This window comes from Leptonotus elevatus, chromosome 14 (assembly GCF_054856555.1).
Source record: "Leptonotus elevatus isolate MCC_2025b chromosome 14, RoL_Lele_1.0, whole genome shotgun sequence".
Taxonomy (NCBI): domain Eukaryota; kingdom Metazoa; phylum Chordata; class Actinopteri; order Syngnathiformes; family Syngnathidae; genus Leptonotus; species Leptonotus elevatus.
Window position 1 is genome coordinate 10519745 of NC_141252.1, and position 72089 is coordinate 10591833.

General features: G+C 41.1%; 1 protein-coding gene across 7 annotated transcripts; it reads right to left on the reverse strand.

Moving 5' to 3' along the window:
* Window positions 1-2963: 2963 nt before the first annotated feature.
* On the reverse strand, window positions 2964-52636 carry esrrb (estrogen-related receptor beta). Of its 7 annotated transcripts, XM_086094237.1 has the most exons (9): window positions 52518-52544; window positions 51153-51257; window positions 44423-44491; window positions 35484-35893; window positions 29177-29302; window positions 22737-22847; window positions 22226-22387; window positions 10903-11172; window positions 2964-5474 (listed from the first exon to the last, which is right to left on the reverse strand). In XM_086094237.1, exons 4-9 carry the CDS (start codon window positions 35878-35880, stop codon window positions 5230-5232), a joined length of 1311 nt encoding a protein of 436 aa, XP_085950363.1. In that variant the 5' UTR covers window positions 35881-35893; window positions 44423-44491; window positions 51153-51257; window positions 52518-52544; the 3' UTR covers window positions 2964-5229. The 7 variants fall into 7 exon arrangements, with proteins under 7 accessions (XP_085950363.1, XP_085950364.1, XP_085950365.1 ...); XM_086094238.1 differs by lacking the exon at window positions 51153-51257 and having other exon boundaries at window positions 52518-52536; XM_086094239.1 differs by lacking the exons at window positions 44423-44491; window positions 52518-52544 and adding an exon at window positions 50611-50775 and having other exon boundaries at window positions 51153-51251.
* Between the last annotated feature and the right edge of the window lie 19453 nt (window positions 52637-72089).

The window sequence follows — 72089 nt, forward strand, 5'->3', positions numbered from 1 at the left end:
TCGGATACATATCCGTTGTGTAATATGAGTTAAGCAGCAAAATCGACTAGTTTTTATCCATCTCAAGGGGCGGCCATTTTGCCACTTTTGCCACTGTCGACTGAAAATGACATCACAGCTGTTCATCGCTCATGTAACAACCAATCACGGCTCAGCTTCAGAAAACAGGTGAGTCGTGATTGGTCGTTACCTTAGCCCTGAGCAACTGCGATGTCATTTTCAGTCGACAGCAAGTGGCAAAATGGCCGCCGCCTGAGATTGATAAAAACGGCTGGATTTTGCTGCTCAATTCATATTAATCAGAATGTTGTGTTTTATCTCATTCACTGCCATTGACGGCTATAGACATAAAAAATTCATTTTAACTATTTTTATTAGTTTAACATTTTTTTTCCATTTTTGTTAACAAGAGTAAGAAAACCTAGATTTTTTTGGGTACATTTAGAACAGATATAACATTTGTGACTAGTGAAGTCATGCGATTAAACATTTTAATCACCTGATTTTTTTAATAACCTTTTCTTTAAAAAAAAACATTTTAATAATTTATATTTAATATTATTTTAATTTTTAATGTTTTTTTTAAAGATTATTTTTTTTTAATTAGGGGCGTCGGGCGCTTGCAATTTTTAAACGTAATTAATCGCATGACTTCACTAGTTAAGTCACGATTAATCACACCTTTTATATCTGTTCTAATACAAAAAAAAACTAGGTTTTCATACTTTTGTTAACAAGTGGGAAAAAACATTAAACTAGAAATAGTTCAAATGAATTTTTGACGTCTATAGCCATCAATGGCAGTGAATGAGTTAATGCAGTGAATTACTTTTAATACTGAATCAGAGAATTGTTTTTTAGATTTATTAACGTTATGTGTAACTCAGTACATTATTTGTTTGTAAAAATACCAAGTTAAAATACAACAAATGACAGATTTCAGGGAATATTTAATCCATTGATCCCTTATCTTATTGAAAATCTGAATGGACACAGATAATGGCGATTGAATGACCAGAGATAACAAATGTACACCATTGCAATCATGACACACTGTTCAAAAGAACAAAAGAAACACACGTACCCGCTTAGTAATCATCATGGGTGATGGGGGGCGACTGGGGAGGGGGGGCGGGGCAAGTGTCGGGTCTCACCCGGTGATGACAAAGTGATCAACGTGAAGCATGCGTTACCTTTACAAACAGATCAGTGAGCAGTGAACGGGACGGTCAGTAATTACAGTTCCAAAATACATTTGGCAGGAGCGCTGAGGGAGGGAGGTTCAAAAACATGGACGGCTCAGGTTAGGTCACAGACATGTAAAGATGATCAACGTGTGCTGAATCCGAGAAATATGGACAATATGATAATGAGGTAGTAGTCAGCAGGGCGCTGCATACTTTATTTTCAATGTTACTTCGGCAACCTACTGCACTGAAGGCTGATATATTTACACACTTAGCTTGTACTGTAAGACATTTTGACGTTAAACAGTGCCGCTTTACAAGGTTGACAGAAAAAAAGAAAGAAAATCACTTTTTTTTTTTTTTTTTTGCTGGCTAATCATCATCCACTACAAAAGGATTTCTTGGAAAAAAAAAGATTCCCTGTATAACGCAGTTTCATTTAAACAAGCACAAAAGTTTCTTTCCAGTGGAGCAAAGTAAATATAGTTCTTAGTGTGATATACAGGTTACATGTGATTGATTAGAAGGGATTTGGGATCTTACTCATCAGCGGTAGAAATTCCCCAAAGTAAAAGCATGCTTGGCGCACGGTTTCCAGTCTGAAGTGGTCCCTGTTGTATTGCGCAAGTGGACTCACGGGGCTCTATTTTGGTGACCAGCAAAGAAATTGTGACCCAAAAGTCTTGATCGAATTCATCAAAATCGCATTAGACTACCTTGGCGCCAGTTTTAGATGTGGTCCGAGAAGGCGTAATTTTCGACAGACTTCCTTCCACCAAATTCACATTCCGCTGGGCGTATTTTCAAGGGCATACCCTCTCCGCGCCAAAAAACTACCAGCTTCACACAGACTGGTCCAGGATACGCCGTCTACGAAAATAGAGCCCACAGTGTCACTCCACAATAGAGTTGGGGAGGTTGATAAGCTGGCCATTCCTACTATAGCACTATTTTGACCAAAGTATCCTATTTTTTTGTGGCAGCGCTGCCATTTATCACACCGCATCAAACCGCTCAGTCGTACAAACGCGAGTGGCGCTCGCAGACGGCGTAATGGAGCTAAAAGAGAGCCTTACCATCTTTCTCCCAGCTGGGATCACACCTTGTAGTGACACATAGTTGGCTTGCTGTTACCCTCTGGCTCATGCTGACACTTTTGTTTCTTGCATAGCTTGGCCATCCCGCCCGCCCGCATAAGCAAGCTGCTGGCCGATGGTGTCATTCGGCGCCGGCCGCCGTCGGCCGGTGGTGGCACTCGCAGCCCATTTTCAACAAACGTGGCTTTGTTATTGCATAGTCGCCATATGTGTAACCTTTCGCAGCTTATACATGGGCCAGAAGTTCTGCTTTTGTACATGTGAGGAATTAAAATATGTTCTTTGCTTTCCCTATTATTGTGATTTTTTTCAATGACTTCAATTGAATGAGCCCGCCCATCAATATGGAAAATGGCGTCGGTGACATTTGAGCACACTGATGGGCTGCTAGCTAGCGAATCAGTACGAGACACAAGAAACACGTGACAAAAGCTAGCGAACGGCAACGAAAAAGGCATTATGGAGTAAATCAGTGGTGTCCAAACTACAGCACGGGGGGCCATTTGTGGCCCGCCATCTATTTATCAGCGGCCCGCGAAGCAAAAATGGCTCCTTCCACTTTCTGCTCTTTGTCGACGTCTGATGTCTTACTACAGTTTTTGTTCTGAATGTGATGATTTGGTTGCCGTTTAATGCAGGTGTGGAATTGGTCAAGTGGGATACAGGCTACATCAAAATCTTTTAACTATTTGGCTCATCACCTTTAATAGAAAGCTGTTATGCACTTTTCACAAATAAATACAAAATGTAAAAACATATTGCTTGCTTGATTTCAGTGTGTTTAATAATTTAAGGTAAAAATTTAAAAGCGGCCATTGCATTCTTCCATTTTTCTATTGCAGCTTTTAATAAAGGGGAAGTCAACTAAAAGCATTTCTTGACAATAATACGTTATATGTGACTTCACGAGTCTAACATGACATTCTGATTGATATTACATTTTTGGAATATGAGCTACGAGGCAAAATCCAGCCGTTTTTTTTTTCCCATCTAAGGGGGCGGCCATTTTGCCACTTGCTGTCGACGGCCAATCACAGCTCAGCTTAAAAAAAACTGCTGAGCTGTGTAATGGCTGCCTTCTGATATTGATAAAAACTGCTGGATTTTGCTGCTTAACTCATATTCCACGAACGCAATATTAACCAGAATACCGTATTTAGACTAGTGGGGCTGCATAACACATATTATTGTCTATATTTGTTTTTAGTTATTGGGGGGGGGGGGTGACTTCCCATTTAATTAAATGAAAAAAAGTTTGGACACCCCTGTAGTAAATCAATCTTAACTAAATGTTTCTGCTGCGCTGGGCAAGGTCGACGTGTGTATTTTGTCACAAAAACCCGAAATGTGGACGGTACGATAAACGACGACATCTCGGCCATCTTCGGCTGTGTGGCAAGGTTGACCTAGCAACTTGTGAGTTGCGGAAGGTGCGAGTAGCGTAACATTGTGGTGTGTGTGTGCGCGCGCATGCGCGTATCAACTTACTGCCACCTCTATGCGAGTCACACGGCCTCACCCCAATGAAAAAGTTTCTGGCTCCGCCGCCGGCCACTGTGTCAACATGATGGTCGAAACGCGGCCCACGTGCCCGCCGCCACGCAGGGTTAAATATAAACCCGTTGTGAAGTGCTTCTGCACCTGCCGTTTACCTTGGGCCGGTCCAGGCTCTATAAATGCCGACGCAGCTATTTAAAGCCAGAAGGTGTCTAAGATGGCGAGAGCAGATGCTGGCCACCTTGTTCCCAGTGTGTGGGATGACTCCGCCACAGGCTTAAAGGGTTCCAAAATAGAGCGCTTTGACATATGGGCCTCTTGATTGTTTGAACGTGGAATCTCCTGGACTAGTGCCACTCTGTAGAAAGTCTTTGATACCGATGATCAGCTTTCAACCTATAACCTCCGTTGGCTCGGACCCCACCCATTTCCGCAGGCTTAAAAAGGACGCGTTCGGGGCTCGATGGATGACACGGGCGCAAGGGCGGATGATAAAGTAAAGTTTGTTTGAGGGGGGGAAGGAATGGAAACATTTCCGGAATTAATAAAAGAAGCGAACATTCACCCGAATTAAAACTGGCCTCTGTTTGTTTCATTTCCACTAAATTGGCTTCAAAATATCAAAACGCTTGAATATTGTGTACGTGTGCGACGGAACGAAGCAAGCAAGCAGGCACGGCCTTGTGGCGACAGCAGCATTGAAAGGTGAACGTTGAAGGTTGAGCCTGGCATTCCCACACCGTCATTTATTGCTGAACTACAGAAGAAGACTAGCGACTAGTGTAACAGCCTAATGCTAGTTTGGTTAAACACGCCTTCCACTGCGAGACGGATCAGATCACATGGCTCTGGAGAGGTACTGTACTGCACGTCCCGAGGACGTTTGAGCTGTTAACAGTTCACATTTAAGCAGTTCTTTTTTTCTTTTCTTTTTTCTCTCTTCTTCTCCCCTCCCTGCGTACAGAGGGTGAGAGAAAATGGCCACCAATAATCAACAGACTTTAAACTTTGTACACTCAAGCTCCCGGTAATAAACATCGACATGTCCCGGACGGAAACACGTTGGTGTGAATGTCGTTGTCGTCACGTCTGCTGTCTTCAGAATCAATTCAATGAAAGACTTTTCTTGTTACCGGCATCTACTTATTCTGAAGATGCTGAGGGACGCCTGGGACCACCAACAATAAACAAAAGAAATTATTACTGTACATAGTACTTTGTATATATATTTTACATTAATCTTCATTGTTCTTATATTTATATTAATAACCAAGTTTGTTTCTGTTTTTTTGTTTTTTTTGTTTTTTAAACATGGTGTCCAAGTGTTACAGGAGGAGTGAGGTCAGTCCGTCTGTGGTCTACGCCCCCCCCCCCCCCCCCCCCTCCCTCCTCCAAGCACCCTCAGAATCCCGCTTCCGGAAAGTCTCAGTGTAAAGCAGCTCCGAGAATCAGACCTTGGCCTCCAGCATCTCCAGGAAGAGTTTGTGCATGGGCACCTTGCCCTGCACCTTGATGCTATAAAAGTGCTGCACGGCCTTGGTGGCCGTCTGCCGCAGCAAGGGCAGGGTCATGAGCAGTTTTCCCGCCCGCCGCGGGTCCTCCGGGTGCTGGCTGCTCTCGTAGTCCTGCAGGGCCTCGTGCAGAGCGTCCTGCAGCTTCTGGACCGCCTCCATGTCCTCTATGTGCATGGAGTCTGCCGGGGGTGACAAGATGGAAGAAGAGTAAGAAATACGCTTGAATAAACGGGAGGGGATGTGGATTTTGGAAAATCCAACCTCGTGATTGATATGAAGTGCTATCAGTGCAGTGAGGTGAGGTAGGGAACACGTTATCAGTATATTTCAAGCACAGACAGGACAAAGGATGGATCATAAAAACAACAACAACATATGCTTTGTTTTATTTATTTCCTTCCTAACTCTTTGCAGTGCGGCGCAGCTTATTAAAACGGCCTTTGACCACCCACACTGAAAATCAATGTTATCCCCCCCCCCGGTAACAATGGCATGAATCGTGGGGCTAATAGTACACATTAAAAACCCCGTTTGGGAAAGACAGACAATTATTGGGAGATAAAAATGGGGGCTCCGTTAGAGAATTGGGCGCCATAAGCAAGTCTGTGATGAATGTGACACAATTAATTTTCTTGCCTACTTACTCTTTTTGTTACCAGGGAAAAACTTAGTCCTTCTACATCATTCAAAAATGCTTATTTAAATCACACGACTAGGCTGCGGACCAGAAATGAGACATTGTGATTTTCTAGGAATGTTGTATAAGAAATGGGAACATATCGTGAGATATCATAATCACATATAATAATAGCATATGATTAACTCATTCACTGCCAATGACGGCTCTAAACGTAAAAAATAATTAATTGGAACTATTTCTATTAGTTTAACATTTTTTCCCACTTTTGTTAACAAGAGTATGAAAACCTAGACATTTAAAAAAAATAATATATATATATATATATATTTTTTTAAAGAAAAGACTATTAAAAATCAGGCGAGTCAGGCGATTAAAATGTGTAATTTAATGTAATCGCATGACTTCAATAGTTAACTCACGATTAATCACAAATTTTATATCTGTTCTAAATGTACAATAATTTTCTTCTAGGGTTTCATACTCTTGTTAACAAAAGTGGGAAAAAAAGGTTAAACTAATAGAAATTGTTCAAATGAATTTTTGACGTCTATAGCCGTCAATGGCAGTGAATGAGTTAAATTAATTGGATCAAATTTGTTATTTTAGAAGTGTGTATCAAACTGGTAGCCCTTTGCACTAATCAGTAGCCGAGAAGTCGTTCTCACTCTCAAAAAGGGCTTTCAGGCAAGATTTTTACATCTTCAAAGTAGTGCCAAACTATCCTTAACATGCTGGGCAGTGCCACGTGATTTATTCGTTCATTCATTTGAAGTTTTAACAAGTTTCTAACATCTAAGCTAATTTGCCTTTCTTGGCCGGGTTTGCATTTTGATGTTGAAATAAGTGTAATTCTCTTTTGTTTTATGTCAACTGACAATGACCAATAAACAGCTTGAAGGAAGCACACTTTTTCGACAGTTGTGTGAGTGAGAGAGCGAGTACGGTGCCAAAGAATATTTAAAAAATGTGTTTTAATAAATGTTTAACTCATTCACTCCATTTTCATTGGCATTTTGACTGATTTTGCAAGGCCCACAGAATAGTGTGTTCTATTGTTATTAAAACTCAACAAAAGAAAGATTAGATTCTCTTCTTTCATCAGGAAAAAAAATTAATATTTGTATCTGTTTCCGTTTTGCAACAATTAACATTAGAATATAGCTAAGTTTCATCATTATTCATAAATCTGTTTAAAACAGTGGGGAAAATAGCTTTTTGCAACATGGCCCGGTTTGATCTCTTATACTCTGCTGCCACCTGCTGGCCGAATTATTATTATTTTTTTTTAAATAACTACCATTGCTTCAACTGTTTTTTAATGTAGTCTAGCATAAAAAAAACCATAAAGAACGTATAACTACGTTTTTGGGACACTCGTAATATTTAAAATAGAACGTATTTTTACGTTTTTTGGGAGCAAAAAAATATTTATATATATGAGATGTGCCTATATCACAGATTTTCACCTATTCTGGAACATATCCCCTGCGATAAACAGGGTTTGCTGTACTCACACATACTTGGACTCAATTCTTAATGGACTTAATTCAGGTCAAATCTGAGTGGACCACCTGTGCAGTCTTGCGTTCCAAGTACATGTCTGCAGCATCGTGTTACACGCGCCTCTCTCATTGTCGCCTTTTGCTCTGTTGCTATCAGCCCTCACTCCTCTCTCGGGGAGTCTCGGTCGTGGCGCGTCCCTCACTGGCTAACCGTTGTCTGACACCCCAGTGGCGGCGAGTCATTGGCCGCCCCGCACGTCTCACCTTGGCGCCGCGCGTTTGGCCACGTGGGACGATAAAAGGCAAAACAGATTTCCGGGCGGGCCCCGTATTCATTGACTGGAACGAGCGTATTCCCAAAACCTTGAGACATTTTTCACCCCGACGCCTTTCAAGCCCGCCGTGGTGAAATGAAGTAGGTCGTTTGGAAAAGCACAAAGCAAGGGGAGGGAGAGCGGAGAAGAACATCATTATCTTATGTTGGATTTACACTGAAATTGAAAACAGAAAACGCTAATGAGCATTTTTACTTAGATCCCCCCCACACACACACACATTTTACAGTAAACTAGTCAAACTCATTTCAGTCCTTATTTAACGAGACTTTACGGCAATGTTTGAAGAAATGAGAACAGGAATTTTCCAAACCTGACTGACAGCGTAGAAATTAAGTCGATTCTGTTTAATAGCAAAGCTAATCAGTTTGTTACAAATAGGGCTGGGTTTAAACATGTGAATAATCGATATCCAATCGATTTTCCTTTTCAAGCCTGATATCGATTCATAAAACCATGAATCAATTATTTTAATATCTCTTTTCCTCCCCTTAAATTCCTAAAAAAATAGAATTTTAAAGGCCATTTTTTTTGGTATATTACTATTTTCTTGAAATTGACTGTTCGCATTCATTTAAAAGTATGTTCTTACATTTATGAAACACCTGACACTTATTGCACTTTGAGACAATTCAGAATCTTTTTTAATTTTTAATTGACAATTATTGAATTGGAATTCTGAAAATATTTTCATCTCATCCTTGCCGATGTCAATGTTTGTGTGTTACTTTCATTAATAAACTAAATCGTTTAACCAGTTACTGCCTCTGCAAAATTTAATTTGGAATTATTGTTTGTGGAGTTTTTATCATGTCCTTGATATTTAAGAAGAATTGATGTTCCATAATTGATCAATATTGATTAAAGCAAAGTTAATTGAATCGAATCGGGACAATTGAAATAAACTCTTGTGAATCGAAATCGAATCAATTGAGGAAATTAGAAGCGATGGCCAGCCTTAGTTACAAAAGATAAGGAATTTGGATACACAACAAACAAAATAATAAAATGCAGGTTGCTGCATGAAAAACACGTCTGCAGGTAAACTGCTTGGCACAGATATTAGCAAGCCCAGAAAAAAAGCAAGCAGCGTGTCGCGTTTGGAGGAGGGACGGACTTGAAAAAAAAAAAAACAACTTTGAAGAAACAATTTCCCTGCAATCCATCAGTAAGCCCACATCAACGTGATTGATAAACTGCTAATTACAAAATCAATGGCTATGAATTTTCACAGCTGTCAAACAGGGTGTCTCCCAGGAGAATGATTTCCCAGAGACCTTGTTCTAACGTTGCGGACACCCTCCGCTCTGCTGTCTCAAAGCAAATAGCTTGCATCAGCATTTTCATTTTTCAGCCTGGACAAAACAAGGGGGGGTGGGGGGTGGTGGGGGGCGGCCTGGTGACCCAGCGTGCATTGATCAGAGAGGGGGAGGGGGTGCAGGGGTGAGGGGTGGGCGCGTCCTGCCTCCTCAAAAGGAGCCTGTCAATAACAGCGTGGCGTCTTCGCATTTTAACAAACGAGCTCCATCGCCGCCTGATACTCATTCCATTTGACTTAACACATTTTATTGACAGCCACTGTGCTCCTAATGAAATGCTAAATTTATCTCCAGTGGCTGCTGTGCCCTGCGGCTACTGTTATGGAGATAGCGCAGGAGAAATACCACAAGTCGGAAGGTGTTCAATTAAAAAGCTCCTTGCCTTCCATGCCTCTTTCTCGTGCGCTGCCCTTATCTTCTCCCCATCTGTGCGGCTCACGATCCAAACTAAAGGTTACACGCTAAAACTCCGGCAAAAGTGAGAAATGTCATCTGGGAAACTGTTGGCCAATATCTCAGTTTCATTGTGTGGTCAGCATACTCATTGGCCAAATAGGAAATTTGTCAAATCAACTTAATACTTGCTTGGAAATATATTGAAGCCTAAATTCATTTCTCAATGCATTTGAGAGCTTTTAACGCATTTGTGATATGCGGCATGAAGTTAAATATGGTATGGTGTTCGAAACAAGTAAAATACAAAATTGGTATAATTGCAAACTAATTTAAACCTTTTATTTTTAATTTGGAAACAATTATAGAATGCATCAATACTATTTTTTTTTAAAGCACGTGTGCATGCGCGTGTAAGCAAACGGTGGCATGAAATGTTAAAACAAAAAACGGACAAATAATTTACTATGAAATTCTATCCTTAAAAAAAAAATCTGGCCCAAAGCTATACATATGTAACGTACGCATTAGCCAAAATAACATTGGATAAGATCCGTAAAAAAAAAAAAAAAAAAAGAACACTTAAGTACTAATGTGTGTGTGATAGACCCATATCGGCAGGGCCAATTGAATTGAACTGTAGAAAACAACAGGGAGCTATTTGCTTAAGTTTTCAACTTTTTAAAACAGGCTAACGACGCTGGCAGCTCCCTAATCTCTGTGTTAGAATTTTAAAACAATGATGTCTGACTAAATAAAAGAAAAAAAGATAAGAAAAAGAAAAAAAAACTTGTTCAAGAAATATGTTACAATAAATATATGCATAAAGAAATTGAGGATTGGAGTTTGGAATTTTGATGCCAATATTTTTTAACTCATTCACTCCCAGCCATTTTCACTGACGCAACCCTCTTCCCCGGCTGTTTTACTGGATTTTGACAGATTTTGCAAGGCCCACAGAATATTGTGTTCTATTGCTATAATGAAATCATCGAACCTACCAAAGGAAATATTAAACTCTCTTCTTTCATCAGGAGGAAAACAAATTGTATCTCTTTCAGTTTTGCAGCAATTAGCATTAGAATATAGCTAAGTTACATCATTATTCACAAATCTGTTTAAAACACTGGGGAAAATAGTTTTTTTTTTGCAACATGGCCCTGGTTGATCTCTTATACTCTGCTGCCACCGGCTGGCCGTTTTTGTTATAACTACCATTGCTCTTCAGGTCAGAGGCTGCATCAAAGCCTTCTGTATGCTCAAGCATAAAAAACAACAACATAAAAAACATATAAATACGTTTTTGGGAGCATGGCAAAATGTAAAATAGAATGTTTTTATACGTTTTTGGGAACAAATGAGTTAATGAAGGTGATTATTGACTCCATATCGGTCTATCTGTATTGTTAATGGCCCACCTGAGTTGGCGAGAGCGATGGCCTTGAGGGTGACAAACTCCTCCTTCTCCACTTTGAGCTTCTTGCATTTGCGGACCAGCTGCAGGATGGACACGTAGAGGTCGAGCAGGCCCGTCAGCCGCGAGTGCTCCTCGTCCATGATGTAGTCCTCGGCGTACACCAGCTCGTCCTCGTAGGGCAGCGAGCGGAACACGATGCTCAGGATGAGGATCTCCATCCAGGCGCTCTGCAGCAGACTCATCTGGTCTCCCAGAGACAAGGTGGAAAAGCCTGGAAGGACACAAGGGGAGATTTCAATTCAGAACGCAACCGACACTTGAGTGACACTTTCCAATTGTGATATAAAGCATATTAAAAATTAAAGAACTTGTTGTTCAAAAATCGGCTATGATCACAAGTGCCTAACAGAGGCACTCATCGGAAAGCACTGCTTAAATTTAAATGCGCACAGGAAGGTCCTCTTTGAAGCAGGTGTCAGGGTGCTTGAGTGGGCTTTACTGTGGGCGACGACAGTAAATCGGTGCAAAGGTCTGGGATGCACAAAGCCAGGTGGTTACCCCCCTTGTATCCTGTCATACTTGCGCCGGTGAGCCGGGGATTAGCGCTGGGACGAGTTCTCGTTGCAGAGGTTGAGGACGTGACACACGCGTGCGCGTAGGAGGAAGAAGGTGATGAGGGGGGCACGTACACGCAAAGCTTCACAAAGTTAAACAAACAGATGTCAAGCAGGAAAACAAAAACAGAAGCACGGGAAACACGGGCGCTGCCAAAATGCGTGCATAAAAGCACGAGGAAAGTGCAGCGGGTCACATTGACGTTTACTGGACATCAGGGTTATTATAGTTTGGGAATTTTCATTATAGTTAGTTTTGATTTCACTTTGAGTTAGTTTTAATTAGTATTCAGGGCGGCTCTAATAATTTGAGTTATTTCCAAAACGTTTAGTTTAGTGTAGTTTTAGTATTAGTTTTCAATAATAAAAAAAAAGTATTACTTGTATGCAATATTTTATAAATACCATGGTAAAATGAAAAAAGCAACACACTTCTTATCTCGCATTGCGTTTCGGCTGAATTCAATTAAAAAGCAGGCAAGGCGAGCCATTGGAGCCAAAAGTCAAACACACAAAATTGTTAAGACGTAGCTCTTATTACGTATTATTACTGTTAATATCAAAATAAATTTAGCCTACTTAAATCACATTTAAAATCAACCCGAAGGCTCATGTATTAAATTAATTACCAAAGACGAAAACTAAGAATATTTTCACTATAATTATAGCATTAGTTTTGTAAATGTAAAATGTAGTTTCAGATAGTTTATTTTTTATTTTTTTTAAGTATTTGCGTTTTTTTAATTTCGTTAATGGAAATGCTTTATTAAATTTTTGTTTCAGTTATTTTGTTAGTTTTAGTTAACTAAAATAACCTTGCATGCAGTCAATAACACATTCTGAAAACCCAAATATTGGCTATATTCAGATTTTGAAAGCTAAGCTCATGTAAATGCTAAAAAATCTGAATAGACTTTTATTTGGGTTTTTAAAAACTACGCGTATGCTCGGCAGCCATCTTACGCGGCCACTGGCTAAGCGAGCAAAAAAATGCCACAGTGTGTACATACATCCAACCTTAACCTGAATATCGACTGCACGTAAACGTAGTCACTGTTGAAGCCCAGACTCAAGAGAAATCACAAAGTTCTACTACAGCAGCAGCTGGAAGGGCTCAGACTGAATGAGGTGCCTCAAACCACTCAATCACAACAACAGAACCTAAAGTTGCTCTGTGAGAAATTCAAAAGAATCCAAAAATTGCTCATCTAAAACGAGAAAGATCTTAATGTTTATTTCCCTTGATACTAGGCAGCAATAAACTGACAAGGCGCACCCCCCCCCCCCCCCCCCCCCGCCTCTCATGCCTGCAGGCGGCCCATTCTGACAGCATATTAGGCTCTCCAGCTCCACCCACGATTAACATGATTGCTTTTACAAGTTCGTTGTTGCCATGCCACCTGCCGCTGCGTGATTAAGAGGCGATAGATTACAGTATTGACCCTGCGTTTTTCCTGAAAAAACAAATGATCACATTTGGGGGCCGCCACCAGCCCCTGTGTTTATCTGCTCCTGCCCGGGACGACAATGAACACACACACACACACACACACGGAAATAAAAGCCATGATGGGGAAGCAGCAGAAAAAGAACCAGAACCCGGCAGAGTGGTACCTGTGTTCAATTCCCCTTATCGTGGTGATGACCACTGCAGGGGGAGAGCTGCAGGATACATTAATTAAGAGATTGTGATCAGAATGTGCGGGCCTTCACATTTTGAAGGGGAATCAATAGTCGGCAGAATAGAGTGCTAACAGTCCGGCAGGACTGGTCGCAGGGCTGGAGAATTTTCGACCACACAAACAACTGCGGAGAGCACTTCGAGCACGTCACTATTATCAGTGGAAGCAATAAAGCACCGTTTGTAAAAGCCTTTTCGCCATTAAACGTATTTGGGGTGAACGTTAAAATCGTTTGTTGTGTTATTTCCTTGTCTGCATACGTGTCCATTAAGTTGGACAGAATGCGGACCGGCCGGAGAGAAACTTGTCATCCGAGCACAGGCGCCCTCTTGATTGCTGCGTCAGGTTGGCATCGCAATCACAGGCAAAGCTCCGTGGAGCCTTTTAATGGCAAGGGGGGGCTGAAGCGGAACTAAAGCGGCGCCCCCAATGTGACAGCTCGTGTGAAGGCCTCGTCCGGGTCTTGTTGAGGAGGCTTTCCAGTTGCTCTGATACGGCGCGCAGCCCTCAGCCGCATGCACACGGCCCAGCAGCCTACAATTACCTTTGACGCTAAAAGTCCTTACATTTAATCCGCTGTTGTGAGATGGAGAGGTGGTGTTCTCCCGCCGCTCCATCCGTTCTCTTCAGGGCCTAAATTATCGCTCCAAATGGGATCTCGTGTCGTTGCCTTGCCTTTTTTCCACTCAATTTAATCGAGTAATGAAGTGACTTCCCGACTCCGCAGGTCACAAAGCGCTCCGGCCGCCGCTCTCTGAAGGTGGCCCGGTTAAGTGCCGGCAGAGTGGGTGATTTCCTCTAATGAAATATCAATATTTACATCTTCATTTTCAGCCCGCTGCCGACGGTGGGCTTTGACCAAACATGACACGATATTGACCAAATCAGAGAGGCCTGTCTGCACACTTGAAGGCCTTTTTCCACTTCACTGCTGAGTGCATTTAAATGTCCCGCACAGCCAAAAATAATAATGGTAATAACGAAGCACGGCTTTATCTTGTGCATTTCGCTCTGAAAGGGATTCTCATTTTGACGATTACAGGATGCAAAACATGTTCACGACTGACATATTCACTTCCGTCAAGCTTCAAAAGGATGGCGGAGTTAAACTGCATCTTTGCTCAAAACCATCATCGCTTGCCTTTATCTCGCCAGTGGGCCTCGGCGGGAGGGGGGCGGAGCAAACCCACAGACGGCCATCTCCAACCTCTCAGAGATTAATCAGACGACTGGATGGTCCAAAAATGAAATGCTGGAGATTTCTGTTGAGCTGGAGTTCATATTCTATTAATTTATTATTGTTTCCCTCTCCCCGAGGGCCATTAGCGCGGGCAATAAAAAGAGATGTAATTACGAGGCACGGTGGCCCCCTCCAGCTGCAGCCCCCTCGTAACTCACCCTCAATCAGACAACAGAGTGGAGCAGGCGAGTGAGGGACGCTAACAAAAAATGGCAGCAGAGAAAGGGAGCGAAGTGGAGGATAAAAGAGAGGAGAAGATACAGGGCAGAGAGGAGGCAGATAACGGAGCGAGAGCATAAAGTGAAAGAGGACCAAAGCGCAAGGGGGTGGCGGGGGGGGGGGGGGGGGGGGGGGTTAATGGGAGATAGACCGTCATTTTGGCTGGACGGGAGGGGAGGCTGATCTATCATAGCCAGCTATCAGAAGGACAAGCAGGCCCTGAAGACTTGTGCCCGGCAGCAATCTCACCTCAGCCAAGGCAAGTGCTCTCTGGGCTCCAGTTGGAGTCAAACTGCCTCTAACTGGGCCCCAGAGGTTCTGCGCATCTTTTTTTTTCACCACTATATCCTCAAATCCAGCAGAGGGATCGCTCCGTATATATATCAAAGCTCGCCATTTTTGGATGACGCTTAAAATAAAATACACACAGTTGGGATTTGTAAGGAAGTCTCTGATCTGCCAAACTGCGACGCGAGACGTATAAAAACCAATATTGGTGAACGTATTCTACGGTGCTCCAAAAATGTGGGGCTCGTCCAGGATTTAACCTTTATTAGGTTTGCGAATGACAGCTTAGCTTTTTGTGCTTTCAACTTTAGCACCTGTTTTATTTCTGCCTTCTTTCAACATGATAAGCAACTAACTCTTTGGTATGTATTAGATAAAAGAATGCGTGATTTGACCACTACCCTGCAAACATAACTAGGTTGGAGAATTAATACAGCAATCCCAATGACTTGCTGAGCCCAGCATTGGACATTTTTAGCCCTCCCCCGGGATTCCCCTGTCCAATCCCAACAATTAGATATCACTGTGTGGGGTTCCTGAAAAAAAGAAGAAGCTTTTAATCATAGCCATAATTGCACATAATTTATCTGTGCAGCCATGAAGCGGCACCGCCTAATGAGGGGTGATGCAGTGTTGACGGTCTCTTAAAGGCATACCGCCACCATCACAGGACGTTCTGGCGGTTCGGCTTCAGGCACTTTTCAAGATAGACAGAAAATGGAATTTCACACTTGCAGAGTTAAAATAATTTCATAGTAATTCCTAAATGTAAACATTAGATTCAGGATTATGTAATAGTTGATTAGATTAAGGGATTTCTTCTGGTTGGCGATGGTTTTGATTTTAGTGCAGCGAGTAGCAGTATGCTTGGGAGAAGTGGCTATATTTTTGTAGATGGTAGAATTGACATAATCAGGATTTTTGGTGCCGATCACCAGCGATCGCTGATCTGATCTATTTAAATAACTCTTTTACTTTGAAAATGTGTCCTTTGTATAGAGTATCAACAAAAGTATTCTCAAGCATATTTGCCCGTGTTTGACAATCTGTGCTATGCCATTAAAAACAAAAAAACAAAAAAACGAGTGTGATTTAACTATGAAATGTTTATTCGTTAACACATGAGCAGAACATGCAATACATAAAATTACAACTATTGTAAATACAAAATTTGAAACTATTTCAAAGAAGAATCAAGTACTTTTGCCACACAGGGACAGGTAGCTTTGAATAGTTGTATTTCCTTAATAAATAAAAACACCATTTCAAAAATGCATGTGACTTTTACTTGTGTTTCTTTGTTTAACCGATGTTTACATTTAATTGATGATATTAAACATAAAGTCATTAAGTGGTAAAACTATGTAAAAAAAAAAAAAAGAATTTGAAAAGAGGGCAAATGCTTTTTCTCATCACTGTACTGCATCTGTTCAAGTGGATGATGGAATTGGGTCACGTGTCTATTAGAGCGGAAGACACTATTTGAGGTAATACATTTTGAGTTTCAACTGTGACATTGTATTGATGGACATATAAAAAAAAAGATGCATGTGGCGCGATATTAAGATGAATATTTTCAATACAAATACAACTAAATTGAAAAATCACTCCAGCGCAATTCCTTTTTAGTATTCTAAAGGGCCAAACAAAGACGTTGTATGCATGCAGTTCAAGTGTCATTATGATGGAAGTGTACCTGCTTATGTCTCACAGAAAAGAGCTAAACAAACCCCTCCCCCACCCCACCGGGTGCCGGATCGTCCTGACTGTCTGCCCGTCTCTGATACGCTTGCATCCCATCTCAATCTCCCTGTAGCTTCCCCACCTTGCAGCAGATCTTTTCCTGTTCAGGTCTCAGCATGCACCTGATTGCTCAATCTATCTTCATCTCCTGTGTTGAAGCCTACGTCAGAGGGTAAATTGAATATACTAAGAGCTGTCTGTTGATGTCTATATTTAATAAAGTGCACTGATGAGGTGCTGATTTATTGCTGGCCAGTATTCACACTCTATTACAAGGAGATTACGAAGCTTGAGTGGGATCAGGCTGGCAACTCAGTAAGTAGATTTCACCATTTAATGGCAAAGAGAAAACAAGAGCCTTGTGGGGGAGGAGGGGGGGGGGGTAGGTGGAGGGCTACCATGAGGCTAACACGACAACTTATAGCAGGACGTCTCTTTTAGTCTGCATGTTAACAACGGACATGCTCGACGCCTGTCAGTCAATTGAATAGCTGATGAGCTGACGGGTATTACAGAACAAAGTAAACCAAACTAAATCATTAGAATTATGTTTAATTCTAACACAAACATGCAATTACAAATGAAAAGGAATTTACTTTATTTATTTATTTATTTTTTTATTAAAGGACTGCATCAGCCTGATGGGTCAATATACTGTATATTGTCTGGGTCAGAGCAAAAATACATTTTTATTGTGCAGCGGCTGCAGTAGCGTGTCAATGTTTGTTTGTTTGGCCCTACAGCCTTCCGAGAATTCCCAGCTGAAAACACTCCTGCCACGGACGGCGGGCCGAGAGTCGGCAAACACTAAACAACAGGCCCCTCCTGTATATGTCGCATGCATAGCAGAGCTTTTACATATGAGCACATGACATTCCCAATGCGGGTGGGAAAGAATTCAGGGTGGAACGGCGGGAGGGGGGTCAGGGGTCGCACTCGCCTACCGTCACTCCTGAGGAAGGCAGCAATGTCAAAGTAGTAAACAGATTCTGCTGCATGTAGCTGTCAATATACCAAAGTAGCTACATTAAACCTCTGGGACAAATTGAAATGCAGCTTTATGGGATGAAAATGGACAAGATGGGTGGACGGCGGTCTACTATGTATGTCAAAGGTTGTTAGCACCTATAGGAGCAAGTAGCCATCTGTCAGCACCCCCCCCCCCCCCAAAACACGGCTACTAATGACCCTGTCACCCTTAGGCAACAGCCGTGTTAGACTCTACTGCATGCTGCTATTTGGAGCAGTGACACTAGTGACGAGAATATCCACAGTGATTATTAGTTAAACAAATACACACTGTATGGTGACGCGCTACTTGATCGCATCCTGCTAAAATATTGGGGTCTTTTGTGTTTTGTTGGTTGAAATGAGCCTTCCAAATGCATACTGACGTCAGTATATAAAAAAAATAATCTACAAAAAAAACAAAACAATGCACCAAGTAAAAGGTAATATATAAACTCATGATTAAGTTGATAAACCGTCCGTTCTACTCCTCATTACACATGCTTCATTCAACATAACTAAAAAAAAAAAAAAAAACATAGCGGAAAGTACCAGTTTTCGTGAGTTTTAAATTGTTACATTTGGACTTTAATTATTGGCCTATCTGTCAGTGGTCAAATCAATGTGGTCTAGTTAGTTCATAATGAACTGTTAATCTTTTTAATTCCATTGCCTACGGCCTCAGAAATCTATCAGAATGCAATCACCGACCCCCCCCGATGCCTTTTTTTTTTTTTGGGTCCCGCAGCAGACTGCATCTCCCTGCAAACGCATGGTACGCTACCTCGGGGTTGCTTTGGTGCATGGAGAGTTAGAGACATGGAGTGGCAAAACCACTGAACCGTCTCTGATCAGGTTCAGCCATGTACAACTCAATTATGCTGCTATTTCATGGCCAGAGGACACCCACTGTGCTAATACAGATGCCACACCAATGTGGCAGACAAAGCACTCAGCTACCGGTCGTCTTTATTTTGCCAATTTGTGCGTAAAGAATGATAGATACACTTAGATAATACGTTTAGATAATATAAAAAGAGAAACAAGCAAGTTATTTGAAAAACAGACAAACGTAATCCACTTAAGAGTCTATAATACTGCAGGTACTGCACGTTGTTTAGCAGAAGACACTCTGGCTTACTGCCTTAGGTTTTGGGTTAAATGATCATTACCGCCGCATTTGGAATGACACAAATCCCATTAACATTATGCATCTTTGCAATGTGCACTATATGTGTTGGTATAATCTGATTATCACAACACTCTTTTAACACTGTCACATGAAATCCCAGTTAAAGTATCGATAGCGATATAGTAAAGATGCTTCTCTGGGTGTGAGGGAAAAAAATTGGACAAGGATTTGTTTTCTTTTTACTGAAGTAACAAGACTATACAGTACGGCCTCATCTCAGGAAACCATCTGTATTTTAAACAGAACTGAGTAGGCTGGAGTCCAAATAGATAATGCACCTACACACTCTAGAAACCAGCATATTGTTACCCTCTATAAAATAACGGTCCAAGCTACAGGTGTCAAACCCAAGGCACGAGGGCCAGATCCGGCCCGCTGCATAATTTTATGTGGCCCGCCAAAGCTAATCGTGCGTGTCCATTTCCAATATCGTTGCTAAAATATGTAGCCACATTTTAAATTGTCATCTGTAAAATAAATAAATAACATTGAGATATTGTAAGAATTTTTTGTTACTCCTTTTTGCAGTAACTTGAACAATAATTGAGCAAACTATTATCCTTGACTTCTGATTTTAAAACTAGTAATCTATCAATTTGTTGTGTATATGTAATAACATGTTGAGACAAATTAAAGGTGTAATCCGAATGATTGGTTTTGGCCTGTTCTGGACGGAGCCAAGCCACGGAGGAAAAGCTACTATAAGTGGCAGAAGCAAATTTCGCTGTGCAAACCCAAGCTCCTGATTGGTGGACTGCTTCCACGGACGTGTTAGGAGTTTGATTCCCGTGTCGTTGCTGTTATGTGAAAAACACTTATGTCCAGTTTTTTTCCAATTTTACATTTTTGGGATGTCTGCATTCAGTTTCATCCCAAAAACATAAAAATTAAGAAAAAAAAAAGAAGAAAAAAATGGACGTAAGTGTGTTTCATATAACAGCGACAATATGCAAATTTGGCTGTGCGAATCCCCGCTCCTGATTGGTGGACTGGTTTCACGCTCATTCCTGGTTGGCTGCTGTCCTCTGCTTCCTCCAGCGTCAGTTTTAAATGTTGTATTTACAAACAGTAATGGGAAAACGTCGGATATGCAGCACACCTTTAACATTTTGTTTCACCTTGATAATAACGGCCCTCTGAGGGAAGGTGTAATTACAAAGTGGCTCGCCACTAAAGCTAGTTGACACGCTTGGTCTAACTTTGATTTTGCCCAAAAATATATGTTGGCCACCGCTGCTAAAATCTTCTACATCCTTAGTTAAACAGATCATTAAATTCTACACCTGAAATAAAATAATTAACAAATATATTATGATTGAGTTTTATGAAAATGCAAAAAAAAAGAAAAAGACTTAGGCCATTATTTTAGGAAAGTGTCGATATGATGCAGATTTAAGCATAGCAGCAACTCTTGGAGGAATTTGAGGGATTGGACAGTGAGAGTGTGTGTTACCAGGTCAGCTGAGATGCAGTCCTGAGTAAGCTTCTTGGTTAAACTCTCAGTCTGCTGAGCGTGCACGGTCGCAAGGCGAGTTATCCAAACAGTTTAGATGCATAACGGGCCACGGCTGAGGCCAGGAGCATATCCATCGCTAATCTCCTTACTAGTAGATCTGTACCTGATTAATACCCTACCTTCTGAGAAGTACTCTAAGATATTTTCAGCACAAAATGTGCCTGCCATAGCCGACTTGGCTTTGATGGAAATAAATGCATGAATCACAAATGAAATGGTATTTCTTCACCAGATTTGACATCACAGAACGATTTGTAGGAGAAAAGAGAGACAGTGTACGTGTTAGTGCTATCCTTGTTCAAGCTGTGCTACTAAGAAGAGGTTATGGAAGTGGCAGAGAGGCATACATTCAGTTTTTACCCCCTCTCGAACACTGCTCTGATGTTATAGAGTTATGGGGGTCAAGCTCGAGATCAAGGAGAATCTGCCTCGGTGGCAAAAAAAGAGGGGCTAAACAATGTGTTCTTTGTCAAAATCAGAGCAAAACTCTTGCAGGAAGCAAAATCTCTGCTGACGTGAGGTGCGCCGTGTCCTTAATTCAACAGACTCTTATAACCTAACACCTCGTCTATCAGAATGTCTATGGGCCAAGGAGGAAACACGATTATACCCATCAATAATTCAACGGGCGTGTGTGTGTGTGTGTGCTGGTGCTGAGTGTGCGTTCATGTGTGCATATGTGTGTGTCCGCACGTGATATGATGTGTTGTTTGAGTGGGCAAGACCTCGACTTTACTCTACATCTCCCTTGTGATTACAGCACGCATTGGCAGCAGGTCAGTGTGTTCCCCTCTCCATTCAGTGTCGGGATTTTAGATGCACTCTATTGATTTGTTTCTTGCACAGCTATGTCCATTTCACACACCCTCCGTGCCACACGCCCTGTGGCATTGTCAGCTTCTGTCATTAATTATCTGCACGAGTGTGTGTGCATGTTAAATTCGCGAAGCATAAAACGGGGTGGGGGGAGAAAGGAAAAAGCAAAAATCAGGCATAGTAGTTAAATAGCAGATATTAGGGATGGGCGAGTACCGATACCTGGCCTTAAAGTAGCACTAAGGAACTTTTCAACCTTAATAAAATATTTTCATAACTTTTCTGATGAAACATCGACTTAAAACTAGTTGAATGGTACCTTTGGCATGGCCTGAGGGTGTCTGTGTCATTTTTTACTGGCACTAAGCAACTTTGGTTGTAACACTGCCACACAAAAAAAACTACAAATGTGCTGACTGCTTTATGGCATACGTCACTTCCCCCTTTCCCCATTGGTTACAAAGATTTTGAATGTCGAGGCACAATTTAAAAAAAGAAAAAGGGAAGCTACCCGGATAAAAGGACAGTCAAGGATCAACATTGGCCCGGGTATCATTCGCTGGCGTGAGCTAAAAAACGACACAATGCGTTGAGCTAGTCCTCATGGGAAATGTGGTCTTCCTTCAGGCATAACATTATCGCTTTTGTCCACAATGCGCCGCCATAATCAACGTAAACTGAAAGTTTCTTTGTGTTGATATAACTCAAGGCATTAGTACCAATACCAGTATCGGCCATCCTCTTGTGAACATTTTACAAACAGGCACTAAAAATTTGAAATTAGAACATTAGAAAATTGACATTAATTTCATGCAATTTTAAGGAAAATGCTATGTTGGTATATCAATTATCTGTTATTGTTTTATGGGGGAAATTTTATGTATCACATATACTGATAGTATTGGTACTTGGTATCGGTCATTACTCAAGAATTGAGTACTTGTATTGGTATGGGCCTGAAAAAAAAGTTGCATCGAACATCCCAAGCAGAAACAAAAGATTATACCTGGGATGTGCTTGGCCCAGCCGATGATGACGACCAGCTCACGGTCAGCCAGGTCGCACAGCGTGGTAAGAGCCTTTATGTCGCTCTCCGGCATGGTGGGGTCAGGCATGGCGTAGATCTTCTCTGGCTCTGCCACCAAAAGGTGAGATACGATCTTTGTGACTGAGGGTAGAGGAGAAAAGGAGGGCAGACAAAGCAAAATAGATGTTAAATGTGCTATCAAAAAATCTCCATGAGCTGAAACAAATCCTTGTGATAGATTTTGTATGGAGTCAGTGAAGGTTCTACATTTTATTTTGCAACAAAATAGATGCTTGTGTGCAAATATGGGACACTATTTGCCCTTGAGCCACTTTTCTGACCAATAAACTCAGACTTGGCCAAACATAAGAAAGAGAGTGGTAATGCTATTTAGCCTCAATTCTTTCTTAACCATTACCTGATTGTTTGCCTGGCAGTGGAGGGGCGACGCAGATGGGAGACAATGGGTTAGTGACGGGGCAGTACTCACGAGGCTTTTTGGTAGGTGGGGGGAGCGCCAAACCCAGGTATGGGTTGTTTTCAGTGTCCAACCTCCTCTTGTACTTCTGTCTGCCCCCTCGAACTCGGTCCAGGCGAACCCCTATGGAGGACAAATAGAGAAAACCCACAAAATAGAGCCAATCAGTATCAAGCGCATTTGCGGAAAAGTTTGGCAAAATATAAAAAAAAAATGGTGTATGGTATAGATTGCACTTATTTTAAAGTATGTAAACCAGTACTGTGAGGGAATAATTGGGCTGGGTGCTTCTCAAATAAACATCAAATGACGGCACGGGGCTGTAAAACTGAGCGCGTGTGTAAGCATGCATGTCAGCGTGTGTGTGGATATGTCAGCGGAAAGGCTGTCTTCCCATATGTGGGCCATGCCTGGCTGGTCTACTGTGACACAGCTGAGCCCAGAGCAGGTCTAAACATATGAATATTTAACGCAGGGTCAATGATCTCACAGACTGGTCCTCTAATTATTTAGCTTTTGGGTGAGGCGGACTGCATACTAATTGGCTCTTTACTTGTTTGTGCATGAGTGAGAGCTGTGGTGTGTGTGTGTGTGTGTGTGCGGTCCTCAAGATCCGGTGAAAGAGACGCGACCGGCCACCGAGTAAATACGCTGTCGCCGCCGCACACGGTGAACAAAACATCCGCTGTCATACTCCACATAGATAACTAGGTATTGCTTCCTCATAAAAGACCCTTATTTCACCCCTCTTTCAGAGGAGCAGCAACAGAGCCTTATCACCCCCAACCACACCTAGGGGTCCGGGTTCCGCACTGATACTGTAAATGTCAAGCCGGCCTCATCATAACATAAGTTATTTATTATCTCATTATTTGATAAGGATGTTTCTATTTGGATGTCTTTTCTGTTCTATTCATTTTCTCCATAGTTAAAATACTTAATCTACGCTGTTCTATTTATTTGATATGACCAGGCAGGTATTCACTTATACAATGCAAATGTATGCAAACCTTTATCCCGCATCCCCATATTTGTACCAGCCTGTCACTGCTTCCATCCAGCCTAAACATCCCTGATATCTTAATCCTGTCAAGAGGGAAAATCCCTTCAATTTACCTCGTCTGCATAAAGCAACCTCCACACAAATTTAATACGAAAGGGTGGATGAGAAGAGGCTCAATGAAATGCGTGTGGCGGGCGGGGGTGGGGGGGGAAGAGTTAATTTGTCAGCCTGCGACGTCCTCCGAGCGAACAACACCACGGGCCAGAGCACTTCCTTGATGATTTCATCACTTTATAACAGGGAGGACAGTGTCAAACCTGGGCATTGTGTGGCCACTGCAAATGAGCCTAATACAATTTTGCCCATCAGCAAATGCTCTCGGAGAGGATGAGTTTGGTGGCGTCCCATGCACGGCGATTGGCGGTCACACAGTGTATGCACGAAATGGAACACCAGATGATGTAAAACAGAAGTGCCATTTACCAAAAAGGGATTCGAGGGTGGATTTATGCAAAACGCATTCTTGATTTTCTGCACTTATCTTATATTGCCACGGCCGACAGCTACCCCACCCACGCGGGGTCGTAAAGTGTAATATCATCTAACTGTAAAATAGAGATTTCTTCCACTTATATAAATTATTTGATTCCCTAGAAACACAAATCTGATTAGGATTGTCTTTCAATTTCCTGACACTGACAACCCACTAACCTAATTACCCCCAATTCCCAACAGAGACTCATCCTTCCCAGCAAGACAAACGAAATAATCTGATGGCAAGTATACCTGCACTTTACATGCACACTCACTGACAGCGTTCTTTCAACATCGCTCAAGTCAAGAAACACTGCAGATTTTTTTTGAAGCATTTAATCTCTGACTGTGTCCTTGGAATCATTAAAAAAAAGAAAAAAATCACTCCACTTGCCGCTGTTTATTACAACCAACGCCGCAGCCATGGAAAATTCCTGTCACGGTCCAATGTGATGTCACCACTTTCTACAGTTTCTTGCGGCTCACCCGATGAACTCGACCGCTGCCAGGTGGCTGCGCTCCCGTTCTCTATGATCCTTTTCGACCAGTCGAGTCATGTGGCTGCGTCAGCCGGTGTAACGCCAGCATTTGAAGTTAGGCGGGTGCCTATTTTAATTAGGACAGCCCTGGTCATAATTAACAGATGCTGACAGGAATTAAAACTTGGCACAATCCAGCCTCATTTTACTGTCCAAGAGGGTCAGAGACGGGCCCCGGAGAGAGAGGAGAAGGGCCGTTAAAAGTGGCGGGACCGGATTCACTCCCACTGCCAGCCACTATGGACAGGACATTAGAGGGCCTTTGTGAGCGTCATATGTCCCCTTGGTGGCCCTCAGCTGTAAGTGGCCTGAGCTCTCTCCATAGTAAACAGTAGGTGTGTTATAAATGTGCGAAGAGATTTAACTGCCACCTCATCTAAAGTCATCTCACTCTTTTATGGCCCGTCACACAGCGCGGCGGGGCGAGCAGAGGTAGAGCGCGGGTATCATCTCTTCAAAGCGGGGTGCTGGGGGGGAGAGGGCTTTTGGCCAAGGCGGCTGGCATTTGTGCACGGATTAGCACATGCCTAAGGGTGGGGGCTGGGGCCAGCTGACCTGCGGCTCCTCTTTCTCTCCAAAAACAATAATAATCCCCTTCCAAGCACACTCCTACAAAAGAGCCTGTCTTCACTCACTTTGTGTGGACGGCCATGATAGGGGCCCTTATTTTGAGTCGCTCACCTGTTCTGTGTGTCTCTCTCCCTGGGGAAAGTGTCAGGATGTCTGGGATGGTTGGCAATGCCAAGGGGGGCTTAGGCAGACGCTATTTTCGCTGGGAAAATCAGAAGGCCACATGGCAAGGCATGGTGAACCTCGCCTTTCAAGGAAGCCGCCCTGCTAAACTGCCGTCAGCACTATTTCCAAGGGCCCGCGATGCCAGTGTTGCATGCTCGCCCGAGTGTTGCCGCATTTTTAATCACGCGCTGTGATGAGAGAAGGAAGCACACTGACCCTTCCGCATATTGAGACCCAAGGGGCTGCCGCACTGACACCCTTGTCACGTAGTCCATTTACAGGTTCGCTCGACGTTCCCGGGTGAGATGACCCATCCTTGCCCCTACCGCTGACTGAAATTACTGAATGGTACTTAAATTACACATTATATTCATACAACAGCAGTAAAACTGAGTTATTGTGCATTAATAAGTCAGTGCATTATTAACTAAAAATTGCAAAATTACTGTTACTGCTGCTCATATTTTTTATTTATGCCGCTGATGAAGTACTCAACTACACTCAGTTATGTCAAGTGCATTAAACATTTTAACGCATAACTCTAGGTCAACGTTATATCAATTAGGGACAACAATGTTATTTTATGTACCTTTTATGACTCGCAGTCCACGTTTAAGTATATATAAGATTTTAGTGGTGACATTTTTGCCTCTCATTAGCAACCTTGTCAACCATTTCCTTTTGCAATGTGAAAAACACATGTCCGTTTTATTAATTTTTTTGGGGATGAAACTGAATGCAGACATCCCATAAACGTTTTATTTTTATTTTTTTATTTTTTTAAAGGACATAAGTGTTTTTCACATAGCAGCGACGATATGTTTCTTGGTTGTTCTATGGCTATTTTATATGTAATTGTACACGAGAGTGCTAATATGATGATGGAAGTGTGGTTCAAATAAAACGACAGACTGACGACTACATTTTGGTTCGGCTTGAAAAAATAACGGATGATGACGGAAGGGTGCCCAGGATGCTGACGAATGACGGACCAGCGAAATTTAGTAAATTGCCCACATCTGTTTTTTGCCATGGTGTCGTTTCCGTATCAGTATTAAGCTACTATATACAGGCATACTATCGAATCGTGGGTATTGTGACAACAATACGACCTAGTATGTATTGGCATTTGTGAGTGTGTGTGTGTGTGTGTGTGTGAGTAAGCGAGAGGGAGAGGAAGTCGGTGCAAAGAGCAACTGTCACTGAGCGATGTCAATGTAATCTCTCAATAGTATCTTGTCTTCTCCCTTGCTCTAAGCTCTGACCCGTTTTCATTGATCAGAGGAAAAAACCTGTTGCCTCTGACATTTGATTCTTCTATTGATCACTTCCTCCTTTATACAGTGAGGGTGAAAGTACAGCGACTCAACACAGCCTCTGAGCTGGTCTCCTGAAATCAAATTGCTGAAAGACATTTTCCTTTCTACCGTGTGCAGACAGGAGACACAAATTGAACTAAGTAGAAGTACCGTTACTTTAAATTGATATTAAATAAAAAGTAGTAGTGGAAAAAAAACGACACGAGTAGTGAATAACTGGTGAGTAACTTCTGATTTATTTATTTATTTTAAATCTGAGTATGAATGTCAAATAGACAAAAATGGGAACAGGGATTTAGAAATTTAGATATTGCCCAGCAATATCCCTTTAACTAAAATAATAAGTCGTAGCGAGGTACTTGTAGGCTGAAATGTGAGCATTTTTAGTCAGACACAGATGACAACGCTCGCTGTAGCTGTTCTTTTTCGTACTCTGGTCAATATTGGTTCAATGTGCGGCAAAGGCTGTTCCACTTCTGGGCGAAAAGGAGAACCCTAACCCTAACCCTTCTCAACCACAAAAAACAAATACAAAGTACAATACATCCCAAAATTGACTTGCATCAATTTACCAGAGTAAAAGTAATGTATTTCTGTGTGCGGCCACAGTGTGGTCCGGACTACCTTAGCTAGGAAACGAACTGGACCTATTAGCAGTTGTGAGAACAACTTAAATTTGATCTGATGTCACTATTTTAATTGTTTTTTTGTGTTTCTTCCTTAGACGGTCATGGGGCAGTGCGGCACCTTTGTTAGAGCAGTAAAGTTATAATTAGGTGATTTTCCATTGGCACACAATGTGACCTTTCTGCCGTAATGAAAGTAAGTGGCAACCACAGTCACATGAGCGGTAGCCATTTCCACACTCGGGCCTGAGCACGGCGTTGAGCTGAAGGCTTCATTGAGCTTACGGTGGCCACTGACCACGTGTCTCTATTTCCATTTCGTTTCCGTGACACTTAAGTGAAAGCAAGCCTTATGTATGTAAAAATTCGACGCGACATCTTTGGGCTCGTGATGAAAATGATGTCAAGCTTTTCATTGTGCAATAAGAGCCGCGACAACGCAGTATGATGACAAATGTAAACGTGCCATTCTTATTTTTGTAGGATTGTGCTAAATGCATAGAAGTTTGCAGTACAACCTCGCGCTCAGCCAAAGTCTGCATATTTGAGTTTTACACTCTTTTTACTCTGACCTGACACTGGTCATTCGTCTATAGCCATGACTACATATTTTTGTAGTCTCGTACACTCCACGATGATATATTGGCATAAATTTTTCATCAGATAGTAATGCGATTACTCTGTCTTTCTGGCACTAAGGCTTTATCTGGCCGCATGCAGTCCAGGGGATTCGGTTTCTGTGCAGAGATCCATATAGGTTACGACTCTGGCTTCAGGTGGCGGCTGGATATATATGCATCTATAAATCCCTCTCTTCGGTGAATAATGGGAGGAATAATGTCAGAATATATACAGTGCGAGTTTGCCAGAGAACGTAAAAGTGGGCAATTTTATGCAAAATTGTATCTGTTAAGGCCTCTATCTGGCAGACTATTTAAGCTACGGAATAACCATGAGGGACAATCTTTCTTTAAAAAGTGCCTCCTGAACTATTTACTCTTTGACATTTCAGAAAAACAAATGGCAAAAACAATCGAACTACATTTTTAACAATTTTCCCACAGGATAATTGAATAAACATACCACATTGACACTTTCATCCAAAGCTATCCATTATGTATTGTTATATACTTTATATTAATTGTTTTTGTTTTCTTTTCTTTGAGGAGCAGCCAAGCAATAAAAACAGAGACACAGAAATAGCACGTCCACCTGCCTCTCCGGCAGAATGCCTCAATTTGGAGTCTCAAGGGGATGCTAGAGGTTAGGCAGAGGGAAAAACCCAGCAGGACCCTTCCATCCAAAACATGTTTAATTGTCAGGGAATTCTCAGGTGGCATCCACAGGAAGAGACCTGAGATGTTCAGAAAACGTTTAGGGGATCAATATGCCAGGGAGAGCTGACACTGTGCCGAGCGAGTGCATTTTACAGATGGAATACTGTTACATTTATTTTACTCAGTTGGTGAAATGACCCTATTCAGCATTTTTTTTTTTTGTCCGCGGCTGGACTGGCCGTTATTTACTGCTGTGTAGATGCAGCACGGAAGCCGCTGTCCTGGCCATCCGGTGGTTTGTATTTGTGGCTAGAAAATTATTCCTGAGCCTGCTTTCCCATCATCGCTGTATGTCATATTTTCACAAGTAGCAGTTTTTAAATGTATGGGTGCAATAGGAGAAAAAAAAATGCTCTTACTCTTCTTACCTTCTTTCAGCATCCCCACTTTGAGGCATTTCATGAAGCGACAAGCCTGACATGATTTGCGTCTCCGTTTTGTGATCTCACACTCATTTGTGGCAGGACAGCTGTATTCAATGTTGCCTAAGAAAAGGAATAAAAGAAGATGAATTAACCAAGTGACACCGGATTGTGAATGAAGCATAAAAGGCATTGTTGTTTGATAAATGCAAGACATACTTCCTGCATTTTCAGATCATTTTAAGTATGGAAAAATAAGGAATCTTAAAAAAAATAAATAATATCAACTCATACCTGAGTGGCAAAGAGAGATAAATGTAACGCTGCCCCAACACTAAATTGGCCTTGTTAATTCTGCGCGTAGCCCCAACAGGCCCCAGGTGCAGGCCCTCCCTTCTCCTTGTGCTCAGTGGGACCTGCCACTGCTTCAATAGCAGGCTAGAAGAACCAAACATGCTGCTCCTGACCAATTTACATAATACTCCGTAAGAGCCAAACCTATTCTTACCACAATTGCCATTGTTGCTGATTTATATACTGGACAGGCTAGAGGTCTTATGCATTATTCAATTCCACATTGCATATGATTTGAGGATGAAAAAGAGTTTCATTGCAGTTGTGCTCAGCTCTAACATGGCCAGCAGGACATCCCTTTGCCGCTGTCTGATTCCCTATATTTTACTGAATTCAAGGATTTTCAATAAAGGGTTTCAGTCCCCTTGTTCAGTTAAAAAACTTTTGACATTGGCCACACAACTTTTCCGTGAAGTTTTATTGTCTCTAGCAAATTCTGTAACTACCGTAATAGCGTGGATTTGCAGTTTTCTCGTATTCACTTTGATAACGTTATCATTTGTAAATGATGATTTTATGAAAATGCAATATATGTACAACAGTGAATGTTTAACAATGAATGCCCACATGCGTGCGCGCGCACACACCCACACACACACACACACACACACACTCCAGGCAGCACTGCCCCTCACTTTCCATACAGAGAACCCGCAAGCTGTGTAATATTCCACCGACGTCCCTGCACTGGCCCTCCAACACCCTTTGACAACTTATGCAATTATGTTAACATTATTGGACAGATCAAGTCGGGGGTCCCAAGATGTTATAAATAATTAGAAATTCCTCCTTATATCTGGGTTAGAAATCATTATGCTAATTCTACTCATCTCTTTGGGATTGGGGGTAAATAAAAGGTGTGAGGCAAGCGGCTGATGAGCTCTGATTGTCTTTCCTCACTCTGTTTTCTCTGTTGTCATAGCAGAACCAGACCATAATCATCCTTTTCATTTCCACACAAGCCTGGAGGAGGCAATCAGTGCTGCCCAGTGCAGGAACCTTTTTTTTGTTTTTTTTTTGTATGTCTATCATAAATAATGAGATTATTTGTAATTTCTATTGATGTATAATGTTTGCTGCTGGAGCATTAAAACACTTAATACCCAGAATTGTTTTGTTTAAAATTAATAGGTATTTATGTATTGAAATGACAAATTAGAATAAACACAACTGGAAGGATGCAGTTATTGGTAACAAATTTAGAAAGCTGATTCCATGATTGTGTGCAGCTAATGCAGCCAAGACCATCTATTTTCATATTCATTTCATGTCATCATCATGGAAATGCAGCAAATTGACCCCGTGCGTCCCTGAGGACATTTTAGTGTTCTTATTTCTTTTTTTTCTCCTACCCCCTTTTCCTTTTGTCAGGTTTTGAGTGAACACGTGCACAAACTGCACCTGGTGGTTTACTAAGAGCCGCGGTGCTTTGATATCACACACTCGAGAAACAAACACAGGCATGCGCTCTCACACACTTGTGCCACAGCGTACACATGTTCTGTCAGGCTCTATTTGCATCGGATATTCTGTCAAAGGGGATCAATGATGGAGTCAGGCAGGAAGTAATTTTTCATCTCTACTTCTCCTTGGCTTGTATACACATGGTATATACAGGAGAGTCTAAGAATTAGAACCCTTTGGACCACATCTTAGCAAGGTAGAAGGACGATTTTGTGGAGTGGATTGTTGATTAATCCTGTCTATAAATGATTGAGGAATAAATAGAATACAACATTTGGCTTCAACCACAGTGGCTGTTATTCAGTCTCAACTCGTTTGCATTCCAAAGAAGCACAACATGTCAAGTCAGCCAAGGCACACTACACGACAAGCAACATGGCTGAATGACTGAAATGGATCATCGCGAAACAGTTGCCGACTTCGCCGCACACCAAGCCATTGAACAGCGCACATCTATTGACGCAGTGTAACAGAAAAAACTGCAATCCTGTATCAGGTTTTAAAACTTTACAAACACTATACTGAACTGATTATTTTTTTTAATGAACCACAAAAACATGGTGCGATTATGTATATAAAAAAAAAAGCAGATAGCCACAAAAATGGGAAACAGTGACAGTAAAAGGAGTGTTGCTTGGCTTTTGATTAGAACTTTTTTTTTTCTTCTTGGTGAGAGATCATGTTCAGTTTTGATTAACTGTGACGTCTGTGATTTTGTAACACCATTCACAGGTGATTTTCAATTTCAGTCACAGCAAAACGAGCGACCGACGGTCAGCCACTCGTTAAAATTAGCTGCCGAGCCCCGCACACTGCGCGACAGTTCAGCCACGTCGCTTGGTGCTTGGTCTGGTCAGTAACCTACAGCAGTGACTACGTTTACGTGCCGGCAATAACCCTTGCCAATATTCGGGTTTCAGTCCTGGCACACGTGATATGACATATTTGAACTTCACCAATATAAATAAAGCATTCTGGCAATTGTTTGCTCAAAGACCAAGCTCATGTTTATCTGTCTTTGAAGGGGTTATGGTTTGGTTACAAATAAGATTGCAAAGTGAAGGGAGAAGAAAAACATTTCCCTTTTCCTTCTCTTGATAAGTATCTCTCAATCTATTTTATGGCTTTTCAGGACCCATGCCAGGACACAGAGGGGAAAGTCAGGTCTTGTAAGTAAATTACAGTAAAATGGTAGGTATTTCTCATCAAAATCTAAACGGACTTTTACAGGCTTACTGTCAAGGTCTATTACTTCATATAAAAGAGGGCCATTGAGTTCAGTTAGTTTTCAACCAGTTTTACACTTGGCATCAAAATGGGAACGAAAACATGGTTCAAAAGGTGATTTATGTTTTTGATTGGTGGGGCACGTGAGGTGCAGTGATGGCCCGTGTGATTAGAAGAGCGCAGAGAACAGATGTAGTCCTGCGATGGATGGGGATTCAGGTTGACATTAATTTGAGTCTGGCCTTGACAAATGTAACTTTATCAATGTGTGAGCTCAAGGGGCTTATTTAAGTGGATGACAGGGTGACAGAAGATGGATGTTGAAAAGGTGACGTGACATAATGAGATAAATAAAATAATAAAATGAAGAACAGTTATGAAAAGATGCAATGCAATAATTGAATACAATAATCATTGTTTGCATAGATAATGATCAGGTGAGATTGACAATATGCAGATTGAATTGATCATGTGACTATTGTTCAGGTGTGTGCGTGTCGTTTGCATCTTGTCAACCAAATAAATTCTGAAGATTTTGTAAGTCAGCACAAGGTGAGTCCAAGGTGAAAAAAAAACATCTGGGGGGGGGGGGGGGTTACCACCAATCTAGCATGCCATTTGTGCTATAGGACAATCAAAAAAAAGGGCTAGAAAGGACGGGGTCTTTGTTTTCTTCTCATTAGCAAGGACCGTCTCACACTCCAACCTTGACTGCCTCGTTATTCCGTTAATTAATCAGTTCTCATCAACCTCACCCGCTCGTTCTTTCAAATGCTCTACATCCTGCCATTTACTGTTTCCGTGTTCCTCCACCTAACTGCAAGTGTTTCTATTATCAATTTGGTGGGCTTTCACCTCCCCCAAAAAGTCCCTGTATTCTCTGCCCGGGACCCCTGTCTGATTATTATGCCATTAAGCCTCCCCTCCTCTCATGTGAAAGAGCAGCAGAGTCCCTCTTCAATCTAAAGAAGTCCAGGGTTTTCTTCCCCTCCTTTCCCTGAAATTACCCGGCGACGCGTGCCTGAGTTTCTAATTGGCATGCCCGTCCCTGGAGACGGCCCCCTCCCTTCTTCCTAATGAAAAGCCTCGGCCTTAATTACACTTTCCAAACGCTGATTGTTATTGACAAAACTCCTGTGGCTCGGACAAACGACGGCAGATTAGCTCCATTACAGGCAGCCCTCCAAGAAGGGAAAGAGAGGGATTTCAAATCGACAATGCAAAGTGGGGGGCTCGGGCGGAGGGGAGGGTCGGAGCTTTCAATTTCTTTCTCCATGTACCTTCCTCTTAATTGTTTAGGCCCGTGCTTCACTTAAGACATCTCCTTCTTCTCTGATGCCTCTTTTCTGTTCCATTGTGTTACTTTAAGCGAGGGGACAAAAGCTCAGCTATGTTACTTGGGAGAAAATGTTCATCTTTTGTCAATAGACGGGATTGCCGATGGCAGCAATAGTAAACATGCGGATTTGGCTTAATGCTTTTGTTTGCCTGAAAAAGGTACATAGACTGTCTAAAGCTGATAGGGATGCATGGTCTAAAATCAACACCTCCCATCAAGACAGGCAGCGTATTCATAATGCATTGTGTTCTATTTGGGTGAACATTTGGGAGGAATAGGTACGATATGTCACATTTATTTACCTCAAACAAGAATATTCTTCAATTTCCACTTGACTTTACTCTAAAATGCCATGAACACTACTCTTTTTTTTTTTTTTTTTAAACAATCCCAAATTGTTGTGTAATATACAGGGGGCTTAATAAGAAATGAAAACTGTTCACATTGTTTTAAAAAATGTTTACCAATACCTAGGCAGTATCCTACGTAGTGGTTGTAAAATAAATAAATAAATAGAATCACTGATTTACTGCGCATTTCATGCACAACGTAACTCACATGCTATAATTAAAATGACAAAATGCAAAAGCAGCTAGTGTCAAGTAGATTTAAAAACAAAATCCAAAAATACAAAATTGCTTATTAAAATTACTAAGAGCGTGCACAAACAAGCTTTTGTAAGACCCTAATCATAGGTGTGGGAAATGAGTAAGTATGGGCAAGAACCGAGCCGATACTCACGGTACTCGCGACAGGTGGTTTTACGATCAGGAACGAGAAATTCGAAGAATAGAAAATTACCATTAATTTCATGCAATTAAAATACAGTACTATAATCGAGCTATATAGGTCTAGTGACTACTGAAGAGTTGAGTACTCGTACTGGGATCAGTCTAAAAAAAAAAAAAAAATGATATCGAACATCCCTAGAAAAGAGCATCGATTTAACCTTAATAAAACCCTTTACAATTTATTAGTATGTTTTGAATCTTTATTAATTCTCATTATTCACTCTGATAATAAAGAACATCAGCAAATCGGACCTCATTATATAAAAGTAGAGAGAGAAAAAAAGTACTTTTAAGGGTGATTTTGGGGATGCGTATTATACCCGCGTGCGTGGTATTCATGGGATTTTTACGGTAATCGTGATATTTTATCTAGATTTCTACTGCATGCGTTCATATACTTTCTTAAAGCTGGATTTAGACGATGAACAATATGTTTTTGTGATTAATCCGGAACACAGCAAACACTTTCACAATGTGGGGGTGGGGGTCTTTCATTGCCTCTCTAATGAGAATCTGCGATACATCACACATTGTAGATAGCCAGTTGGTCATACCCTGGTCCCTAGACGCACCACACGCACACACATGCTCACGCAGGGCAGGAATAATAAAGCACATTCTGAGAAGCATCTGGACAAACAGATCCCATACAACGCCAAATCTGACCGCACAGTTAGGGTGTCGTGATTGTCCATAATACACTATTATTTGTGGGACTAGGCTGCCATCTTAATACGTATCCTAATCTATGTCTATGCCTTAATCTATGCCTGTCTTTTATTATAATGTGTTAGCAAGATGAGACAGTGACTCCAAACCCAGTACCTTAAAGACTGGACTAGGAACCAAATGATCACTTTAAAAAATGTAAACGCCATCATCTTGTTTAGAATAAAGATGTTAGTCGGGTATTGCTGTCTATGAAAATGTACAGCAGCCGTTATTAGGAATCCGGTACATAAGTGTTCCAAAGTGTCTGATAGATATCTTGATGGAGATGATTTGTGTATTTCAAAAATATACTTCCGCATTAATAATATTAGATGTGCTTTGTGTGTTTCTTGTGTAGAAAAAAATGTCAATTCTGTGTGTTTGAGGTATTGTTGGATGAAGACGAAGAGGAAAATACCTTGTATTGTCCTTTTAAAAAAGGCTTTGCAGGCCTCACAAGAGGCCACACCATAGTGATACCCCGAAGCAATATCTCCACAGACCAGGCACAGCCTCTTTGGGAGGGAGTTCAACATGTATTCGCACTTTATGGATGAGTCCTCCATGATGGTGCTGGAGCAGTCGTCATAGCGCTTGCGGCAGGTTCCGGCTCCGAGCCCGCCAGGGGTGAACATGGGTGGAGAGTCCAGGCCGTTGGAGTGGCTGTTCATGGTGCTGACATAGCCACCGCTAGCGTCAGAGTTGCCGCTGGGACTATGGTGGCTGACCGTGTCGATGACCGAGGACGGACTGGATGGCTCCGTTTTAATGTAGGACCCGCAGCTGGAGGGTAGGTGCCGATCATCAGCGGCCATCCTATTCAGCAGCCTGCAAGAGGTGTGGCGAGAAATAGGAGGGGGAGGAAGACAAGAGACAGACTATTAGTATTTATTTTATTTTTTTTACAGAATTATAAAGCAGAATGATACAAACATAGTGAGCATCACAAGTTATTACAGTATATGATATTCTAAAACAGGGGTCCCCAAGCAATAGGCCATTTGGTAGCGGGTCACTGAGAATGACTGGACACAAAATGTTTTGTTGATCAACAAGTGTGAAAAAAGTTTTATTTTGAAAATCAGATGCATCCCTCTGTGCGTCTGTCAAAATCTTAGCCAGCAAGCTAGCAAAATTTTTTGTCAAATTAAACGTTTGGTAGTTTGTTAAAAAAATAATAATAAATAATGAGAAAGAAGAAGTGCCAAACAAAAGGAAAGACATATTTTAAGCGACAATATTGGCAGTCGTACTTTTGGATATATTGCCGGTTATCTCGCACATGAGCACTCTCTGCGTAATATGCCGCTACAGGCTTGTAGACGAGGCAATGAAGCCTTCAAATCAAATCTAAAAGACAAGATATTAAAATTTTTTCAAGAGGAAAAAAAGACCGCAAGATGACACTAGCACATTTAAAAGACACAAGTCACTAATTACAACTACGTTCAGAAAAATGGCATAATAGTGAGCAGCATATTTAATCATTTATTATTACCGTAATTGTTGCAATTACTCTCCACTCCATCAATACACTGCATGTCTTTATGTGAAACCGGTCCCAAGCGCAAAAAAAAGTTTGAGGACCACTGCTCTAAAAGACAAATCCTCACATGCCACTAACCAAACGGCAATCAATGATCATTTTCACAATTAAAACCAATATGATCTATAGTTAGAATTGGTGTTCATGTGTGCAAATAACTAATTTCTTGAACCCAACCAAAATACAAAAAATGAAATGACAGTAAAGCAATATTCCATAAATTCTTTACGTTTACACCAAGTACCACCACAAAAAAAGGAAAGGAAAAAAATGGCTTGCCTAAATACCACTATCATAAAGTACAGTAGTATGCCTAAGTGTTCATAAAAAACAAGGCGGAGGTTTTATTCATAATCAATATTATTGCAAATAAACACTACATAATTTATTATTATTATTATTATTATGCAGATTGCATTCCACTCAAACAGTGGTTCTCAAACCTTTTCTTTGAATATGAAATAGTTTAATTGAAAAATGATAAATGATTCAAAATGTACAATTTCACATAAATTAAATTAAAATAAATAAATAAACATTCAATCTATCCAAAACCTCAATGCCAACACAGTTGTTCCCAGAGTATGTGGGGGGCTGACTGAGATGGGCTGTTGCCCTCAATCCAACCATTAATCAATTACATTTCTTCCGTTTTGCTTATGCTTGTAATACAACAAGACTCAATAGAGGACTTTGATTCAGTTTATCATGCTTTCATAAAAATGAAAAAAATGCATAAGTGCCATGTGTTTTTTTACGAGATGGGGTTTAAGATACGATAGTTCCATGTATTCATTGCTCCGCACTTGGTCACAAACCACGCAGTGCGGAATGAGCTATTCCTCTCTCCCACTCCAAATAAAACCACATTTTATACAGTTGAAGTATAAATTTTTTTTCACTGGCTGCAAGCAGGGCTCCGTGATCACGGGGCTCGCACAGTAGGCACTGTCAGCACCTGCTTGGCTCGCTCTCGTCCTCTTAGCACTGCCTCTGCTTGGACAATGGGCGAGCAATGAACTATCAAATTATTTATTTCAAAACAAATCCTTATTGTCGGCTGTAATCAAGCCACATCAATAAACTAGTATAGCATTCCCCACCACCGTCAACATATATCGCTCTACTTCTCTTTTCCTCTGGCCCTGCTTCGTTTATCCCCCGCCCCTCGACTCGCTCGTCCAATCACAAATCACAGTCGGTTACCTTCATAACCTCACAGGCAATCGGAAATGCAGAATTCATGAACAATCGACTCAACGCCAACTGCAGGCTTGTAACAATAGTCAGTGAATATTTTGCGTACTACCAGATCGAGCATACTTTGAGAATACATACATACTCTGCAGAGCAGAAAGCAGAGTGGACCTTGGATTGTCTCCTTGAGCCAGCAGTGAACCAAAAAGAAACACGATGACAACATATTGACTTCTATGTCTGTCTAATAACTGTATTTTGGAGTACACGCGGCCCATGATGTAGCGTGCGCAGGATAAAGTGCAGCATTTTGTATTTGGACAGTCGAAAGCAACATAAAATATTCCTTCCTTACAGGAACAATAAGGCCTCATGCTGCGACCTTTAGCAGTGAACCGAAAGAAATAAGAGATGCAACTTTGCTCAAGTCTTTTTTTCTTTTTCTTTCAGCAGATAGCATAAACTGAACTGGTGTGTTGTAAAATAGGAATAACTCAATGTATTGGCTGTAATGTGAAGATTTTGTGGATTGTTAAGGTGACGGCAAGGTCATACGTTTGAAAACAGACACACCCCTTTGCATTAGGTGCCGCGGTGGGGGTAAAAGGTCACCTGCACTTTCCTACATTAACAAAATTGAGTGTTGCGCGATTTATGCAAATTTGACAAATATGAGAAGAGCAGCAATGCAGTCACATTTAGGCCTCAGCACATTAGCCCATCAGCATATTGCCAACGAGTGCTAATGTTTACATATTTGACATAGCGGAATAGCATTAACGCCGCTGGACTCAAACTGCCTGCTCGGAAGTTAGCTGTCAGTGTGTGAGCACTTCTTGCTGAGGACAAGAAACCAGAGGCCTCTGCTATGTCGCCATACAGTTGGCCAAACCGCCTCTCGCTCTCTGAGGATGATTTAATTGCGAGGGTGGGTGACAGAGAGGTTCAGGCCCAGGGGTCATTGGGTCAACCTTATTTTCTCACCCTGGCTTCCTAGGCCCGTGGAGATGGGGGTCAGTGTGTCAAATTAAATCTCATTCCCGGGTTTCTCTCCCTGCTGTCATGTATATTCATCGGAGCTCCAGGTGCCTACCACTTCTGGAAATTCAAAAAAAGGTTAACTGCTAAAATAAATAATAAAAAACGCCCCATGTTAAAACCATTGACCTTGAGGAATAAGCCTGTCAGCATGTAACTCATTTTTCCCCCTCCTCATATGAATGTCCAAAGTTAAAACATGTTGGTTTTTCAGCTTTGATTTAAAAGACGAGGATTTATTATTATTATTATTACTATCATTATTATTATTATTATTATTATTATTGGGAATAGCAATGATCTGCTGCTTAAAAAAAAATTCCATTTGTACTCTTAAACGTCCTTGCAGACAGAAATTGAAAGGTGAATCAATTTCATGCCTTTCTAAAATAGAACTTGCTGCTCTTGATAATGAATGCAGATTGCATCTGCGTAAATTAATGCATGGCTCTGTTCATCTGCTTTATGTTCTCTGTTTCAGATGGATATGTGCACCTGTGCGATAGGGCACCTGCACTTGGCTTATTAAAGGCTATATATTAAAACGCAGGCGCACAAGATGGCTTCATTTAGCTTTTATTTCACAAATTCAGAGTAAGCCTAACCCCGGTTCAAAGGCCATCTTCAGGGTGACACTTAGCATAATTGCATAAGTGTCTTAACCGTTTCGCCTCCGGCTCAATGTGGCCATTTATTATAAATGCGCTGGCGAGAATTCCCTTAACTCATTCTGCTATGACACATTATACCACTGCTATGCGTATGTTTTTTAACAAGTCTGCATATATTGATTAATGATACTGAGGGAATACTAACCACTTGAACCTGTGGTATTAATCAAACAATGTGGGAAAAAAAATTGTATAAATATTCGTGATCTCGAATGGGACCGCACTCATTTAAATCTATAAATGAGGACCATTGTACCATGAATTGTGATCACTAAATATTTTGACAGTCTCAATAGGCACCATTAATATTTCAATATGTGGGATAGGTGCTAATTAGCAGGTGTGCTGCACAATACTGCAGACAATTGCATGCTGTAAAAATCTCTCATTCTGTTTTACTTCCTTCCTACAAGCATTTCATATTCAATCGCCTGTCTGCCCAAAGGTTCTCATTTTCCTTCCTCTCTTCTTTCTCCTTTTGTACCGATCAAAATTCATTGTGAGTAGAGTGTTGTGGGGGCGTGCTAACACACGGTTCAGTTTGGTTTTTATCTGATTCCACTTGGTCCTTCTATCAGCATTTCAGATCCCTAATATCATTCCACTGGCGCTGCTGAGACCAGGATTAACTGGCCTAATGACTGACTATGCTTCTCACATATTCACTGTTGCTGAACATCTGAGAGACGACGTGAAGAACACTCGCTCCTCCGTGTCTTAACACTTCCTTTCCCTGGAAGCAAAACTCGGACGAGACTGCCTTGAGAACAGCTGTGATCTAATTGAGCCAATTTGTAAAAAAAAACTGCTGGGAAGACCTTCTTGCTTACGTGAGGAGAACAGTGACATTTTCCACCGTAGCCTGACTCATGTGTAAAACACACAGGCTCAGCTCATACAGTGTGAAACTCTTGATATCTTTTTTTTTTCTTTTTCTTTTTTTAACCAGCAAAGCCACCTGATGCCAAAAACACCATTTTAGACCATTTACTAACCTCATCACAAGGTGTCACACGCCTGCTACCTCAACCTGAGTGAGGATGGGCAGTGGCGGTGGGGGAGGGGGTTGGGGTTGACATCTGCAAGCAGAGTGATGGTGATATCAGATGCCCCAGTAGGGGCAGATCTGTTAGAAGGCCCCAGGCGATGTGGTCTGATAAGCCACTGGTCATGGAGTCAGGCGCAAGGTAGGACAAACTCAATTAGCTTCTGAAATACCTCCTCTGAGCCTTGCTCAGCCTCTTCAGCAGAGTCAAAACCTAGCGGCAGCCACCATCCTGACCTCTCCTCGAAGGGCTACTGCCATCTTTTAACGCTTCAACACACAGCCAGGGACTCATTGGAAAAAGCAATGACCGAAGGAGGGTGAGGGAAACCCTTCCAGCCAGAAAAAAGTCAAATTAAGTTTGCAGGGTGTGTTCAAAATGGGGGCAAACAGACAAGGAAAAGCACCAGGGCCCCAGAAGGACTTGGAGCAGCCCTTGGGATTCAAATAATACAATCATCTTATACGTAGATGATCCTTTTTGTCTAACCGGTCCTCCATTATCGGCCATCATGGGAATATGGGGTAAATGTACTCCTAGAGTGACCAAAAAAAGGAAAAAGAAGAAGAAAAAAGAAAGTAAGCGATACGTGACGAGAGTGTTTGTGGTACCAAAGGAGATTGAGGGGCCCCAATCAATAGTCCATAGGCTGGGGGCTAGTGCCAGGTTCCCATTGCGGGGACCATGCTCTCTGCGGCCTCTACAATTAAGTCTCTCGGTCTCCAGCACAGGATTATATTTAGCTGCTCCACAGCAATGCTGCTATCATCTTTATAAAGCAATGAGCTCACTCCACTATGACAACATGAGCCCCACGCTCCGCCGGCACCATACGATAGCCCAGACCAAGAAGTACTGTAGATCACATCTATTGATCCCCGCCTCCCCCCACCTCCTGCTCCTTCCTGTTGTGGAGATGCTGCTGGCATATAGGCTCCGCTTTTCGTCTGACGTAAACCGTCTGGGCCGCACAGGGCAGATCTAGTTCTTATAAGGGGCTGAGTTCAGGATGTTGATGGAAGCAAATGACTTGTGATAGAGATATTGTCAGTGGGGGGGATGCGAGAAGGGAGTCTGGCGATTGACGAAACTTCAGATTTTATAGAGCAAAAAAGTACAATCTTCTTCAGAACCCAGTGGGGGACTTCCCTGCAGAATTGAACAGTTCATCATGCTGTATGGAGAAAAAAAAGGAGCTCATGATAAGTCTGGCTCTCAATGCAGTACATTTGGGATTAAATGTCTAATTGTGTCTTTTCATTTAAAAAGATTAGTTCCCATTACATCTGTTCTGTGACATTGTCATGGTATAATTTAACAACATGAAATTACAATGGACCATGAAATATAAAAAGTGATTATCATTCTACTTTCTGACTACTGGCGCTGCGAGAAAACATTTTGTCAGTCAAATATTTTGTGCATTCAACAATGTTTTAGAGCTATTCATGATACGTCGGATCGATTAGTGGGATCTCATTATCCACTCGCAAATCATATTTACAGCAGGTTAGCAAATTCAGGTATTCAAATTTTTAAAAAGAACATTTTTTAAATTCAGTTTTGCTCAGGCACAATCGTTCGCAACTTCACATCCAACAAAGTGGCATTATGCCATTTGTTTACTGATATACTGACAGAGACTGTGCTACGTTGAATTATGTAACGTTTTTACTCTACTTGTGTGACACTTTAAAAAAAAAAATAGTTTGTGACATGCAGAGAAAAATGCCTCTCTCAGTCAACGCATGTGATATCCTTGAATATGTGTGTGTGGGCGCAAATAGAAATATTATTATAAAAAGGTTCAGGCTATTTAAGCCCAGTGTAGCTCGCAGGTTTAAGACACAGTGATTGGGGGACAGAGGCATAGCGCCATGCATGAAATTGCTTCATTAATCTTCTTCTGATAGGCTGTTCTTGTTTAGGAGTCAACTCTACCTGCCCGAAACAAAGAGCCTGTCCTGTCTCCACCATAAACTAAAATTCCAATCAAAAGCAAAGCCAAACACAAACAACCCTCATATATGGACACAACATTATTAGATGTCCAGGAATTTTTAAACATTACACATGGGTAGAGTCAACGTAGCCACTAGAAAGCATATCACAGTGTTCTGTCTCGAAATGACACGAGCATCAAGTCAAGAGACTGTCAGACTTCAAATTCAAATGACTGTAAATTAATTGATGCTTTGACGATGTTTGCGGCGGTGGCAGACATCGTCATAGCAATGGCCTCTAGCTTTTTACAAGCTCATCTCCACCAGCTGCCACATATTTCCCATAAATAGTGCTGGTAATAAAAAGGCGGGTGGGCCTTACTGATTTATATGATCGGGTCCGCCACCACACCATTCAGAAATAATTAAACTTTGGGGATATTTCATGAATTAATGTGTCTCCTTCAGGGGGCAATCTAAACATACATTTCAGCATGCACCGTGTCTGGTGTCCGCGGACACATGGCAAGGGATTGTGGTGTAGGGGCGGGGGGTTGGGGGCGTCTGCCTCCGAGGGGGCAGGTTCAACAACCAACCACTCAATGTTACTATTTGATTGCACTTAGCGCTGTCGCAGCGCTATCCTAAGGAGGTGTTTTAACGCGAGCATTTTTTGTGACTGACATCCAAATGGGCCACAAACCACAAACTTGTGAGTGAAATAGCACAACTGTGGAGAGAAAAAAAAATGAAACAGGCATATTTTACTAGATCACCACATTTAACTTTGCTTTATTGTGTTTTATTTTAATTATTTTTTTAATTATTTTATTAACTTAACTATTTCCTTATTTTTTCTCCACACTGTGAAAGCCTGTACACGCACACGCAGGCCTGTCATTTGCTCGCAGTTATCCAAAGAACATCATGAAAAAGCGCTTTGTGTAAAAGTTGTAGCGGGTGCGAGGCTGCTCCGGTTTACACAGAGGAGACTTGGTGAAGCTGTCAGTAGGAATGGTAGCTGCTGCTGTGACGGACGGCTTCCATATTGATTTCATAAATAAACAAAGCTAACCATCGATCCTAATGTTATTTTGCATTTCAATTACTGCTCAGAAACATAACCTTCAAACAACGGGCCGCTCAATAACAATAGCCTTCACTGATAAACACCCATACGGTTATCCCCTTACATCACGTTTTCAACCAAGTGAGACCGAGTGGACATTTGGAAGTACGCTAAACTTTGCAAACCAAGTTTACGTTTTTTTCCCCCCAACGTTTCTGCATTTTAACACTCACGGTTCTTTTTGGGGTTATTTTCGGGGACATGTATCTAGCAATGTGGGGCAATGTGCATGCAAAAACGTGTCTGTAAATGAAGAGGAGCCCTTCAACGTTGGAGCAACAGGAAGAAGTGCTGACGCGCTGTGTCAGTGATAGCACTCGGCTGCCACAAGGGCATAAGAGCCCACGTAGGCTAGCATTATCCTTCGAGACTAATGGACCTGGTTATTTTTAAACAGATTCTCGCACTGCGGCGGAGGTCTCCAATGTTACCGTGGAAGAGAGATCAGTAGGTGCACGTGTGATGATGCTGCCTCGTATAGGTACGTATGCAAAGATGGCAGCGCGATAGCTAACTGAGAGGTATAAAAGCCAAACACGCGCATTATGGGACAGCGGCTTACGGATGTCGAAAACTTTTATTAAAATTGTTTGAACAAATCTACTTTTTCATTTCTATGTAAACATTTGTATGGTTGTTTTGTGCCGACACAAAAAAAAGAATAGTGAGCATCCACGGAGTGCTAATATACTCTGCATCCCCATTTGGCCTGGGGACTCACTCTCCCTCCCCCCCTTCAACTCAATCTGAGTGACACATTTACAGTGAAAGTAATGATACTAGATACCAGAAATGAGAAGGCTCCAGCGCGGCCAGTGGACTCAGGAATCTCTCTAATGAATTGGACAACAAAGCCCTGTTGGTACAAGGAAGAAGTATTTAGAATTGGGTGACAAACTGAATTTATAGACATCATAGACGCCACAATGCCTCCTAAATGCAGACGGCATGGGAGAAGGCGGGCCCGGTCAGCTGGGCGGCAGCTTCAGAGGCTACCGAGGCTCGCGTCTCCTAGCGGGGTGGCCATTCTCAGCCAGGAGCCTCTTCTTGTAATGTATTCTGAAACCAAATTATCGTAAGCTGATCCCATCTGGATAGTGTCTGTGCGCGGCTGCTTTGGTTACCCACCATTGCCTCTACCCTGCGATAGCATCTCCATGAAGACAGCAGAAATCTGATTAGCCAACAACAATGAAACACTTGGTCAAAGAGCAAAGAGCTTTTAACTTAAGATACACTAATGTAATTCCCTCGCCTTGTTTTCTGAAACCTAATAACAATCTATCGGATGGACTCCTGCATGGGTGTTTGCAGGCTCCAACGCAGCACAAGCTGGGAATAATGTCAAATAAATTCAAATCTAATCCATCAGTGTGTGCTAACGTCATTCTGTTTCTCCAAAAAAAAAAAAAAAAAATACATGAAAAGGGTCTAATTTCATGAGGGGCTGGGTTGCAGAGTGCAGTTAACTGAAGCAGTGGGGATGCTGGGCTGAAGGAAAACCAGGGTGTTGATGGAACATTTAAGACCACAGAGAAGTCACATGCTGACTGGCTGAAAGCACCACCAGCAACGTTCAACTATTAGCATAAAGTAAATACCTGACTCAGTCGCAAGCTCAGAGAAAAAAATAGTCTGATATAGAAAAAAAAAGAGCAAGAAACAAGTAGACAATTAAACTTGCTAATAAATTCAAAATAAAACCCTGCTGCAGTTTAGGCACTGCCGAGGTCCACAGGTCAATCTATAAGAGTCATGCTGTCTTGATTTTATAATGGTACCGTGTTAATTACACAGAATCCATCCTTTACAGCTGACCAATCCTTTCATTCAACCATCGAAGTCCCGTTCAGCCTAAAGTGTGTGTGTGATTTAAACGGCACTGAACAGTAAACTGAACAGAAGAACACTGCTTCCTAATTTAAATAAATCGCGACTTCAATCCAAAAATATTGAAGAATAACATTATTTGAGTGTCTTAGGGTTGATGAGGGTACAATAATTTCCCTCCCTCTTTTGTTGCCTGTGTATTATGAAAATGTAAGTATAAATAAGGGTGTGTGTATATTTATATATATATTATTTTTTTTTAATCATCCATACTGAAATATAGAGAAAACCCGTACATTTGGTCACATTTAGTTGTAATTGACAAGACTGTTATGCTTTTGTTAGTTTTGAAATAATATCTGTGGAGGGGAAGAAAGTTGAGTTGAATGAAAGTGAAATCAACTTTATACAAATGATTTTAAATACCTATGGAAGGGAAAGCTAATGTATGGCATGTAGAATTTGTTTTGGAAATTTATTTTTACATATCATTAATGAGATGTACACAATTCACTAAACCAATGAGCATTTATTCAGACAGTGAATTGTCCAAAAAGCCGCTTTAAAATAATACCAGTGTTGTTATTGTTTTGTGAAAGTTGCATTTATGCCTTAAGTTATTACATCTGGTGTGTTTGAGACTCACCCATTTTTTTTAAATAATTTGACAGTTTTTATAATGTGAAACAACTAACATGCATTAAAGGAACAATGATAATTGTGCACAATTTTAATGCTAGCACAAGTTATAGAAGTTGAAGTTACTAAAGCAAAGTAAACCATATATATATATATATATATAAATAAAGGGGCTTTATTAAAGAAAATAAAGTGCATTGCTCTTGAACTAGTTTCCTTGTATTTGTCTAAAAGATATTGCCGCTCTTTTTAATGTTTAAATTAACTTAATGAAATGTACTGAATTAGGCAGCAATTAGTGATAATATCTTAAAACTTTTAGCATTTGAATTGGCAGTGAATAGGGTGCAGATAAAATTAGGGCACCACAAATTATGCTTAATTAATAATTTCAATATGTTTAGATGTCTGACTGGATTTTTCTTAATTGTACATTTTGAGTAAATGTAAAACCCTTGAGAAAATATATTTTTTAAGGCTTTCCAATATATTTTTGTTTAATTTATAATATTTATTTTTGATTGAATTAACATGTGGTAGTGAGTGTGTTTAATTTAGGCTTAAGTACTGAACATATCTAAAGAAAAAACATTACACATATATAATTTACATTTACAAATTGTGAGTTGAGTGCAGCGATGTCAAATGTGGATCAGAGAGTAGAGGTGGCAGCTTGTTTTGCGTGCCGCTGCCGGGACAGAGAAGCCAGCCACCGTTCGTGTCCTTTTGTTTATTTTGTCCTGTGCAATTTATCTTCTCCACGTTTACTTTCATCCTAAAATCTCTAGTAGCGTTTTCACTTTTATCGCGTGACTGTACATACAGTGAGACCCAGTCTCTCAAGTAATTAGAAAACTATAATGCTTTCATTTAGGAAACAGGAAACATCGTCCGCACTCAGAATTTCAAGTCAAGGCTGTCATAAAAGATTTGCTCACACAACGAAGCTACATGCACTTGCACATGCTCACACAGAGAGTTTCTTTTGCCCTGTTGCTTGATGCAAAGTCACCTAAACTCCATCCTGCATGTTAAGATATATAAACAGAAAAGTTCAAGTGCCCAAAAAAAAGTGGGATTGACAGAAAAGGTGCAGGCAAAGTGAAACATGAACTGAAACGCAACAAAGACCACAGGCAGGAGTTAAAAAGAATAAGTGAAGGAAAGGAAGGAAGAAAAAAGTGCACCTACTGGTTATGATAGCTGAGAGGGTCTGGTAGACAAAGTTCTGAAATGTCCATCAGTCCAGTTTTAGCATTCCAGGAATGAGAGGAAGAGGAAAGAGGAAAGAATTGAGAGCCGCTTCTTCCCCCAAATGACAGCGGAGCACCCTCAGAGATCTTGCCGCCGAAAACCCCCTCCAGCAGCGCTTCCGCCAGCCTGCACAGGTATGTTGGACTCTGATGGACTGAGTGGCTGCGCGCATGAGTAAGGGGACATGTGTGTTGTGTATGCGTTTATGTCGAGATGTGTGGCAAGAAGACTGCGTCTCTGATTGTATGAGAGAGCGCGCGTGTGTGTGTGTGTGTGTGTGTAGGACAGAGAGCGAGAGAGAGAGAGAGAAAGAGAAAGAGAGAGAGAGAGAGAGAGAGCGAGAGCAGGCAGTGGCGGGATGAGGACTGAGATGGAGAGCGCAGGAGAGCGCCAGCGAGAGGAATGACTCTTTCCACAGGCGGGATAGGGCTCTTTAAGACTCAAGGGCTTGATGAATATGGAACAGCTGCTGTTGGCTGGCTCCGAGGGGGAGGACTTAAAGTGACAGAGGGGCCGGCACTGCACCGGGGAGGAGGGATCCAAAATGCTCACACGCTATGCATGGACGCAACGCACAGCACACAGAAAGTGTTCCGATCAACAACAGGCACTAAAAACATAACATTTCGAGCTGTATAAAAGTTCAAAAACAGACTCAGGCAAGATGACTGAATTCAGCAAGGTGCAAGGGTCAGCAGAAATCATCAGCACCAAGGCCGAACATTAACAACACTCAACTCTACACCTTCATAGACCTACTGTATATGTGTGCATTCTCATCAGTCAATGAGAAACTAAAAACACGATTACAAATAACTTGTTTTGTTTTTTTCTCAGCTACAATCACACTCCAGTTGGTCCAAAATGCTGCTGCTCACCGCCTAACTGGAGCTCATAGGAGGGAGCACATAACTCCAATTCTGACCTCCCTTCACTGGCTCACTGTTCATTTTAAGATTATTTTATTTGTTTTTAAATCTTTAAACGGTCTACCCCCGCCGGCCCTCTCTGAGCTCTTCCACCCACCTGCGGGTGCCTCTGGTCAGCGGACCAGATACTACTGGAGGTTTCAAGGGCTATGCAGAGGCTCAGAGGGGATTTAGGTTTTTTTCCATTGAAGGTCCCTCCTCGTTGCAATGGCATCACACTAAACATTAGACAAGCCCCTTTTCTGTCCATTATGAAAACTTGTCTTAAAATAAAAATAAATATTCTTTGGTTTTCAACTCAGCACTCGGCATTGTTTTTGTATTTTATTGTCTGTTACTGCTTTTGTTATTAATGTATTGTTTAAAAAAATGTATGTCTGATTTTTTTTTTACTTTGTATGCAGCGCTTTGTTTTTTAGGTGTTCTAGAAATAAAGTTTTTTGCCTTTACTGGCCACCACCCCTCACAAAGCAATGCAAAGCCTTGTGTATTGTAGGTGGTGGGTATTTAGGGCGAGCAGTCACCACAGTGAAGATAAACATTAATGTACGCAAAACGGCTAAGATTTTGTACAGTGATTTGATAGCGAACCCACTGTTATTTCATTATCATAAATTGTGGTTTGTCCTAGTTATATATTGCACAGAATATAAAATGAGGGAGATTGAGATTGAGAGAGCTGCGGCTGGAACGGATTAATGGCATTTCCATTTATTTCAATGGGAAACATTACCTCAGTTTGCAAATGTTTCGATTTCAAAACGGAATTCACGGATCACTTTCAGAGCTACAAATTTTCTCAAATTATCTTAATATTTTGTTATTAATGGTTTATGATGACACTTATGTTAATAATTTGTCACTATAATCTTCAACGATGATTTAAAAAGTTAGCAAACTGATAAATATCAATATGGAATAATAATAATTATTACTTTAGATTTTAATTACAGTTTAATTATAATTATTTAATTTGAATTATATCAATAGGTCTTTGCAAGTGTTTACGATTTCAAATGATCTCTTCTACAACATTCCTAGGAAATCACAGTGTCCATCACTGGTGAGCTATTTTCAGGCTCACAAGCTACTCATGTAGTCCTTGGGGCTACCTGGCGATCACTGCTCCATAAACAAAAATAATAATAATAATCTATGATGGAAATGTTGAAATAGTTGATCCCCCCCCCCCCCCGAGAAGTTCATTCATCAGTTCAGAACCTTTCTTAGCAGTGAACTTCTACAATTACGAAAAAGGCTGTATGCATGTTCAAAAGTGTCACCAAACGGGGCTGCATAGCACAGTATGGAGGCTACACCTCACAGTCGAGTGCATTTGCAGCACTTCAGTTTCAAAAAGCAATAGCTTTCAAACCACTAAGGACAGTTAATGTATTTATTGAGCTGTGTCGCTGGCTCCATTTGTGGTTGTTACATGTGAGAGAGCATTGTGAACCTTTCGACACCTGCGAGACATGATCTCGAGTCATAACTCATGGTGCGGAGGCCCATCATCTTCTAAAGCGGCGGAAAATCCAGCTCTGCTCCTCTAACTCTGGCTTTAGAAGCGCCTGTGTTTCACTGTTGATCAAGCTCAGTAAGAATGCCGAGAATGCAGATAGCGTTTCACAGTCAGCGAGTGTCACCGTGTTACTGTATCCTCACATTGTAAGAGCGGAGCTTACGGCATCTTTTGGGGCAAACGAGCAGCAGCAACTCGGCAAAAAAAGCCCTTCTGAGTGCGACTGCCACTCGTCGTCTCAGCGCAGGTGACATCAGCTTGGAAGTAGAACTAAAGCAACGGGCTTCATGCAGCGGTTGTGCTGCATGCAGAACAGGAACAGTGCAAACCCCCGGAGAGGAATCCTGTTCCATTCATCGCCTCACGTTTCTATAATCAATGCAAAAACATCACGCAATCCCTATTGATCATCACAGGCCTATTGATGTGCAACAATAGTGTCTGCGCAGTGGCACTGGTTTCACAGCATCTGTTCCCCTTTTTTGGACTAAAACAAATGACTTAAATAAATTCAATCCAATTAAGACTGGTGCCAAATCCAGCACCTGTCAGCCTAATTCCTGGGATAGGAATAAACACACTGTCAAACAGTGTTGTAAGACCCCAATAAGACACCTCACCACAGACGGGGATGGAAATAAAACAGAGGGTGCAAAGCAGATGATGCCATGCCTTCCAGTAAGGCTTGTTGTTTTATGGCGGGCTGTAAGTCAAACGACCACAGATGAGCCCGAGGGGAATCAGAAGAAGTGGTGATACTGTCATGATAAAATGTTCAACGCTATTATCCTGGTATCTAACCTGCATACTGCCTTTCACCTTGGTGACTGCCTCCATGAGACGAATCTTATATCTGCATGTTTTCATGTGGCTTGCCAAAGCTTTTAAGTGACATCCTGACTTGTGTCGCGCCGTGTGAGCTATGAAAGCCCCGCTGAAAGCTGCTATCGCTCCTCCTTATCAGCCCTGTTATGAAAAATCACAGCATGTGACAGTTGATTTGACAGAGAAGGATCTGATAGAAATAACGAATAGAGCCACGTGAGGCCGGCACTCGATCACACGGCATGAAAAGTTAAAGCAGTAACAGGAGTAGGACAGCGGCTGATTATGTAATCTGTTGGAATGGTTACACGCTTAAAGTGAAAATAAGTGTTTCTTTTGTCAGAGTGTAAATGTAGCCGGCCTGTGTTTATTCGGTACACAGTCAATTTTATAGAGTGAGTTTTACCCTAAAAAAATACAATATTCTGTCCTAGTCTAAACAGAATAAATGTTGCACTTGGAAGAAAGTATATATAAAAAAACAACAAAAAACACGAGTTGAGGAATTATGACAGAACCTTCAGGTTGGAGACGGCCAAACTACCAGCTGAGCCATGCCGCTCCTACTGTGCATCAGTAGTCTCGGGTGAAATCCTCGTACCTCCAAGGCCATTTTTGGTCTCCTTTAGGACACACCAGCGACATGTTAACAAACAGTAGGTGTGGCACAGCTCAAGTGGTAGAGTGGCCATCTTTCAGGCTGAATGTTGTGGGATTGTTCCTCAACCCTTGAGTGACTTTCAATTTTCAAATTTAAAGGGATACTTGACTCATTAAGTCAGTAGCAAAAAGTTACCATTTTGTCCAGAATTTATTTGATGACTTCATTATTTTTCATGTACAATGAATCTGTGCTGAGGAAATAGGTAACAACCAATCACAGTTTACGTGTTTTCTCGGTTTGGTTAGCATATTGAGCCATGATTGGCCGTAACCCTCAGTCAACAAGTGAATTTAATTAATTTTAAAGGTATTAATTGATCACAAAAAAAATATATAATAATTCTCACATGAATTATAGACAAAATAGCATCTTCTTACTGTTGAAAATGGCTCAATAAATCAACTATCCCTTTAAAGTTTACTCTGCTTAGACTGGGATCGAATATAGTCTTTTCTAGAGTAAAATTTACTCTGCGAAATGTAGTTTTTGTGCGGCCTGCTTGTAGGAAATGACTCATTGAGAAAACATGGAACAAAGTTGTCACCAATTTACGGGATATCTCAACACCTAAATGAGGAAATACATAGTGATTCAAATTAGATGTACAATGCTGCCAATGTCTGCTGGTGGAATACATACTTATACTTTACTTATATTTATTACATTTTAGCCTCCCCTAAACATACAGAATACTAAAATGCAAATGATATATGCATAGTAAATTGGATGACATTAAAAGGAAGATTTTTGTCTGAACGTAAACCTATTTGTGAGTTGTTCACCGACTTATGTCACATCTCTCAAGAAGTAAAAATCTTCATGTGGCACTTTTAACACTCCAAAAAAAGAAATATGTGGCGCTTCCAATCACGTGTGCTGCTAATGGAAATTAATACATACAGCAAAAAGGTTGTCAACATCCATTGACAAATACGGACGTCTACATTGCAAATGAACCTTACTTGACAATAAAATCTACTCTTTAAAACACGACTGACCGAGCTTTTGAGGCAATAAAACGTGAGCAGGTGCACAGTGCACAACCGTAATTAGGACTGCACTGTACAGGCCTATGTAATAAATAGCTACGTAGTTTAAAGATAAGAAAAGCAACGAAACAATTTATAGTAAAAAAAAACATGTCTAAACAGACATACAACAACACGCCTGAAAGTGTGCAAAGAGATGAGAAATGTCAGCTAATGAACGTATAAAGTACCTTTCAACGACATGTCACTGTCGTGGGTGACAAGCGTTATGTCAAGGAAGTGATGTCTTGTCCTCTGGAGGTACAGTAGTGCCCGCGCGCAGGACGTTTCGGTGGGTGGTGTGTTGCCTCTGCGGTTCCAGGACGCCCCGTATAGCTGTCACACACCGGAGCCTCGCAGGCAACTCCGCCTTCGGCGCGCGCCCACCACTTAAAACAAACTCCCCCGCGAGCAAACGAGCCGTGCGAGTCAGGTCAAGTGTCACAACAGGTTCATGATGTCAGTGTTTCGTTATTCGAATAAAATCACACTGGAATGTTTGATCATGTTAATGTTTTACCCGAATGAGTGAAAAAGTTGGTACGTATTAAAAATTAAATGAAAAAAAAAAAATCTGATGATTGTTATGTTATTCACTGTAGTTCTGAATTAATACTAAAATACCGTAGGGATAATTACTTGGGTCTAATTTTGTGTCTCTTTTACAATGGCAAAAAAAAGGTGAATATATATTTCTAACTGTAAGTAGCGGTAACTTTGAGAGCACACGCAGATAGTGGCAAACTCATGTTCCTCTTAAGCCCAGGTGTCAAACTCAAGGCTCAGGGGCCACCTCTGGCTCACTGCATCACTTTATGTGGCCCACTAAAACAAATGATATTGTTTGTTTCTTGTTGATTTTGCCATGAAATCTGTGACAAATTGCTAGTTTTCTTTACTTTTAATAGCTTTTATGAGCATTTACCCCACCTAATCCCTTGTTAACATAAATTGAATTTTGCAAAGTTTTACCTGCTCTCTGAGGAGAAAAAAACATAACAATGATGTCTCCCACAGGTAGCTAGGTGCAATAATTAACTCTTTCTGAAAGTACAATCTATTGACACATTTGTTCCCTGAATTGAGGCAATAGAATGATAAGAGGAAAAACATCACGTTTAAAACAATAATTGTGGAGCAATATTCATCAATACAAAATGTAATGCAGTTAAGAAATCGCTGATTTGTTTTCAGGGCAGTTTTTACCAGCACAGATCCTACAGTTTGCACCTCTGACAACCTCATCTGTGGGCTCCAGCTTGCAAGAGCAGTAAGTAGTGCCATCATCTCCACTAGAGGGAGGGCTCTCTCACAACATAGCCACAGAGAAGCTACACCAGAAGTGTCATTCTTATATATTCTCTCACAAGAAGACAGTGTTTTCATAAGGCAGATGAATGACAGAAGAGTGCTAACAAGCAGGCACACAATGGACACTCGACTGCTCTGACTTGAGAGCACAAAAAGCTTCTCCCTTACAAACATGTAATTACTGTCCCTAATAGATTAATGCATGCTGAAAGATAGAAATTGACTGCAGTTTATTGATTGAATAATTTCAGGGAGGAAATTAAGTGTCATTAAAAGAATGATATTGTTACCCGTGAAAGTATCATTGATTCTTTTCGAATGCAATTAACTGTATTTGAAAATGGGACGTGAACATTGAGCCGTACACTAGGAGAACTGAGGATCACTTCATTTGAGAGATATAAAGACCAAATTATCCCATCAAAGAGAAAATCTATAAATGCAATGGCGCAGCACTTTAGCGCTGAGGAACGACAAAATGGCCCTGTTCTGTTTCCTCTGTTTGGAGTGTTGACTATTAGTTCACCCATTGTAACCTATAAATACATTTCTTACATTAAATCAAATGTCATTAGTTTTTTTTAAGGAAATTGTATTGGCATTGGTCTGGGCAAAACAACTGAACATCCCTAATTAACTCATTCACTGCCATTGATGGCTATAGTCAAAAATTAATTTGAACTATTTCTATTAGTTTAATTTTTTTCCTACTTTTAAGAGTATGAAAACTAGAAAAAAAATATTGTATATTCAGAATAGATATAAAATCGTGAACGATGACAAATTTTAATCGGCTGACGCCCATCATTTTTAATATTTTTTTTCTTTTTTAAATCTTTTTTTTTTTAAAGAAAATATTATTATTAAAAATTAGGGGCGTTGGGTGATTACATTTTTAAAATTGTAATTCATGTCATGACTTTACTAGTTAACTCACGATTAAAAAAAAAGATTATAAAAAATTAGGGGCGTCGGGTGATTAATTTTTTAAAATTGTTATTAATTGCATGACTTCACTAGTTAACTCACGATTAATAAAAAAAATTATATCTGTTCTAAATGTGCAATTAAACTTTTTTCTAGGTTTTCATACCTTTGTTAACAAAAGTGGAAACAAATGCTAAACTAATACAAATCGTTAAAATTAATTTTTGACGTCTATAGGCGTCAATGGCAGTTAATGAGTTAAAAGGAGATTACAGTATAGTGTTTTGGGAAAGAGCGCTTTATATAAATTTGACAATTTCACGACCAATAACAAACTAATAGTCAATTACAGCCTCAAGTGTGATACTCTGCTTGTATATGCACAAATAAGTGACACAAGCTTGAAGAATTGTCTGTTGAAAGCAGCCAATTGTTCCCCCCCCCAAGTGTAACTTATTGGTGTGCACGTGTGTGTGTGTGGCCTTTCTCAAAGTCATCCTCAATCAAACAGCGATTATCGCTCTCTGCCGCTTGCTCTGATGGCCCGACGCTTAACAAGTGAAGTGCTCTAAAAATACATTTTTGACACAAGTCAAGCTAAAGCACTTTCAAATTAGAAAGGATGAAGGAGCACACACACACGCAGCACACACACACCGTGTCTCTCTTGAGGACCCATCAGTTAGGAAGCCGATTTATTGCACACTTAATCTGCAACCTGTCCTAAACGCCGTCTTTTTTGGAAGAGCGTGTTGTTTTGTTGGCTGTTGTGTAGCCGTAGGCCGACTTTTTGATGGATTGCAGCCGTTGCTGGTCCACTCAGCTATTTAACTTAGTTACACTGTTGGTAATGCAGTGAAAGAAATCTGAAGAAAAAAAAAAGAGCCATAGTAGAGCGATAGACATGAAACATGTTGGGCACAAGCACTTTTATGATGTGCCATGTTTGGCGGAACCAAGCATCATCCATCTCCGGTTCTGCGAGGGAAAAAGATGCTGCATAATTCAAACACAAACATTTTGACTTGTGATTGCGATTCAAACTGAATCAGAAGGTTGGAACCGCCTTTGGCTCTCCACCTACTGTCAGCCACCCTCAATCCAGCCCACCCTTAAATTTCATTTCGGAGACATCTTAGTCCCTTTCCCCTGCTCTTTGATGCTCCCTGTGTTGCCATCCCTGCTCTCTCTTTGAATTCTATACACCGCGGCCCTTAGATTTACTTGCTTAACAAATATGGACAGGGGGCTTAAGTGGTTTTTGAAATCTTCAAATGGACTTTGGACTGCCCGTGTTGTGCTTGGTGGCTTGGGTCTCTCTCCCTGCTTCAATCACATGCTGCATGCATCTGCGATTGTATGTGTGTGCGTGTGTGTGTGAGCCCACTGGGTGGGTGGAGCGGCAGTCTGGAAATGAGATAAGGATGTCTGATTCATAGGATCTGACAGGAAATCTATATCCTGCAATGTTTATAATCCAGCCATTACTACACAGCCAAATGAAAGAACAATAATCCAATCATTTACTCCCATATTTACCTGAGGTCCATTTTCATTTTATAAGGCAAAGAGCGACCGCGGAGGCTGTAAAACAGACAAGATGGGCCAGGGTGGCAAGGGGTGGGGCCGAGTTGCAGAGTGAAGATGGGCAGTTCACCTGCATGGTATCGATGGGGTTAAAGGTCACTTATTAGTCAACAATAAAGGAGAAGTCAACCCAAAAATGTTCTTTAATGTTCTATGCAGCCACACTGATCTAAACGGGATATTCTGATTAATATGACTTAAGCAGCAAAATTCACCCGTTTTAATCCATCTGAGGAGGCGGCCATTTTGTCACTTACTGTTGAGTGAAAATGGCATCACTGTTGCCCAAGTAACAACAACCAATCACAGCTCAGCTTGAGAAAACAGGTGAGCTGAGTTGTGATTGGTCATTACCTGAGCCCTGAGCAACTGTGATGTCATTTTCACTGGACAGCAAGCGACAAAATGGCCGCCCCCTGAGATGAATACAAACGAGTGGTGTTTTGCTGCTTAATCATATTCCACAGCATTTTGGGTTGACTTTCCCCCTTTTCTGCTAGTCCAGTTCAAATGGATCTTTGACGTCTATAGCCGTCAATGGCAGTGAATGAGGTGGAATAAAGAGCATGTGAGGCAGGATAGTAGAATTTCCCTCACACGTGTTCCTTTTGGAAAGAAGAGAAGGTGTCTTTCCACTCTCTCCCGCTGATGCTATGTTATCTGTTAGCGAGAAGTCCTTTGAGGCGACGTCTCTCCATATAAGCATGGAGGAATTCTCTGGTGGTGCCTTACTTATCATAGAGTCTTTCATGACAGTACGAGCTGCTCTTCATTGTGCGCGAGGGTGGGGGGGGGTTATCTTATTTGGAAAAGTGAGGGGGGGCCTGCCCTTATCTGTCAATAAACAGTAATTAGATTTTGTGGCCGATAGCGTCGATTGGTTTCTAATCTAGCTGTCGCTCCAGACGTGTGTAATTAAAATCCCGATTGATAAAGGGGGTAAAAGCCCGCCCACGCTACCACTTTAGCGGGCCCTACCCCCGACCCCTTGAAAGCACAAACAAGGGAGAGATATGAAAGAATGCCCGAGGAGAAAACTGCACTTCTTATTGATCCGTTCTATCTGCCTTCCTATCAATGCCCTTTTTCCACAATGGAGGCGCTAGTACAAAGGTTGCCGACGTAAAACTTCATTGCTAATCTCCATCCGACAGATATTAACCCTCGTCATAGTAAAACAAAACAAAAAAAACGTTTTGAGGTAGTTATGGATATTTTGTTTAAAACATGGTATCAAATGTCAGTGGTGGCGCTCTTAGTATTTAACACGTATAAATGATCACTGCTGCCATGGACTTAACAGAACTCCATCATTTCACATTTCAATTCTACTCACATTTATTTTTACCTTCAACTTTTGCTTGTTTTGTCTAACAGAAGCAGTAAAACTGATTGGATGAAATGATGAATCATAGTCCTTAGCGATTTTGCTGAATCATGGTTCACTGTCATCTCTACAGCACAACCTAGTAACTTCAGAATTTCAAATCCGGAACATTATCATGCTTAGCATACTATTATAATTAAATTCCAAATATATTTATTGCAGATTTTCGGCCTATAATAAAGCATTTCTCAAATGCACATTCAATCTAAATACGAGAATATTAAAGTGATAATAGAAAAACAACAACACTTGTATGTTAACTACAGTTATGAAAATATGTTTGCATATAAACAATCTTCATAGTAACAACCAAACAGCCTTAAAAATGTGTCTTCTTTGGAGTTGTCTTGTTTTAAAGCATTGTGTCACATTTTCTAAAGGTAGCTTCAATGGATGCTAGAAAGTTGCACATGTTAAAATAACACGAATGTAATGTAATCTAATCTAATGTTTGGGTCTCCCTTGTAAATACGGTCACACTTAATGAACCATTTTACAAAAGTTTGTGACGATTGAAAAATGTAAGCATACATGGTATAGGCAACACGTTCACTAACTCATACATACCTCACAAATAATGTTGCTGTTTGCTATTGTGTTTATTCAAAATGGCCTCCTCATCCTGGGATTGTTATGCCATCGGCAACTAGGTAAAAACAATACAGAATTTGATCAAAAAATGGGGCTGAACAGACATGTGTATGTATACAAGAGGCACTTAAAAGTATCTTTTATTCAGAGGAGTGAACTTTTCTAGCAGACTTGGGGGAGGGGGGGGGATATGAAGTTGTGGGAGGTGATGAGATTGATCAGACTAAAAGTGTGTGGTACTCAGCAGGGTTTTTAAAGATGTGTAAGCCAGAAGCATCCCTCACATGACCTTTCCTGTCTGACACTGGTCACCTGCTGTCACGTGTGACCGCCGACCATCACCACTGAATGATGGCTGCCTTCTGTGCTCCCCCCGCCCCCCCCCCCCGCACGAGTGCACGTGTAGCCGCGGTTGGAGCGGATAGACCAAGCTCAAGCGGTAATACAACCACGGCAAGAACATAATAAATCACACATTAGCGACTGCAGCTCATTGGGGGGTGTATGTTGGAGAAAAGCACTGGTCTAGTGGTTAATTTGGTTCTTAATGGAAGGCAAAATTTCCAAAGGAAAACTTTCATTGGGCGCAAATGACTTTCCTCAGTTTTCACTTCACTAACACAAAGAGAGTGTGATTGATAAATGCTGGCAGTGCAGTGCCAGCCCATGCATGGCGTACCTCATTTAACGGATTTCTGTAATTTCCCTATAAACAATGATTAATAAATGGCAACCTGCACAAGTGAAAAATAGACAATTCAGAGACATATTGCTGAGGAAGCTTTTTAACTTCGGAATTGTAAATCAAATGGAGTGCTTGTCTTGTTCTTTTGCATCATAAACCATTATCATTATTATCATATTGTTTAATCATACCCTGCTACAGTCAGCTATCAAATTATATACATTTATACTATTATGCTTTAAGATCTTGAAAGTCATCCCAAAACATTTTGAGTTGAGTTTGTTTTGCTCTTTAAGGCCTATTTGGCTATTAAATCACTTAAAGGGGAAGTCAACCTTAAACATTTTTTGACAATAATAAATGTTATGTGTGATCTCACTAGCCTAAACATGACATTGTGATTAATATTACATTTGTGGAATATAAATTAAGCAGCAAAATCCAGCCGATTTTATCCATCTCGGGGGGCAGCCATTTTTGCGACTTACTGTCATGTTTTGGGTTCTGTTTGAGTTTATGCTACCTTACACTCTAAAAAGAGTTGGGTCAAAAGTAACCCAAATATGGATCAAAAATGGACCGATTCACTTTACGGTTGTTTTATACAAAACGACCACAATTTTTGACACAAGTAAAGGATCTGATAAATATTTATGAAATGTTTTACGCTGAAAGACAAATTTTTTGACTTAGAGTTGGGTCAAATCAACATAGCACATAGCTGTTTTTAGAGTGTACTTCCAGTCATGATCTGTGTTTTATTATGTTGTCCTTGTGTGCCTCCCTCGTCTTGTCAAGCATTGTCATGTCAACCTGTGTTTTCCTCCTGCCATGCTGCCGTTTTTTCCCCCTGTCGGTTCCACCTACGTCTTGCCTAGTTTGCACTTTGTTGTTTTGTTCCCCGACCAGCACCTTGTTTGTCTCTTTTTCGTTTGATTAAGGAAAACCCTTTTTTGACCCCATGTCTGCCTCCCTGCATCCGGGTCCACCTTCCCTCAACCTCGCAACAAACCTGACACGACTGAAGATGACATCGCAGTTACTCAGGGCTCAGCCAATCACAATGTACCTGTTTTCTAAAGCTGAGCTGTGATTGGTTGTTACCTGAGAATCTGAGCAACTGAGATGTCATATTCACTCAATAGTGTCAAAATGGCCGCCTTCTGATATTGTTAGCTGGATTTTGCACAATATTAACCAGAATAATGAATTTCGACTAGTGGGGCTGCAAAGAACATATTGTTAAGAATTTTTTTTTTTCAGGGGGCTTCCCCTTTAAGTCATTCCAAAACGTTTTGAGTTGAGTTTGTCATATTTTGTAAAGCATATTTGGCTATTAAATCACTTTAAAAAAAAAGATTTCTTCATCTTCCATTTTAAGTCATGTAGTGTGTCCGTAAAAAGTCAACCGAAAACCGGTTTCGTCTGTTTAGTAGCTATAATGTGGCACAATTGCTAGCCTGTCTTGTCTTTTCTTATTCACTCAAAATCAAATTGGATCAGAACAATGTTGAGATTGAGACAACCGTGCCCTTTTCTGGATAATATAACATCAGATTCTCCATTATATTCTTCTTCCCCCTGATCTGATCTGTCTTGTCCGCTAATAATAGGGCCAGATCGCCCATGTGGTGCCACTGCAGTCAAGTAACCTTGTCACCAAGGTGCCATGTGTCACAGTGGGGAAAGCCTGGAGGGTGGACGGGTGGACATTTCATATCCCTGCATGCCTGGTACCTCTGCCCTACCTACCCACAGGCCCAGCGCCACGAGGACCCAATGCAGAGACAAGAGCAGCTCCAGGCCCCGCAGAACATGACTCCAATTAAGCAGTGGAACCCGGGCTCACGCTTCGCTGCTTTGGCCCACTTGTCCTACAAAGAGGGGAAAAAGAATAAAGGAAAACGCACATCCTGCTTTGCTTTTATAATGGGCAATAAAATCAGAATGATAAAATACGGCACAGAAAACAGGAGCAGTGATATGAGTTTGTTTTGCGTTCTCACAAGCTCATAGATAAAAAAAGAAAAGACAGTTGAGTTAAACACACAATAATAGATGAGAGCGATGGAGAGGCCTGCTTCTCCCCTGTGATTAAAAATGTATGTTGCCACACGCAGCCTTTGGTGTGGAACTCTCCTGGAAAAGGAGCTGGTTAATATTCAGGCCCATGTCTGGCTAATGTCTTAAAGTGATAAATAGGAGGGGGTTGCTGCCGTTTGATTGTTCTTCACAGGCAGTCTGGGAGCAGCAGCACAGGGGGATTTAAGGTGGAGGAATCCTCTCAAAGCTCCTCATTCATTCGCTCTCAGACGCCCATCATTAATTGGGCCTGTCGACATGACTCCTCTGTACCCAGGGCCACTGGCAGCTAGCATGGTGGATGAGCTTTTTAAGAGAGTTCAAAAGAGTCCTTGCCTCATGAAAGGCATTCAAATGACGTGAAATTGCATTCATGTCGAGCCTTGCAGGCATATTCATACAGTACACCGGCATAATGTTCTTGTTCTGGGTCTTGCATATCTGTGTGACTATATAATCATCCTCTTGGGACCGAGTCACTCCATAGTGTGTGGCTTGCTCAAAAGTAGTATTGTACTTTTTTTTCTTTTCTATTTCAAATGACGATATTGAGATATATTAAACATGCAGTACGCTGTGATGACAAGGAAATATTAACCTATTAAATGGAGGAAAATGTAATATATACTGTACATCTGTCAGGCCATTAGTCAATACATTAGCAGTCTTTCAATTTTCTATTTTGTGTAAGCCTGCAGGACAAATTGAGTCCAACATGAACAACTTCTAAACTGGGAACTTGTTGACTAAATGTATTTTGAAAAAGAAAAGTTTATATTGTTATTATTATTATTTGTGCTGTAGCAGTAGTAGGACTATTTTAATTTCTCAACATTACACCCTTTTGACACTTATCCATGGAGTCTGTGCTGGGAATAGGGACGATTTTAGATCAATCTGATTGGGCACTTTGGAAATGTTTTGAGGTGACGTTAGGGCAAGCGGTCACCAACATTGTGCCCACTGACTTTTATACACAAAAAAAATATATTGTTGCAGATTGATAATTATTGTTTCCTATCTTGTAACATCATCATTGATAATATTGTGAGATAAATGTCATTTTAAGTAATCATCATCATCATCATCATAAGTGTGTATGAGGCGGTTAGGGTTAGTAATCCTTCACATTGATCAGTACCCATAAAGTGGCGGCCGATACTAGCCCTCTTGTGACTGTTTTATGATCAGGAACTAGAATTGAGAAATGAGGAGAATAGAAAAATGCCATTAATTTCATGCAATTATAAGAAGAAAAAAAATAAGGAAAAAAATGTTGTCTTGTGGTAGCCTATATAGATATTTCTTTAAAATGATCTGTCATTGGGTTTTTTTTAGGGGAGGAGGGGGGATTTTATGTATCAAAAGTACTAGTGGTATCGGTCTGAAAAAGTAGTATCGAACATTCCTACACTGAAAAATTTACCTGCATATCATCGATCAACAGAATAAACATAAAAATAATAATAAAAAAAAATGTAAGATGTAAAATGCTTGTCTATTATCTGTCAACATTCACACCAATTTGACCTCCAGACAGGAAAGTTTTTCATTGCTGAACTGGCTTGTGTGAGGCCTCACACAGCGTTGTTCCAACAAGTCTCTTTGCGGATGTCATCCAATCACTGCGTCTTTTTTTTTTTTCTTCACACTTTCCCCAATCGCATGCTCATTGAGAAGCCTCCCCTCCTCCTCTGTCTGCCATAGAAGTACTGTAGCTTCTGTTATGGCAGTGGGAAGGCTAACCGCAGCGGGAGAGCTCCTAATTAACAGCCTATTCATTTGTGTGGAGGGAAGAGCTCCCGCTTTCCGAGCACTTGTTTTATGGTGGCGCTAGGGAGCACCGTCCAGGGATTTGGAGGGGGGGATAATTGCCTTTGCCGCAGGCTGCAGTAATCTGGTCGGCTAATTCATTATTTTAATAAGTTAGCTTCTCCTCGGGGGTGTGCTAGCTGCGCTGCGCCTCAAACCTTGGTGGTGCACCTCGTTATTGTGGCGCTCTTTTTACACCGCCGCCCGCACGGGGTTAATAACTGTTATTAGCCTCTCTCCTCATCCTGCGATTTCTCGTTTAACTGGGGCGATTCGAACGAAACCTTTGCGAGCGTCTAATAATCAACCTCTCTGCAAGCAGGGGTAATCCCTATGAAGGGGCCCGTATACTGGAGAGGGGTAATGGATGCAATCGCCTGAGTGCCTTTGCCTGCGCTCCTTTCATTATGGCTCCTGATGTTGTTTTTGTTGTTGATGCGGCTGTTGTTTTTACTCAATTTCTTGAAAATCATTTGAGGGAGGAGATATTTGCCTCCAGCAAGGGAAAATGGATCAGGTTTAGACACACAAATAAGATGATCATTAGGTTTGCGTAACTAATGGCTTCATTTAGTCCATCATCTTCCATCTTTCTAATAGCTATGCAGTCAGCAGGATAGGTGCGTGCGTGTGCGCGTGCGCTTTTAATGACTCGGGTGCAGTCAGACATTTTGTGGATTGGGTGATTAAAACCATGTCATTTCAACAGACAAGGAATAAAGGGAGGGCTTTGTGAATGGAACTATTTTTTTAAGTCCAATATTTGAAATGGTGATGGCTTGAAGAAGGAACCTACAGCTAGAATACAATTATGAAGAGAGCACTATCATAGTTAAATGGTAAACACATTATTTCCCTTTGTGTAATAAAAACAGATATCACAATTAATTTCTTAGATTAAAAACAATGGATACTTCTATCCTATAGTTTGTCTCTTTACGATAATGGATGGACACACTTTGGTAAATGAGTGTCGCAAAACAAATGAGAATGAACGCAAATGTGAATGTGAGAGTAAATGGGAAGGAATTTAACTAATTCACTGTCATTGACGGCTATAGACGTCAAAAATCCATTTGAACTATTTCTATTAGTTTCACATTTTTTTTCCACTTTTGTTAACAAGAGTATGAAAACCTAGAATTTTTTTAATTGTACATTTAGAACAGATATACAATTCGTGATTAATCTTGAGTTAACTAGTGAAGTCATGTGATTAATTACAATTTAAAAAAAAAAATCGCCTAATGCCCCTAATAAAAAAAAGAAAAGATTATACAAAATTAGGGGCGTCAGACGATTACATTTTTAAATTGTAATTAATCGCATGACTTCAATAGTTAACTCATGATTAATCACAAATTTTATATCCGTTCTAAATGTACAATAAAAAAATTCTAGGTTGTCACACTCCAAAAAAAAGTGAAACTAATAGAGATAGTTCAAATTAATTTTTGACGTCTATAGCCGTCAATGGCAGTGAATGAGTTAACAGTTAAATTCCCTTTGAATGGGTTGAATGGGGTCGACTGGTCACCCTAGCTTTGGGTGTATATTTATATCTCTTTATGTTTCTATAGTCAATTTTTTTTGTCTATGCCTGGACCTGGTCTATAATAAAACTAATCATTATGGGGAAATGGAAATACGACGAGGAATGGATAGTGCTCCACCTCTAATTTAAAGAGTCTTCAATAAGACGTATATAATAAAGCAACTCAACAATATGCACGCTTTCTATTTCAATAATGAGTGCTTCGTGGGCATTATGGAGAAGATGATTGGCTTCGGTCCACATGCCCAGTCCGGCTTATGTTCCATCCTGTATACGGGCTTGTTTAGCTGTCATCATGCTGTTACCTGCCAGCCACAATGAAATGGGCTCCTGGGTATTAAAGAGGCTATCTCTTCATCTATATACTTAACTACGGTGGAGTGACATGTCACATGGTCTTGGCTCTTGGAATGGAAAGGGGTGAAAACCCGCTGAGTGGAAAATGTTGCCGTGCTCCGCGGTCAGTCATATGACTGAAAGATAAACATTCTCACCGATGTATTTCTTCATCAACTCCACTACAAGCAATTAAGTCAGGTGAAATGTTGCGCAATGTTTATCCAAGAGTGCGATGGTCTATGAATGGGCGCAGCACTTTTATTTATTATAAGTTGAACCTCCGCTCAGCCGTGCATAGGCCCCGTGCACACAGGAGTGGCGGTTGTGCTCCATAAAGTAGGCACATGATAGTAAATGACCTGGTTCGCTATTAACTATTATCCCCTTAATGTCCTTCCTGGCTTATAGCGCATGTTGAGTTTTGGCCACGTGTGGGCCCGCGAGGCCGCCCGGGGCTGGTTTGGGGCCGCCGCTTTTCAAAGACCTCGCTGCCATCTGCTAGACCAGCGGCCCGACGCCTCGTGTCAGGCTGACGCGGCTGCAGCAGAGACAAGGGAGACGAGCGACTGTCCCTCGTCCAGATGTTCACCGCAGTGTCATTCATATGGATTTCTGGGAGGCATTTGTATTTGTAATGTTTTACCTTCTTTTTGTCTTGTGGATAGTTTAACTCATTTGTATGGGCCAGTATTGATCGAGCGTCATGCGCTTTGAGACCAGCAGTACGGTCCACCTTGAGGCTGCCCAATGATGAGCAGCTAACTGCCCTTTGCCCTTAGCCCCTCCCTCTCTTACTCATCAATTTACATTAAGATAATATTGCACCAACTTTGGACCAATATTCACCTATGTCACCTTTCTCATTTGCTAGGGAACACAAGATTTGAGCGTCTGTGCCTCTTTGATGGCGCTTCCACTCTCCACTGTTCTCAGCCATGTCATGTTTTTTTTATCATCTTTTTAAACTAGCACAGCTTTTACACATGGGACGGGGGCTGTGGGAGGGATTTGTTTTGTTTCTTTAATTACCAGTTTTGTGAAGCATTTTGTGTTGCTGATGATTTTTTATTTTTATGAATGTATGGGGCTATTTTAATAGAGGATTGGTTGATTAATAGTTAATAAAATGACCTTTTAATGATATTTTTATATGATATACTATATATAGCATTCCTTTATGCTTGAGTCGGACACTGCCCAATAATTGGGGAAAATAAGATAAATATCAATATGCAACACTTTTCTATAAATCTTTGCCAGTATCTACATTTTCAAATGATTACATGTACAACGTTCCTAGAAAATCACAATATCCCACCGCTAGTAAGCTATTTTTAGAACAGGCCCATGGCTACACCCATGTGGTCCTTGGGGGCCCGCGGGCACCATGTTGGTGACCCATGCCCTCAGACCACACTTACCATTTTACAAACATAATTTGCATATTTTGTGGTTAATTCAACAGCCACATCCAATATGGCGGGCACGCAGACATATATCATTGAAAGGGCCACCACGCTCAAAGAAAGCGGTGTCAGATTCAGGAAAAAAGAGGAAATGAAATGTTGTGACTCTTGTTTCCTTTTCTGCATGAAATGGGTTCAAATGAGTTTTGAGTTGCCGATCCCTACCCTGATTGACAAGTAAGGTGACATGACTTTGCGATGCTAACCGCTAAGCCATGTGACACGTTGCGACTGTGCGACCTAAGCATGCACATTCGTGTTATTCATATACGCTTCGAAATGTCTATTAGAAATCAAATTAAAATAGCCGATTTACGGGAGGCCAAGAATTCCTCGCTCCGGCGACTGACCAATTTTATATTGGATTTGATTAGAGTGTGTAGGTATACTGTACCTAATGTAACGGCCTGTGCAACTCACCCCTCCCAAACTGGATTCCACCTCTTATTTCGGAACTGAAGTACGTCACAGATGGAATTGCCTTCACCAGCAGTGCCCTCTTCCTCCTCCTCCACATCTGCTGTAAAAATAGCTTGGGAGTGTTGTTCTCATAATGGCAGCACGATCAATATTCAGTCCCATTTTGGCTGCCCTGCCCCTTTGCTCATCTGCAACCCCCAGAACGGGACAGCTTGCAAAACTCAAACACCAGGTCAGCTAATCGCACTTCTATTGCTTCAGTCATCCATACTCCGTCGCTGTCCCGCCCCAGCTAGAGCTCTTTCTTACCCAAGGGTCAGCGGGCTGTCCGCCGCATCTCCATCCAAACTCCCCTCCCGCCAAGTGGATCAGAGGGAGGCTGACGTTGCGCCTATCTGCAGAGAAAATGAGATCACACCGCTGCAATTGGGGGGGGTGGGGGTGGGGGGCTGCCTTTAGCAAATCTACAAGATGATAGCAGGAGGCCATTTGCATGAACAAAGTGGACATTGTAATAATTCAGACAGCATGGAACATTCGCTTAACTGTCTGAAAAAGATGGCATCTACCACCATTTAATGTGAGTTCTATTTTAAAGAGCAATGCGTGACACTTCAGCAACTCTTTAAGGTATGTTGCTTCTTAATACGCTAATTCTAATTCAACACAGACAGGCCATCCGCACACGCACGCAAACAAACATAGACCATGCCAATTCCAGCGGGGAACCTTGGAGGGCAACATATGATGGCCTGAGGCAGAGTCTCTTTGGTTGAGGCATCAGTCAGTACCCTCAAGGCCGCCAGCGAGAACACAAACAAAATGGATTCTTACTTTTCAGGGACGCTTTCAGTAAACACGGGGCACAAACTAAACTACAACAAAATTGTGAATTTGTTTAGAAAAATCAGTATGAGAGTGTTCTTTACACAATCATTCCCCCAGCAGCTTGTAAAAATCACCATGAGCACAGGTGTCCCGCAAGGGTCTATGCTCATCCCACAGTTTTTTTATTTTGTACTGCCGTCTTACACATATCCCAAAAGGGGCTGTTAATTAAACAGGAAATAGCCACGTTGGTGTTGCCTGACCCCTCCCCCTCCGCATGTCGTTGATCCCCTGCAACAGAGACTGCACGAGACGCTGCAAAAAAATGAAAGGGAGCCATGGATTATCAATAAAGTCAATATGGCGTTGTGTTACAATCGCCCTCTGACCTAAGCAAGCTTACTAACTGTGATGTCTGCACAACAACGGCGGAAGATTGTTTTAATGTGTCTGCAGTCAGCCGCAACTGATGCTGCGGGTCCGATAATGTTCTGATGAATGTGACACTCACCAGTGAGCTGCATCACACGACGGTTACATTTTTTATTTTTTTTTGTCCTCTAACGAGATCTGTATTCACAAGTGCTTTTATTTTCCAATGTTTAATCTGATGTCTCATTTATCTGACGCTCTCATATAAATATGCAGATTATTCACTTCATCAAAGGGTGATCTCTTCATAGCTCATTCGTATTCTGGTCACAGTCGATGAAAAGCTTGTTTCAATGTACTGTATCACCATACAGCCCATGCAATAATGCCACATGCGTGTTGAAATCGTGGCTGCTACTTTAATTCATCGCTAGCATTCCATGTTGAATTTTTATCCTCTGTTGCCCACAGGGACTTTAACCCTTTCTGCTGCCTCATATTAATCGGATGCTTTTTTTTTTCTCGTTAAATGTTTAACTTAAATTGGGAGCCTCATAAATATTCCAAATCACTCGTCCTGTGTTTGATGAGGAAATGAGCTTTGTACCCGCCGTGATTCCCCAGGCATAAAAAAAAAAAGAAGAAAAAAAAAGCCTACAACTTAACTCTTGGAAGCAGACCTGCGTGCGTCGCTCTGACAGCCTCCATTAACAAGCAGCAAATTGTTTTAACAATTCGAGGGACGGCCTTTGTGTCGAGATAATGATGATATCTTTTTCCTTTTCTGGCACTACATGCTGAAGTAATCATAAAGGTTTTGGCTGTCGTGGCTGCATTTTATGGTCTGAAGCCCAGTATCAATCTCATAGCACAACTGAGGTTAGATATGATGATGTCTAATGGTAAAAAGTAGAAAGTTAAATTTGAGTGATTTTTGAAGCAAATAGTGCACAGTATTCTTCAAACACTACAGCCTCCTGGCAAAGTCGTTTGAGAGGTAGCCAAACGTTTGGGCCCGTCTTTTCCTCCCTTGACTCTGTGGTCATTAATCTTTGGCGCAGGTGCTCAGGACTCCTGACCCTCTGCTCCACTACCTCCATTAGCGCCATGACAGCTCAACTGGAAGGTTCATATGCGCCGCCTCATTCCCACCCCTTTTCTCCCACGCCACTTCACCTGGGCGGGGGACGGAAATCCTGTGTGTCCCCTTAACACTCACGTGTTCATTTTTGTTAAAGAGATCCCGCCATATCTTAAATGGAAGCGCAAGTGAGGAAAGGAGGGGAAAGAAAGTAGAAATCGATTATCTTTCTGCTGTGAAGCACAAATAAAAATTGCATGCTTCAAAGAAGGTGCTTTTTTTTGGTCAAATTATTAATATGAAAATGGACAAAAACTAGCAGTCATATGAGTAGTAAAATTATGGAAACATTTTGAAAAGCAGGGTTTCCCGCAGTGCCACCAGGCTTTTCTTTCTTTTCTTAAATCTGGTCTTCAGGTGTTTTGTCTTTACTTCTCCTCCCAATTATTATTATTTTTAATGTACAGCTTGTAGGTCAAGTTAATTGTGTGTGTGTGGGGGGGGGGGGGGGGGAATTATAATTAAATCAAATTATTAATTTGAATTTGGTGAGGCGATAGTTCTGTTTAACAAGCAGGAACAAAATAGTATAAGACCATTTCTTGGGGCTCAAGTTATCATCATTTATGCTATTATTTTATACAGATTTTGTTATTTCATTAGTTATTTTTATTTTATTTGACATTAATGCCCTGATTTAAAAAAACAAAAAAAAGGGAAGTTACTCACCAGTTAGTACTTGAGCAGTTTTTTTCGCTGGGTACTTTTTCTTCTCCTACTCATTAATAATTATTTGGAATACAGTGTTCCCTCACTTTTTGCTGGTGAAACGTTTCAAGCCGCCCCGCAATAAGTGAATTTCCAGGAAGTGGAGGTAGACTTTTTTTATTTATTTATTTAATTTTAGTTTGGGGGGGATTACACCTCCATTAAGTCATTATGATTCCCCCCCACACACGGCTCCTACCCTTGTAAACACTTGTTACACTCAATACATTCAACTTTTAGCATGCAAACTGTAGAATAAATAACAAGCTGCTGATTAAGTTTTTTTTTTATTATCTTAAAATGGCTTACCTTAGCCAGAAACCGGGTTACAAATGTCACAAATTGTTCACAAATGAAAATCTGCCATACAGTGAATCAGCAATAACTGAACGGCGAAATAGCAAGGGAACACTGTATTTTTACTTTTACACGAGTCATAGACTATTATTGTAAAGTAACAGTACCGAAACTCTTACTTAAGTACAATTTTTGCCTTCTCTACCCACCTCTACTTATGGACTCTAATAATAACGAAACCAGTGGAAACATGTCTCAAAAAGATGGCATCTAATTGTATCCCAGTCTGAGTTGTGAGTCTCTGCCATGACCCGAGGTTGTGACCCCAGTGGTGCAGTTTCACTTCCACGGGAGAGTAAATGAACGCGCAGCAGCTGGGCTAACCTGCATTGATACACACACACACAAGTGTATATATGTGCACAAGTTCACACATCACACAGCAACATAAACAGGCATAATTCATGCAGGCGGTTGTTTAACATATGCAGAAGCTGCGTGTGCAGCCCCTCGCAGGCCGCCATACGCCAAAGCCCAAGGCAAAGGAGAAGACAAATGTCAGTCAGGATGGAGGAAAGGTTACGGCCGAGCACGGAGATTGATACTGTTAATTTGCTCCCAGGGGTTCATGAAGTCAGTTCACACACACTGATCTGACTCTGCTAACCCAAAAGATATATCGCTGGTGTCGGGCCGAGACCCTGTACCTCCAAAAATTTCACTTTTGAGGAGACCCCAAAAACGGCACGTTTGTTCGACCATTAACTTTACATCGTCAAAAGGGGGCAAGCCATTTTTCAACATTTTAGATTGGTCAATAATGTGTAAAAATAACACCTGCAAATGTGGACTGACCAATGGTATACATTTTATTTTATTTTTTTATAAATATGACATTCATCAAATTGTGACTTTTGAGGTTTCAGCCCAATGCCAGTGATATTCACTTGAATATTGCTGCTGTCCTATGGCAGCCTGAAGTCATGTATGATAGAAGAACTTGGAGCTTTCCTTTCTATACGTAACAAAACTCATTTCAGTTCGATGCTGCAAAATTTGCTACAAGATCTATTACACTTTTCAATTTAAAACAAACTGTGGTTAAAGCCAGTGTCCTCAATTAAAAAATGTCACCAAGTTATGGCAGTGGTTCTGAATTATTTTTTTGTTAGCCCGAAGGAAGAAATATTTTGTGCGGTCCCAACTCTCCGCTGCAACTGTAAATAGCATTATTTATCTAAAAAATTGCTGCAAGTACATCTCTGAATATGAACTAATACTCCTTCCGCACTCTCTGACAATAAGAGCGCCACTGCCACCTACTGTAGTGAATGTGCAATTACACTTTATTCTAGTACAGCAAAAAAAAAAAAAGTCAACAACTTTATGTCAAATACTGTTAAGTCGACATTTGTTTTCAAACAATTCTTAAAGGGCCATATTAAAAATATATATATATATAAAAAAAAAAAAAACTGCCCAATTGTTTGGTCTTTGGCATGCCTGTCTATACATCAAATGTGAAACTAAACAACCAAGTAAACTTTTTTTCAGCTGCCTATTTCAGAAAATCTGTCACTGAGCGAGCTGTTCTGCATTTTGACCCGCTGTTATGTAACAATTCTGGCATATTTAAATAATAACCGCCGCCACACATTTCTGCGTCCCAGACTTAGCAGCTAAATTGGGCAAAGATCCGCCATTTTCAAGCATGATCATGGTAAAATGAGTGAAAGACCGGACACTAAAAAAATAAAAATGCAAAGTGTTCTTCTCACCCTTTTAAAAAGTTTGACATAATTGAATAACTGCTGCTTGGTGAAGATAAGGGAGACAGACGTATAAGTATAAAATAAATTTTCGATAAATATCATCATCACACGTTCCCAATATTTAAACAATTTATTTTATTCTACACCTCCATAATTGTGTGCCAGTATACACGCCTGGTGGTCCCGTCTGTTCTGCTCTGACTTTGAGCATGCCCCGGCCCCGCCCGCACCCGTCTCGCTGAGGTCACCTCGTTGGTATAGCAAGCGCAGCAGTCACATTGTGCTTCAATGCAGACAGATTGCTTATAATAACCTTTCATTTTTCCTTGTCAGCAATTTGCAGGATAATTTTGGCACCCTTTAACTGTCCTAATAAGAGGATAAAAATAAACAAGGCACTATATTGGGATGGCCTAATCCTATTTACAAGTCAGAACGCACTCTAGCCAATAAAATCAAGGTCCCTTCAACGCTGCTATGTGT

Coding starts and splice junctions, on each gene's coding strand:
- esrrb (XM_086094232.1), bottom strand. CDS start 47,345: ATGGACATTTCAGAACTTTGTCTACCAGACCCTCTCAGCTATCATAAC. Junction 11,173..22,225: donor CTGGGCCAAGCACATCCCAG/GTATAATCTTTT, acceptor GTGTCCTTCCAG/GCTTTTCCACCTTGTCTCTG. Junction 5,475..10,902: donor CATCGCTCTCGCCAACTCAG/GTGGGCCATTAA, acceptor CACCCCCGGCAG/ACTCCATGCACATAGAGGAC.